At 54.2% G+C, this 70,337-nt stretch overlaps 2 long non-coding RNA genes across 2 annotated transcripts; both read left to right on the top strand.

The window, feature by feature from the left end:
• The first annotated feature begins 20,035 nt into the window (after nt 1–20,035).
• On the top strand, nt 20,036–24,681 carry LOC142820530 (uncharacterized). Its single transcript, XR_012897754.1, has 3 exons — nt 20,036–20,185; nt 20,793–20,919; nt 24,614–24,681. It is a non-coding gene; the product is annotated as an uncharacterized LOC142820530 (long non-coding RNA).
• A 29,701-nt stretch (nt 24,682–54,382) lies between these two features.
• LOC142820518 (uncharacterized) lies at nt 54,383–57,789 on the top strand. The gene is made up of 3 exons (XR_012897741.1): nt 54,383–54,475; nt 56,071–56,225; nt 57,678–57,789. It is a non-coding gene; the product is annotated as an uncharacterized LOC142820518 (long non-coding RNA).
• The last annotated feature ends 12,548 nt before the right edge of the window (nt 57,790–70,337 follow it).

Here is a 70,337-nt window from a genome sequence, read left to right as displayed (position 1 = left end):
CCCTAGAGGGTCAGGGGAGAAAGAGCCCAGCCAAGCCCTGGGACTTAAGCAGGGGCCTTTTGCTCTTCTAACATGGGCCCAACTGAGCTACCTCAGCAGGAGCTTCCCAGGTGCTTTGGTCACCACCTCAGGTGACTGGGGGAGTCTCTCCACCGTAGCACACAAGGAAGAAGCTGTTGCAAGGGGCCCTGTGAGGCAAGATGAGTTTTGCCTGCTTCCCTCAGCTTGACTCGCTTCCTGCCTCATTCCTGCCTGGGGTCACCGGACCTGGAGATCATGGGTTTAATTCCACCTGGAGTAAAGACCTGCATTTCCCCCTGTCTACGGCAAAGTAAAGTGACGATTGAAGTGTGTGAAGCATGTTCCCCGAAAAGCAGAGAGCCCGGAGCCCACAGCAGCCAGCTTAGCAAAAATCACCCCCCCCCCCCACCTCTGTGAATTTCTGTTGTCACCCGCTGGTACCCAGCACGCATGGAGGAGAAGGGACAGAGCTAGGTCAAGGGAAGGTTCTGCCTCCTGCCTCCCTTCCCAGTAGCTTTCCAGTATGAACCAGCTGTGGGTGTTAGCGCTGCCCCCTGCCTGGCTGTGCGATGGGATGAGTTACCTGGGCGGGGGGTGTCTCTGTGTGGAGGCCTGAGTGTATTGTGATGTCATGTGTGACAACAACAAAGAATGTGGCTGCAGCATTCTTGTCCTGCCTCCAGTCCAACTGGTTGGCAACGGCTGGTGCCCAAGGATCTGAGAGACGTGAACTGAGCCTCTGTCAAGAACCTCAGGAAGCCGCTGTCCCCGCGGGCGTGAGAGAGGATGAGTCTGTACAGAAGGTAATTCCCGGAGTCTTTCCCTGCCCCCGAGAGCCCACCTTGGAGATTGGAGCCTCCTCGGCCTAGGACGGGTGGGGGCAGAGGCTGCAACAGTCAGTTCCCAACACTCCGTTTTGATTTGACTCGGGGCATCTTCCCCTCTCCTTCTGCTTCAGCCTTTCCCGTGCTCCTGAGGCAGATGGGGATGATTTTCCCTCCCTGCCGACCAGTGGGGGTGAATTTCCATGTTTCTTACTTAAAGGGAACGTAGCAAAACTTGAGTAGAATTTGTGTTTATTTCTCCATGGAGCTTATTCCTCTTGGAGGTGCCCCTAAGGCATCCCCTGCCTTCAGGATGGGTAGAGAAATGTTTGGTGTCAAGTAATGATTGTCCAATATCGATGTGTTCAGACAACATCCAGCTCAGAATGTACAGAATTAGAATAACAAAGTGCTATTTGAATTATATTGAAAGTGCTACAGCTCCATAGCCAGTCCCAAGCTCTCATGTGGGTGCTTCTCTCAGAAACTCAAAGCCCCATAGGAATTCTCCTGTACCCCCTCCAGCCTATAAAATATCTGTGTAAATTCCCTCTGACATTCCATTCCAGGTAACGGGTTGAAATAAACTGCTACCTCATTTTGTCACGAGTCTCGGTGTGTTTTCTTTGTAATTTTTTGGTGACCTCAGTTCTGATTCGATCTTCTAAATAGTGTGTAAAACTCTTCATTGAATGCTCACTGGTTCTTTTCCCCCTGCTAGCAAAATCCAGATTTTGAAATACTTGACAGGAATTAAACACATTTGCAGCTGATACTCTGTCCTTCCAGTGCTTCAACCCCGCTACTTAACAATCTTTTATTCCTTTTACTGGGTTTGATGGGAACAGAGGGTTCCTCATTTTCAGCTTGGCCCCTATCTGTAGCCAGAGTCCCAACATTCTGAGCACAAAGCTGTGGGGTTTGAGAGAAGGCCCAGCTGAGAATCATAGAAAATAGATGGGACCAGTGATCCCTCTTAAGATTCTCCATCCACGAGTTTTGTCTTGTGCACCAAGAATGAGGTCGTGTGCGCTTATAGACTCATAGACTTTAAGGTCAGAAGGGACCATTATGATCATCTAGTCTGACCCCCTGCACAGTGCAGACCACAGAATCTCACCCACCCCTCTTAGAATAATCCTCTCACCTATGTCTCAGATATTGAAGCTTGTTTGGATTTGTGCCACTGTGGCACCAGCAGTTACTAACAAATACCTTAGAGCAGGCATGTCCAAAGTCCGGCCCGCGGGCCAATTGCGGCCCGTGTTCCGGTTTAATACGGCCCCACAGGTAATTTGGCAATATCTATCTTTTATGGCCCCCAACGAATCCATATGTATTGAGATGAACACATTGTAAAATCTCAGTTAATGTCAGTTGGTCTAAATCAGTTATAAATATATTTGGACACAACATGTATACTTGGTGTTATGTTCCTGTTCATATTTTTTGAACTTAAAAGTTGACAGACAACCTTTATTACCAATAATATGTAATGTACTTTACAATGTTCCTGACATATATTTCAGCTTCTTGGATTTTTTTTTCATCTGGCCTTCAGATATGAAAGGCAGAGTGATTTAACACCTGTTTAGATTTGTCATCCATGTGACGAAATGAAAAGTATGCTCTTTGCATAAAATATTTAATTTGCATTTAATTTTAATGGTTCAAAGAATGTCAGGCAAAATGGTCGGCCCTCACGCATGTTCACTTCATCAAATCTGGCCCTCTTTGAAAAAAGTTTGGACACCCCTGCCTTAGATATATTTAAAATGTTATGGAAGAAAGAATACTACAACAAGGGATCGTTGGCAAGGTGCCTGACTTTAAATGTTTGTTTACTATGAAATCAAATACGTTGTTTTCAGCAGCCATTTGGTATCTTACAGGTGTCCTGTTCCTCTGAGGCATAACGCAAAACTGCTATTTCTTGGCATAGCAAACAAAATCTGTTATCATTTGTACTGACATATTAAATGAAAAATGTGTTACAGTTTATGCTTGAAATTAAAGATTATGTCTCTTGGCTTGATGCACATGAAAAAAACTTTCTACAGGCAAAAGTGTTAGAGAGTCTCTGTTGTTGTGACTTGTGAAACAAAAACTAAATCATTTGGTTTTAACACAAAAAATCACTTCATTTATTTGCTGTATGTAGAAGAGCACTAATCACAGTTCTTGTCTGTCTGTCACATGATTTTCAATTGGACCCTCATGAGCACGTGCCGACCGCCCCCACCAGCTCCTGCAGCAGCTCCTGCAGGCATGTGCATGTGTGTGTGTGTATATGTGTGTGTGAGAGAGAGAGAGAGAGAGAGAGAGAGAGAGAGAGCTCACCGTGAGTTCTGGGTGTGTGAGTGACACCACTGTGGCCTGCAGAGTGTGTGTGGGGGGGGCTGCCCTAGACTAACTGCCACCAACTGGCGCCCTAGGCGATCAATGCAGTAGGCGCCCCCCCCCCCCACCCCAAAGGCAGATATTGACTGAGGGTTTTGGTTCTGTGCTGGGGAGAGGGGGGTTGGGGATGGAGTTCTGTGGCTGGGGGCCTGGAGGTTGGGGTTGGGGGGTTGGGGATGGAGTTGGAGTGCTGGGGCTGGTGGCTGCAGGCCTGGGGATGGAGTTTGGGACCTGGGGGCCGGGGAGAAGGAACAGGGTGCCAGCCGGGGGACAGAGTCCCCTGCACTCGCCTCCTCCCAAGATCCCACCCCCCCCAGAGAGAAACCCCCCATGTTCCTCCTCCCCCGGGACCGACCCCCCCGCATCCCTTCTCCCCTGGGGATGACCCTTTCTGCGGCACAGGGGAACCCCCCGCCCCCACGCGTTCCTCCTCCTCCTCCACCCTTCCACGGCACAGGGGAAACACCCCCACCCCACCCGTGCACTCCCACTCCCAGGACTTTCCCCTCCTGGCCGCAGGGCAGCCATGCTCCAGGTAAGGCACAGCAAAGGGAATGGGAAATGGAAGGGGCAGAGTTTAGAATTTGGCGCTCCATGCAACTTGGCACCCTAGGCAGCTGCCTAGTATGCCTATAGGCACGGGCTGTGTGTGTGTATGTGTGAGTGAGTGAGTGAGAGAGAGAGATCATGGTGTCCTGCAATGTGTGTGTATGTCAGTATGCTTGTGAGATCACTGTGGCTTGTAGAGAATGTGTGTATGTGATCACTGTGTGTGTGTGACAGATATCGATCCCTGTGCGGGGTGTGGGTGTGTGTGTAAGTGATCACCGAGGCACACTTAAGACCCAAATGACAAAAGTTTATGCAGAGATAGTTTGGATATTCTAGAGAAGACTAAAGCCAGGCTCACAGACAACACTGGAAGTTTGAAATGTTGCCCGTGTATCCACTAGTTGTGACACTGCATTGCATTGTGTGACGTAGTGGGGGTACCTGGCTGGTTTCTATGCTGCTGGCTCTGGGGTAACCCCCATTGGCTGCCGTGGGTACCACGACCCAGCAAAACAGGATGAGTCACTATGCAAACCAGTGGCCAGACACCCCCCATGGAGAGGAACAAAGGAAGGTGGAATGCTGCCCTGGCTGGGGGGCAGGGCTGGAAGGGAGTTAGTTGCTGGCTGGCTGGGAGCATGGAGGAGACAGCCTAGGGAAAGGGGCTGGAGTTTAGGGGCCCAGTCTCCCCCATCTCAAGGGGGCCTGAGGCATCCTAGCCCAGCTCTGTGACCAGATTACATCTGTGCTGTGCTGTATCCTGGAGAGGCAATAAACTTCCTCTATTCCACCGGCTGGTGCAGTCTGTTTGTGCCATTTCGGGGTGCAGGAGACGGGGGACCCCCAACGCACCGTCACACATTGTCCTACATTCTGTCACCATAAAGTCCCCATTTCCTGCAAATTTGTCATGAGCTTTGCATCATTATGTCTCTGCAATGATTTATTTGTAACCCTTGTTCTGGTTTGCAATGATCTTCTCCTCCTCTGTGGTCTTTCGGCTGATGATTTCACTTGACTACTAATTGTTCTGTATTTGTTAGCTCGCTTGCTAATGATTTCAGTGCCAAATTCATCCCTGAATTGATGTGTGGAAAGTGAGGCAAAGCTGCCCGTTCATTTAGTCCATTCTCTGGAAACCTCTTATGCAGAGGCTTACACAGCAGGGAGATGAAACATAGAACAGGTTCACTGCTGAATGTTCATGGGTTGTGCTTGATTTGGTTCGATTTTTCACACTGTTGCTCCAAGAGACTGTTTTACCGAGATCCTGCCCTCTCATCCTGTGGATCTGAGCCCTTGCTAATTTTACAGCTTCACTTGTTGTTAAAGCTTCACTTCTGCCAGCGTCTGGTCAGTTCTGCTAATTTGCATGAGACATCATTTAATACAGCTGCAGTGACGTGGCAATTAGTGTCAGAGATCTTATTCAGGCAGCACTTTGTTAATGGGTCATTATTTTCTCAGATTTCTTGTTCCAAATATTTAAGAAGGGGCTCATAATTACACAGCAAAATGTCTAGATAGCCACCGAACTTCAGTTAGAGGTTTCAACGATGCAGTCTCATTTTCTGTGACATTTGCTCTTTCCTCAAATTGTCCTCTGGACTGAGGAGCTGCAAAAGACCCTATAAACGGTCTTAAAAAGGGTCTCTCCTTTCTTCAGCATTGGCACTTGGTTCCACGCATCCGCTAAAGCCAGGTCTTCTCGATGTGCCACGCAGGGTTGTGCTGTTAAATATGGGATGCCCTGCTTGAGTTGTGTGGCAACACCATTGTTTTTCCCTAGTATGACTGAAGTGAACATCACCGATTTCATCAGATCCCGCTTATTCAGGCTGTCAGAGGCTTAGACAGCAGCTGTAACAGCTTGTGCATTACAAGCAGATCATTGACTAATTCCACCAAACACAGTCTTCTGCCCTGCCCATGCTACACCTCTGAACTTGAAGCAAATGATAAGCAAGTTGGTGACAGGAATCGCTGCGCTTTCATCAGTAATAAGCGTATGGTAGGAAGACAGGTGAATAGCTGTCACGATTCTGAATGGACAATGATGTCAATTGACTCCAAAACCTCAAAAGCAGAGTTTTTTCTGTGCCAGCTTGTACATGCTGGTGCGTTCCCATGTGGAGCTGTTCATTTGTATTGGAAGCAGAAAATTATCCATGAGAATTTTTATTTCTTCTGGCTTTAAATGTTTTCTTTCCTTCAGTTCCAGTCTCTTCTGTTTCTCATTCGAGGTTTCTAAGAGCATACTTCACAGGTCAAATCCCAGGGGATGAGAATTTCTGCTCCTAATAATATGTACAGCAGATTCACGACTTTGGCTTGCAAAATCCTCCTCTTGTAGTTCAACGGCCTCTCCATTCCCATTTGTGGCCTGGGGAGAAGAAGCTGGATATTGTAGCCTTAGCACAAGTTTAGAAGGTCAAGTCCACATCAGCACTGTACAGGAACATGTCTCTCCTCTGTACACAGATCTTGCCTTTAGATCATTGAGATTCTGCTTCATCTCTTTCATTCAGCCATTCTCCTTTGAGCGTGGGGCAGCATTTCTTAGGGTTTCCCGCTGTGTTGGTTGATGCTCTTTGCCTTCATTTACAAATGACTGTTATATGCTCCATTATATTTCCTGGCATAGAAGTTAAGCCGAGTGGTCTCCACTTTCTTGGGTTGTTCCTATTTCCCCTTTTATAGATAGACACTGTATTTGCCCATTTCCAGTCTTCTGGTATCTCTCCCAACCTTAATGACCTTTCAAAGACGACAGGTAAAGGCTCAGATACCTCCTCTATCAACTCCTTGAGCATTCTAGGATGCGTTTCATCCATCCTTGGTGACCTGAAGACATTTCATTTTTCTTACTAATTTTTCATTTCTTCTGTTTTTTAGTTTAACTTCTAAACCTCCCCCATTCCCACTAGCATCCACTACCTTAGGCATCTCGTGGTCAAACTTGTTGGTGAAAACTGAAACAAAGTGTCAGTAAGCACCTCTGCCATTTCCAGGTTTCCTGTTATTGCTCCCTCCGCACTGAGCAATGGGCCTACCCTGACCTTTGTCTTCCTCTTGCTTCTCACATATTTGTAAAATCTCTTTTTGTTACCCTTTATGTCTCTAGCTAGACTGAGTTAGTTTTGTGCATTCGCCTTTCTCATGTGGCCCCTGCCTAGCTGTGTTGTTTTCTTGTATTCGTCCTTTGTTATTTGACCTAGTTTCTACTTTTTATACAACTCCTTTTTAATTTTTGGATCGTGTAGGAGCTCCTAGTGAAGCCAAGGTGGACTCTTCCTGTACTTTCCATCTTTCCTGCTCAGTGGAATAGTTTGCTTTTGGGCCCTAATAATGTCCCTTGGACAAACTGCCAGTTGTCTTCCGCTCTTTTTCCTCTTCATCTTGCTTCCCATGCGAAACTTACGTACCACCTCTCCGAGATTACTAAAATCTGCCTTCCTGAAATCCACTGTCTCTATTTTGCTTTTCTCTCCTCTACCTTAGAATCGGGACCTCTCTGATTTCATGATCTCTATCACCCAAGCTGCCTTCCACTTTCAAATTTCAACCAGTTCCTCTCTATTTGTTGAAATCAAATCTAGAGCAGCTTTCTCAGCCTTCTGAAATAAAAAATTGTCTCCAATGCAGTCCCTGCACTGCTGCCTCTGGGATGAAGTGCTGAGCTGAGTACCAAGATGGAGTGGACCACATGGTATATTTATATGCCTCTTTCCTGGTTTCTTCTTGGCTGCAGCAGCTCTCCTGGCACAGTGTCCCTGTGTTCCCTGCTGGCAGCCCTTAGGTGTCAGGCCTCATTCTTGAGGTGTATCCTTGGCCTATTGAGTGCCATTGTTCCACACAGCCTCACTAATTAGCATGTCCATAGGCCAGGCTCTGCCCAATCCTCAAGCACATTCAGAGAAATATTCAGTATCCATACAAAGTACAGTAAAACTCCGATGGTCCAGCATCTGATGGTCCGGCACTCCTGATGGTCCAGCACCATCAGGAACCCGGAAGTGCTCTGGGCAGCTGGACCATTGGAACTGGTCTGCCCCCGGCTTCCCTGATTCAGACGCTGCTGAAACTGACCAGCGGCTGAATCGGGGAAGCTGGGGGCAGAGCAGTTGGAGTGCTGCCCGGTAGGTCCCATAGCGCTGCCCCTTGGGGCTGCGGGACCAACTGGCTGCACCCCAGCTGCTCTGCCCCAGGCATCCCCCAGAACAGCTGGGGTGCTGCCGGGTTGGTCTCACAGCGCCAAGGGGCGGCGCTACCCGACCAACCCGGCAGCACCCTGGCTGCTCTGCAGCTGGCATCCCAATTCAGCAGCTGCTGAAACTGACCAGCAGTGGCTGAATCGGGGATGCCTGGAGCAGAGCTGGACCATGGGAAGGGGGGGCTAAGACAGGTCTGGGGTGGCATCTCCCCCCATCCCACCCCAGACCCCTCATAGCCCCCCCTTCCGATAGTCCGGTATAGCTGATAATCCGGCATCCCCTGGGTCCTAAAGGTACCAGATTATCAGAAGTTTACTGTACATGCTTATAATTTCACACACAGACATTGTACAATCACATGAATAGCGTACATAGGATTAGCAGACAGTAAGCTTCTATTCAACACCTCACATGGCCCCCTTTATACCACTTTTGGGGCAAACACACCCCCATGGGTGCAGCAGTGATCTGGCTGCTCCCCTCAAAATCCAGGAACGTGACACATGCCTGTAGAAACCTTTCTAGTTACCCGTCACATCCCTTGCTAGCTACAAATCCAATTGTGCTTTTTCCTTCAGGACGACTCCCTTTTATTCTCAAGTATATTTAGACTCCTCCCAAGTCATCTCTCCAAGTTTCCACTTCTTATAAACTTCCTGTTTGTGTTTAAGATCACGAAGGATTTCCCTGCTAAGCCCATCTGGTTGTCCACCATATTTGCTTTTGTTACTGTGCATCGGGATGCTTTGGTCTTGTGCCTTCATTAAGGCTTCTTTAAAATCCTGCCAGCTCTCCTGGACTCCTTTCCCCTTCATGTTAGCACCTCAGGGAATCCTGCCCATCACTTCCCTGAGGGAACCAAGTCTGCTTTTCTGAAGGCCAGTCCCCTCTTCTGCCTGGGTTGGTGGGCTGGAGTGGACCCCTAGCATGACATCACCCTTCTTTTTACCTAACCCAGACACTCTTAACAAGTCTGTCTTCTACGCCTATCTCCACCTCAGCCCCGTGTACATTCTTAATAGATACGGCAACACCTCCTCCCTTTTATCCCTGCCTGTCAGTCCTGGGCAAGCTGTACCCTTCGGTATCAATATTCCAATTGTGTGTATTATCCCACCAAGTCTCTGGGATACCAACTGGGTCATCCTTGTGTTTCTTTATTAGCACGTCAAGTTCTTCCTGCCTATTCCCCGTCCTCCTTGCCTTTGTACACCGGCATCTAAGATACCGATTGGATTTTGCCCCCCACTTCTGCCTTGTCCCTCCTTTCTCTCTGCTGTTATAGCCCATGATCCCTCCCATTTCCAACCCATCTCCCAGGTCTCCATGTTTTTCATTTGCCTGTGGGCTTTGGCCACCTGTCCCCATCAAAACTAGTTTAAAGCCCTTCTCATTAGGGGTATGTGTACACTACAATGTTAGTTCGAACTAACGGACGTTAGTTTGAACTAACATTCATAGCCGCTACACTAGCGCTCCGCTAGTTCGAATTTAAATCGATCTAGCGGAGCGCTTAGTTCGAACTAGGAAAACCTCATTTTACGAGGATTAAGCCTAGTTCGAACTTACTAGTTGGAATTAAGGGGTGTCTAGCCCCTTAATTCAAACTAGTGGGAGGCTAGCCCTCCCCAGGTTTCCCTGGTGGCCACTCTGGCCAACACCAGGGGGAAACTATTGTCCCCCTCCCGTCCCCAGACTCCTTAAAGGGGCATGGGCTGGCTACGGTGCCCGTGCCAGGTGCAAGCCTGCCAGCACCCAGCCAGCAGACCCTGCACCTGGCACGGCACAGAGCCACCCACCCGATGTCCCCCAGCCCACCCCCTCTTCCCGGGACCAGGCTGGCGGCTCCCGGGAGCTTGCCCTGGACCGCAAGAGGCGGGCACCTTCCTGGGCTAGTGTGGACATCGTGGACCTCGTCTACGATCTCCGCACTAGGCACAGGAAAGTGGCCGTCTAGGTCAGGAGAGCTGCCAGCCTGGCCACCCAGGAGCAGGTGTGCATGAAAATCAAGGGGGTCCACTGAGACCCCCGACCCTGAGCCCTGAGCTTACAATGGCCATCCTGGGTCAGACCAAAGGTCCATCTAGCCCAGTAGCCTGTCTGCCGACAGCGGCCAACCCTGGGGACCCTGGAGGGGATGGACCGAAGACAGTGACCAAGCCATTTGTCTCGTGCCATCCCTCTCCAGCCTTCTATCCTGTCCCCGCTCCATCTCCTCTTTTGTAAGCTGAACAGTCCCAGTCTCTGTAGCCTCTCTTCATCTGGGACCTGTCCCCAACCCCTGATCATGTTAGTTGCCCTCCCCTCTCCCAGCCTTTCTCTTCCCCTCTCCCACCTCCTTTTCCCAGTCTCCCCCAGTTTTTTTTCAATAAAGACAGAGTCAATGTTGGAAGAAACGTTATCTTTATTTTGTACATCAATAAGAAGGGGGGCTAGGGAAGGGTAAGTGGAAGGAGGTGAGGGAGGAATGGGGTACGAGCCCCCGATGGGGAGGACTGGGCTGGCTCTGCGGGCTTCTGGGGGTGGAAGCTCTCCTGCAGCCCCCCAATTGCCCCCTCTCCCCAGATGGCAGCCTGCAGCAAGTGCAGCCGGGCTGATGGCCGAGTGGTGTGATGTGCCCAGTGTGGGCACTCCGGGCACTCCAAGCCAGGACTGCTTTGCAAGCGGGGCACCCCTGAGAACTGTCTGTCCGGGGTGGGGATCGGGACCCTTTAAGCACAGCCCTCGGCTAGCCTGAGACAGCATCTCCACGCTCTAAGTCCTCCTCTGATGCCCTGCCGGCACTGCTTCCGGCCATCCTTAAGCCCTGTTCAGGGTCCACTCAATGTGGACTTGCTAGTTCGAATTAGCAAAACGCTAATTCGAACTAGTTTTTAGTTCTAGACGCGTTAGTTCGAATTAGCTTACTTCGAATTAACTAATTCGAACTAAGTTAGTTCGAATTAACGTTGTAGTGTAGACGTACCCTAGGTTAGCCACTCTGTGACCAAATACTCTCTTCCCCTTCCTCGAAAGGTGAACCCCATCTCTGCTTAGCAGTCCTTCTCAGAGCAGCGTCCCGTGGTCAAGGAGGCCAAAGCCCTCTTGGTGGCACCATCTTTACTGCCAGGCACTCTCCTCCAGGATGTACCTGTCTCTGCCTGGGCCCCGAAAATTGACAGGAAGGACTAAGGAGAACACCACCTGTGCACCAAACTCCTTCCCCTGTGCTCCCACAGCCCCGTAATCACCCTAGCTCCTCTCAAGGTCACACCTTGCAGTATCATTAGGGCCCACATGGATGAGAAGCAGGGGGTAGTAGTCAGGAGGTTGGATATTCCTCAGCAATGCCTCCGTAATATCTGGGATATGGGCCCCTGGCAGGCGGCATACCTCCCCAGATGACATGTCAGGGCAACAGATGGGTGCCTCAGGGGTGATTCCTTCTCTCCCTTATTCAAAACAACATAACAGTTCTCTGGAGCGATAGTGGAAGGGTTAGTAGCACAGGATGGAAAACACCAGACTGAAGAGAAGGAAATAGCTCATTGAGTTTTGCCACCAAAGGCAAATCAAGTATAAAACACTCCGGAGGATTTCACAAAAGCATGTTGCAAGTCTGTACAAAGCAAAACTGACTCCAAAGGGATCAGTTTCTGAGGCCCAGTGAGATTCAGAACTGCTTAAGAACAATCTATAATACATCTGATTTCACTGAACAATTACTATTTGCTGTGGTAGCTTCTAAAAGATAGTAACTATCTGGATTCCATCTGCTGAAGCCCAGAAAGGCACTACCCAGTGAATCACAGCTAGAATCCTAAATAATTCCAGTTAGATAGGCCAGTTTCTTCTGCCTCTTTGTCGACTTCCCAAAATAACAAATCCAAATCCTGTACAGTTTAGAGTAGGAATAATGTTAATTTAGTTAACCCACATGGCCCCTCCCTGGGAGCAGCTCAGAAGCCACCATGCCACCCGGGCCCCACAACCAGCACTGGGGACAGCAGAGAGATGCCAGGCTCAGCCTCCTACCCCCACTGAACCCACAACTAGCAACAGCTTCCCTTCCACCAGTAGGACGGCGACTGCAGGCCCAAAGCCGTTAAGAGCAAATGGAGGATGAACTTCAGCCACTTCTATAACTTGAGGGTCATCAGCCCCTAGAGTCCCAGGCTGTGAGGCCAGAAGGCACAGCCCTGCTCCCCGAGTCTGAGCTCCTGCACCACACAGGCCCTAGAAATTCCCCATAAGAATTCCTGTCACCCACAGCCCCATGTGTCTTCACCTTTGACTGGGTTCTATGGACCAGTTCTGGCTCTTAGAGAAGCGGATGGTTTCAATAGAGCGCTCTTGTATCTGAATCCTGGCAGATTAATGTCTTGCCTTTCCAGGGCAGAAAAACCCATCGGCTCCTTCTTTTTCTTCCAGGCTGTGTTCCTTCTTTGAAAGACTCACCTCAAGGGAGCACAGACACAGCCGAGTGCTCCGGGTGGTGGTCCAACCTGCAGCAGCCGAGGCATGCGCCGGCCTCAGCCAGCAGGAGCAGGCCTTGCCAGAGGAGCCCAAGAGAACCAGAGGCTCCTGGAAGATCCTGTCAGGCATAAGAAGACTCTGTGCCTGCAGCCAGTGTGGCAGCTCCCTGGCAGAGTTTGAGGAGGAGAGAAGAGCTTCCTCTCCCAGGCGGTGGACACACTTCTCCCTGAAGAAGAGGAAGAAGAACTCAGCGGAGAAGCAGGAGGAGCAAGAGGAGGAGAAGCCACCGGAGAGCCCAGACAAAGACCAGCTGGATCTCACAGGTGAGGATACAACCCACCCGGTGAGAGGGGAGCATGTGAGGGACACTGACCCCAGTCACTGTACAAGCCTTGAGCATTAGGGCCGTCTCCTGGGACAGCGATGGGTTCCTCAGAGGCTGGAATCCATTGAGTGCCAGACGCTCTGGTACAGGGGGGCAGGTTCCTCCCTGAAGTGGGAAGAACAGACAATGGCAGGGCACAGCTCTCTGGGGGTCTGGCATCCCCAACCTAATCCGGCACCTCTCTCCCTTCCAGATACCCTACCCCAGCCGGCTCCTGCACCTTCCCTCCTGTTCAGACCTCACCGCCTCCAGCACCCAAAGTCCCAGGCCACTCCAGCACCCTACCCCCCACCCACACTCCCACCCTTACTCCCTCCTGCACCACTATCCTTATCCCATGCCCTGGCAGCCACCTCCCGCACACCGAACCCCTCATCTTGGACTCACCCCAAAAGCTAGGGCAGGTCATACAAATCTACTGTCACTGGTATGGAAAAGAGGTAATCTGGCCCATAGGAATCCTTGAACTCTGGTCCTCTCTTGTCTCCCTCCGCTCTCCATGGGGCTGGAGCAGCGGAGGGGTGAATCCTAACACCAAATCCCCCCCCCCCGCCCCTTTGCTTAATTATTTTGATTTTGATTAATAATGTTTCCTTTCTTACCAGTTATACACCTCCCAGCCCCGTGTTATAGATCCAGTCATCTTTCTCTGCCTGGATCCTCTATTTTGGGAGCTGGGCCCAGAAGGCTCAAGCAAATCCCCACCCCCCCTTCGATCTCCCCAGCAGGCCACCCAGCCTCTCCTGGAAATGGCTTGGGGAGCCACAATACAAATTTTGACTCAAGCAGGGGAGGGGGCTGCTCAGCTCCAAAAGTTTGAAACAGGAGCTCGGGCAGGGAGGGGGTAGCTCAGGGTGTAGAAAGAGGAGCAGCGAGGGGCTGTGTGTGAACAGGGGGTAACTACGTGCTGTGCCAGGAGGGCTCCCCTGCAGCCCCTGTTCCCTGAGGGCTCTGGTGGCCATGGAGCCAGGTCCCCTCTCACCGGCTGTCAGACAAGGGGGTAGGAGCAGTGTTCCCGCTAAGATTTTCCAACCTTGGGCCGACTGAATTTTCTCATGTGCAACACCAATATCGCGGTGGTGTGTGGTGTGTGGACCCAAACCCGTGGGTATAAATATGTATTTTCAATAGGCCGTGGGTGTGGAAGAAAATATATTGGGTGTGAATTGGGGAGAGCAGGGGCAAAGGAGCAGGCAGAGAATAAACAGAACTGAATGAGCATCTGGGGAGTGTAACGGGAGAAAACAGGATCCCTGCTGGGCCAATTCCCCAGCGGGAGGCAGGGGAGGAGGAGGATGCGAGGGAGGCTGCTGCCCTGTTCGCAGTTCACCGCGCAGGGAAGACTTGGAGCAAAGTAGAGAAGTTGGCCTGATCTGAAGGCGCCTGTAACCTCCCCAGCTTTCCCATGTGGGCGGTGGCAGCCAATGCAGCACAATTGATCCCTCCTCCCCTTCAGCATGGTCTGGGTCACATGATCCCCCAAGTACGTCCTGGCTCCCTGATTTGCTCCCCCAGCCAGTACGGACCCTGCAGGGGGCTGGGAGGGGTGGGGGGACCGGGGTGGAGGCTGGAGGCAGGACACCCTCCTCCACCACAGGAGAGCTAATGCCCCATGTCCTTCCCCAGCCAATCAGGAAAGGGATTCTCACGCAGCTTCCAGGGATCCTTGGATGGGAGCCGAGGGGCAGCTCCAACCCCCTGCGCCAGCAGCAGCTGCTGGAGAGGAGGGAACAGAACCGTTAAAAAGGGACCAGGGGTCACCCCGTCCAAAGGTCGCAGCAGCTCTCAACTGAGAACTGGGCTGGGCTGGGCCATCACTTCCTGGGGTGTCACACGGGAAACGAGGCCTGTTCCCATCACTGCAGGAAGGGGGCGAGGGCCGGGGAGAGGAGAATGCACCGTGGGAGAGACTCTGCCCCGAGGTGAGAGAAGCCCAGTGGGGAGAGCCCCCAGCTGAGAGTCATGGGAGCGGCGCTCTCTGCTCGGCCCTGCAAGCACCTTGCTGTGTGACCCTGGGCAAGTCACGTCAGGGCTCTGGGCCCCGTGTCCTGCTGTCGCCCAGGGTAACACATTCAAACCAGCGCGTCTCCTCTGCTCCAGGGGTGGAGAACGAGCTCTCCCAGAAGACACCCAACGGGGCAGAAGGGAGCGAAGAGGAGGAGGAACCAGACCGCCGGCCCACCCCATTAGCACAGAGCAGCGCCCACATGACTATGGTAATGAGGCTTGTGACTGAGCCAATGGGAAGCATCCCCTGTGGGGCGCGTGACTATGTGCCGGAGCCGGTGTCTCAGAGGAGAACGCCCAGCCCCCCCTCCGGCTCAGGGACCAAAGGAAACACTCCTACGTGTGACCAGCTCCCTGGAGCAAAGCCGTGTAATATGGGGGCTTTCTGGGAGCACCACGCCGAGGGTGGAAGCAGGGCACCTTGCTTTGAGACAGGGCTGCTGAGAGCCCAGAACGGGGGGGTCCTCCACTGCTAGGATCGGAACCCGTCCCAAACAGCACTTCTGTTCCCCGCACTGGCTAGTAAGAAGCCCTGCGAGCAACCCCCTTAGACACTCCTGTCCTCTGGGCCACCACCAGCACCACCCTCATACAGGTGAGAGGCTCTGAGTCCCAGTCCCACCAATTCCAAACAGGTTCCTCCCACCCCAGCGAACCAGCCACATGCCCAGGTCAATTTAAGACAGGACCATGCAGAACTTTCAAGACTAATAAGACGGTGGCTCTGGGGCCACTTCAGGCTTCAGTCCATAGCCGAGATCCTTCATAGATGATTATCAGGGGGGAGGACAGGAGTGACGACAAAACTGGGGGAACCCTCAGGGCCCCTTTATCCCCTTGCCCATGGGGCAGGAATCCCATTGTTCTCCTGTGAAAGTCTGTCCCAAGATGGAGTAGGTCACATGAGCACGTCACTGGCGCAGGCCTGACTCAGTCCTTCTCAGGCAGCAGCCTCCGCTTTTGCGCTGATCTGAACGATCACAGCAAATCTCATCATGTGTGATTGGCACCCCCCGAGGTCAGTGAAGTGCTGCCATTCACTTGCCTAGCGACCCTGTCGAGGCTGTTCCCCACTCCGGCACAACGAATGCAGAAGTTGGGGGTCTGCAAGAGCACTCCAGACCCTTGCCTGCACAGGCTCTGGTCCCAAAACACCCCCCCCCAAATCCTAATACCCATATTTTGGGGATGCTGCTGCCACCATCAAGTGCTTTGAACCCACAAACAGGGCTGGATACTTGAAACCAGCCCCAGGGGTACCCCAAGCTCTTTTTCCCAAAAGATTTTGGAAAAGAAAAGAGAAAAACAAGCTGCAGTCTCTGGTGGCTGACCCCTCAGTCAGAGGCATACAGGTCCACACAGACAGACCATCCTGGAGAGAACAGTCAACCAACACCAGTTAATCAGAGAAAAAGAAACAACTTTTAGCATGAAAATAAAGCTAGTTGCAAGCATAGTTGTCAGGGGTTCACACCCCAGTGTGCCTCAGTGCCCCCTGACTGTCCTCATATAGCCCCTCGCCGGGCAAGTTACAGTCTGTATGGGATGCTCATCATAGGCACTGGGGTTGTCTCAACTGCCCTGCTTACCTAGGCTGCCTCAAGGTTCGCCTCCAATCCAGGGCTTTGCCTCCAGCCCCTAGCCAGGGGAGCCTTGCTGGCCCTTCTCCAGCTATCGCTGGCTATCCCCAGCTTGTCTCCCTTCAAGGAGCTCCTGCCTTTTCTGCAGTCAGCTCTCTACTGCCCCCCTTGAGCAACCTGGGCTTCTCTATATATACGTGCCAGCTGGGCTCTCCCACGCCCTAAGGGGTTCAGCTGGCTTCTACCAGCCAGTCCCAGTCGTGCTGTCCTAGTTGTTTGCCAGCCGGACTCGCTCTAGTCCCAACTAGCTCCAGCTGGTCTCCTTTCTTCTAGCCCCGGCTCCGGGCCTGAGTCCTGGTGTTAAAGGGCCAGTGCAGGGCAGGCGCCCTGTCGCAATAGTACATCCGAGGGTACTGAGGGAGTTGGCAAATGTCATTGAGGAGCATTTGGCCATTATCTTTGAAAAGTCGTGGAGATCGGGAGAAATCCCGGATGATTGGAAAAAGGCAAATGTAGAGCCTATCTTCAAAAAAGGGAAGAAGGACGATCCAGGGAACTATAGGCCGGTCAGTCTTACATCGGTTCCTGGAAAAATCATGGAAGGGATCCTTAAGGAATCCATTTTGAGGCACTTGGATGAGAGGAAAAAGATTAGGAATAGTCAGAATGGATTCACAAAGGGCAAGTCGTGCCTGACCAATCTGATTAGCTTTCTATGATGAGGTAACTGGCTCTGTGGACGTGGGAAAGTCAGTGGATGTGATATACCTTGACTTTAGAAAGCCTTTTGATACGGTCTCCCACAATATTCTTGCCAGCAAGTTAAGGGAATGTGGATTGGATAAATGGACGGTAAGATGGATAGAAAGATGGCTAGAAGGCTGGGCCCAGCGGGTAGTGATCAATTGCTCGATGTCAGGATGGCGGTCGGTTTCTAGCGGAGTGCCCCAAGGTTCGGTTCTAGGACCGGTTTTGTTCAATATCTTTATTAATGACCTGGATGAGGGGATGGATTGCACCCTCAGCAAGTTTGCGGATGACACTAAGCTAGGGGGAGAGGTAGATACGTTTGAGGGCAGAGATAGGGTCCAGAGTGACTTAGGAAATTGGCGGATTGGGCCACAAGAAATCTGATGAGGTTCAACAAGGACAAGTGCAGAGTCCTGCACTTGGGACGGAAGAATCCCAAGCATATTTACAGGCTGGGGACCAATCAGCTAAGTAGTAGTTCTGCAGAAAAGGACCTGGGGGTTACAGTGGATGAGAAGCTGGATATGAGTCAACAGTGTGCACTTGTAGCCAAGAAGACTAATGGCATATTAGGTTGCATGAAGAGGAGCATTGCCAGCAGATCCAGAGATGTCCTTATTCCCCTTTATTCAGCTCTGGTGAGGCCACATCTAGAGTATTGTGTCCAGTTCTGGGCCCCCCACTACAAAAAGGATGTAGACGCATTGGAGAGGGTCCAGCAGAGGGCGACCAAAATGATTAGGGAGCTGGAGCATATGACTTATGAGGAGAGGCTGAGGGACTTGGGTCTGTTTAGTCTGCAGGAGCGAAGAGTGAGGGGGGAATTGATAGCAACCTGCAACTTCCTGAAGGGAGGTTCCAAAGAGGCTGGAGAGAGGATGTTCTCAGTAGTGACAGATGACAGAACAAGGAGCAATGGTCTCAAGTTGTGGTGGGAGAGGTCCAGGTTGGATATTAGGAAAACTATTTCACTAGGAGGGCAGTAAAGCACTGGAACGGGTTACCTAAGGAAGTAGTGGAGTCTCCATCCCTAGAGGAGTTTAAGTCTCAGCTTGACAAAGCCATGGCCGGGTTGATTTAGTTGGGATTGGTCCTGCCTAGAGCAGGGGTCTGGACTTGATGACCTTCTATGGTTCTATGATTCTACATTGGATAGATGGAAAGAGCCACCTTTTGAGACTGGTACCAAGGCAAAGTCCCTGGTCTGAAGACTTAGTTGGAAAAGGAAGGAAGAAAGAAAAAAACCATCTCAAACCCTAAGAAGCTCAGACATTAGTTTGACATCCCTAAAGAAGGAAAACAATAAATCCTGAGAGACGAGCTAAACTTTTCCCTCCTTACACGTTATAAGAAGTCTGTTTTTTGAGGAAGAACGGCTCTTGCACAAGAGGGGGTTTTGCAAAACAAGGGCTGCTCGTTAATTATGCAAATGGAGCGCAGCGATATTCCATGCCAAGCTTCATTTGCATAAGCTTTTCCTCAAGAAGGCTACATTGTAGATGTAGCCTCAGTCTCAGCTACTTCCTGTCCTGCCCGTGATTCCTGCCGGTTGGGAGGCAGCGCCACACGCTGCCGGGTGGGGAAGGCAGAGGGCGTTTCCATGAGGGCCCTGCACTCCGTCCTTTCCGCGCGGACACTATGGGCTACTAGAGCCGCTGGGCCCATCTGCTCAGGCCCAGGATGGAGGATGGAACATGGGGCATGTTCTCCAGTCACCCCTCTGCTGCCCTCCACAAGGGATCTGCAGGGCTCTGCCGGTTTATCAGCCAAAGGCAGGTCTCCTGAGTGCAGGGGTCGTGAGTTACAGGGGCCTGTGGTGCCCAGGGGACGGGGGAACCCTTGGCACCGGGCGAGGCTGCTCAATCAAAGGTCTCAGCAGGCTCCTCCATGCTCACTAGGCCCTGCCAGCCCCCAGGGAGCGAGTGTCCCAGGGCAGCTGCCCAGTGGAAATGCTCAGTCCCTACAGGCTCTGCCCCTGTTCATTGCAGACCCTCGGGGAGCCCCCTGCCTCAGCCCAGCCCACAGCCCTGCTGCTGGCAGCCGTGAAGGCTCTGACGGCCCCCGCCCTGGAGAGCTTTCGGGCGGCGGAGGAGGCGCTGAGAGCCACCGTGTCCCAGCACAGCGCCCACATGGAGCGAGTAAGAGACGCCCGGCGAGGGGCAGGGGCGTGTGGGGAGAGGGGCTGGGAGAACTGGCTCTGAGGAAACCGGCCCTGGGGCACAGGGTCCCGGTCTGGCAGGTCGGCTCAGCCCCTTTCCATTCGGTGCTGGGGTGGGCAGGTGTTTCCAGAGTTCTGTGCGCTGGAGCTTGGACACGTCCCTGGGGCCAGCCCAGCCCCACAGCAGGTGGGTCACAGCCCCACCCTGGAGCGCGGCACTGACAGAGTCTGCCGAGGGGTCGCCACGCTGGGCTCCCGGAGCGGACGGGGTTTCCTCACGTGCCCTGCAGGGCCCTCGTGTGACCCACCGGTGCAGCAGGAACCATTTGGCTTTGCACTTTGCCCCGGTGCCTGTGACGTGCGATCCTGCTGCCCGGCCCCACCGGCTCCGGTGCCCCCCCCCCCCGGAAATTAGACTGGTGCAGGCAGGGCTCTGCCCGAGTCCATTTCTACAGCCCCTTCCTAGGAGGTGTGAGCATCAGTCACTGCCCTGATCAGTTGAGCTCCATCGCCCTCTGGGGAGGCAGGAATTCTACCCGCGTGACACGGGGACCTGGGACCAAGAGCGGCTCAGTGACTTGGTGACGTTCCTGCCCTTCTCCGAGCGCCGTCTGCCAGGAGGGGTGACCTGGCAGGAGGCCGCTCTTGGGCAATCCCCCCCCTCAGCTTTCTGGCTGCCTCCAGGTGGGAGACGTCGTGGGAGAGATTTTCACCTGGCTGGACGACGTCGAGGACCCCAGAGCCAGAAGAGCCGCGCTGGGAACCATCGCCCTGCTGGCTCGCGCCCACCCCCGGGACGTGGTTCCAGCCTGTGTGGCCCACGCGCCGCCATGGGAGAGGTAGGGAGAGGCTGTTATCACCTCAGCCTGATTGCCCCTCCCTCCTCCTCCAGGGCAGAGCGCGGGAAAGGCCTGGCAGGCCACAGCGATGGAGCAAGCTCCCTGCTGGGCACGGGGCTGTCCCTGCCTCCTGAGAGGAGATGCCCAGGCCCAGCCCCTTGGAAACCAGCCCCTCCCCCTTCCCTGCCCAGAGTGCAGACGTGACAGGTCCCTGGAGAGTTCCAGCAGGCTCCTGATTTCTGTGGTCACCCCCCTTCCCGCCAGCTCCACCAGAGGGGCAGGACCAGGCTCTGGGGAGCATCCCTGGGCCGTGACTCCAGCGTAAATGTCACCGAGCAGCCTTTGGTGCAGGCTGGGCTGGGTGGTGTCACGCTGTGCGCAGCCCCAGGGCAGTTACTGGAAGCAGCGGCACAGGCTGCAGGAGCAATGAGGCTTCTGGGGAAGGGAATAAATGAAGAGCTCATGGAAGGGACTCACCTGCCTCAGCCTCCCAGCCCCCGGGCGTCTCCTCTAAGGGCCCCCTTTCCCGCCGGCCTTCCCAGCCTCTCCCTGGGGACACAAGGGGGGGCAAGCAGGGACGCTCTGATTTCGGTTTCTGACCTTGCAGAGGTGCCAGGGAGCTGTGGAAGGCCTTGGGGGAAGAAGCACAGCTCTCCCGGCACGTGCTGCACCAGCTGCTGGACAAGCTCCGGAAGAGCCACCGGGAGGAGAGGAGCCGCAGCGTGTCTCTGGCCGTAAGTGAGACTGGCGCTGTCACGTAGCGAACTCGCCACCGAACACGGAGGCCCCTCACTTGGAGCTCAACCCCGTGTGCGTCCCAATGCTCCAAATCAACCCTGCAGCTCCCTGCACACAGGGCTTAACTCCCTGTGCTCCAAATCAACAGGGCAGCTCCCTGCACACAGGCCTAGCAGCCAGAGGTGTGTTAGAACTCCTGGTGGGATTGGTGTGGAGGGCCAGGGGGACCCAGGCCACCCTCTCCACCGGGTCCCAGTGCACCCTGTCAGCGTTGGAGTGGGGCACCACTAGCTGGGTGGGGAATCCAGCCGAAAGACGCCAAGCACCCGGGGTTCAACTACCCGCCCTGGGCTGCTTCCTGCCAGCTTCTCTCCCATCCTGAGCGCCGTCTCTTTCCTCCAAACCGGGGCTTCTGCTGCGGTTCCCTGCTGACTGGTGACGGCGTCCGGGTGCACAAGCGCTTCTCCTCGGGAGCCCCAGCGGCACCTCTGCCCCCGTAGGTGTCTGCCCTTTCTGAGCTGCTCCACCGGCCTTTCTAGCTACCTCCAGCTGGAGCCCGCCCAGCACGCTTGTGGGGGTGCGACCTTCTCTGCTAGGCAGCCAGGCTTCACCTCTGCAGCCCCAGTGCAGGGTCGGGACACCATGTGTCAGGGCTGATCTCCACCCTGAGCACAGAACGTAGGGACCTGCAAGAAAACTTAAAAAAATGAAGCCTGGTCTTTGCAGTCGCTGCTTACAAAACTCCCCAGAGTCACAAATTTACTAACTTTGGGGGGAGCTTCCACCATCAAATGACTTATCCTTAAACACAGAGACCTTCCCTTGCTGGGAGTTTTAACCCAATAAGAACAGTTGGAGGGTGAGTTTGTCAGAGGCTCGATTGTGTGTTAAAACTACGGATGCGTTTCTTGTTATTTGACATTTGTAATTCACTTTGCTCTGCCCTTTCTCACTTGCAAACACATAAATCCCACAGCTTGTGCTTAATAAAATCACTTTTGTTCACTGTCAAGCGTTGTGTAAACAGTTGTGACCTCAGACCACAATAGACTCAATGTCTGTATAGCTCTGGGGGCGGGGGAGGGTCTCTGCTCTGTGCCTCGGCTGGGGGAGACCAGGAGACCTGGCCCAGCAGGACAGTGTAGCGAGAAGCTCTTGAGTGCCAAGAAGCGAGTGTCAGCGGCTTTGCCAGCGCTCTGGGAAACGCCCCCAAGGAGTCTTCTGTGATCGCGCCCGTGACACGGATCCTGCCGGGGGCAGGCAGGAATGGGCAGCGACACCGCCCAGTGCCCCTCACTGAAACTGTCTCCCTGCTTGAGGACTACGTGGCCTCAGAGGAGCCAGGGAAGCCAGACCCCAAGCCGGGGCATCTGAGAGAGTCAAAGAAGCAGCACGGTCGGGGTCCCTCTAACTGGGGCAGGAGGATTTGAACCCGACCCGGCAGAAGTTCCCATTGACCCTGGTGAAGTAGTTTGGGATCTTGGGGGGATGTTCTCCAAGAGCAAAGGAGTGACCCAACCCTCCAAGGCCTGGCAGCAAGGGGCAGACACAAGCCAGGGAGATGGTCAACCTCAGTGCTGGCTCCAGGGTCCCGGTTTGAGATCAGCAAGGACCTTCTTAATCGCCGGGTCCAGCACCCACTGACCAAGACCGACATCTGCCAACTACTGCTCCTGTGACTGCTCTGCCAGGAGTTGTTGTGCCTGGGACGTGCAGTGCCCTGGGCCAGACCCTTCGGGAGAGAGAAAACTCTACAGAGAGTAGCCCGGCAGGTTTTCTGGCTGGGGAGGAAGCACGTGCCCCGAGTGCCAGAAAAGCAGCCCAATAGTGATCAATGCAGGACCACTGATGCCCTTATCCCTGGCAGGGACACCTTGTGAGAAGATTGGCTTAGATCTGGTGGAACCCTTCTAGAAGAGCAGGATGGACCATTAGTCCACCTCCGTGCTAGTGGGCTACACCGAGATCTTTTATAGGGGGAAAGGCAGTACGCCGCATCGATTGAGAATACAACAGTTGCTTATGCTTTTCAAACAGACACAAAACATCATGCATACACAGTTCTGCCAGATGATATAGTTACCAGTCCAGAGTCTGTGTCAATCTAGTGGCCAGGTAGATTGAGCACAGGGGGGAGCAGGGCCTTGTCGGTCGATCGATCCGATACTCCTCTCCAGATAGTGTGGCAGACGAACGCAAAGTTCCATAGCAAAGCACCCTGCTTTATATATTCCTTCTTCTTGTTAAAATCCATGGATCTCGCTCTGTCCGCTTGTGACCGGAATGTTATCTTTTGATGTGAGTGTTCCCAGAACATCTCTCGAAGGTTCATCCTGTTGTCAATCGTCCTTTCGGGTGGCTTGCTCCGCTCTAAGGCTCATCAATCTGCCAATTATTCAATCTTCTCATGAGTAGGGGTACGCATTGGTGGTTATAGATGACTCCTCTGCAGTCAGGTTGTCTCATCCTCAGGACTTCGCTCACACTCGCTCAACCCCCTCCTTTGACCATCTGGTTCTAAAGCCATATAACTTTGCATCTTATCTCAACACATTCACACTTCTTACATGCACAAGTCTCCGGGGTTACAGAACTGCATGAAAAAGCAAAACCATTGTAAATTAAACAATTACAGCTTGGCCTTCAACATTCGCAGAATTCCTCTAATCTTACTAACACAGCCAAAATACCCAGAACTGGTTTTCTACTTCGGAACAAAGAAAATAGACCTTCAACTGAAAGGACTTGATTTGTAAACTATTAAATGTATATTAATATATATATATGCCTTATATTGCTATATTACTGCTACGTTACTATACCTAAAATAAGAAATAAAAAAGAAAAAAACTCAATCCTAACAACGCTACCCGGTGCCCCAGACAGTCCCCCCACGAGCTGTTATTGCCAACGAACTCCTGAAGGTGCTTGCGAGGGTCGGGCTGCTGTGAGAGACGTTTAATGGACCAAGGGCCTAATGTGACCTGAAAACTCATGGCAGAACTATGCTGCTTCTCGAACATTCACACCCCTAGAGCCTCGGTCTGCCCCCACAGACAGGTGGGTGAGAAGAGGGATTCAACGAGACACAAAACTGCCGTGGAAGTTCATGGAAGATGATCCTCGACACAAGGATAAGTTGCTACCTTGGGCCCAGAACACACAAGCAGCCCAGCACGATGGGGGAGTGAAAACGAGGACCTGCAAACCGGGACCTGCTGGAAAGCCAGTCGCTGGGAGCAACGTGGGGTCTGGACTGAAACTGCATCGACCTCCCAGCATCGCCCCGGCTCCCTGCTGCTTGTGGCACTGGAGTTACTCAGGCAGCAGAGGGATCGTGGGATGCCCTGTACATGCGCCTAGAAGTTTGGGTCTCCTCATGATGGTGTCGCCCCCTCCGGTCAGGCCTGGGAAGGCGAAGGGCGAGGGCTAGGCCATGGAGAGAGATAATGGAGAATAATGTCAGCTGGACTCTTCTGATCTTTCCAAGAGGTTCCCTTCTGTGCCCATTCTAGCAATGGAAGACAGGTCGGGGGCCATCACATCTCCCCTCCCCCCTGAGGAACTAACCCTCCTTCCTCAGAAGCCACAAGGATGTGAGAAACGGCACCAGCATGACAGCAAAATGCCATGGGAGCGGATGGGAGGTGGGGTCAGCTCAGTGACTTTTCTGTCTCGTTCTGACTCCAGGCTATGGACACGCTCTATGAGATCTTTTTCCTGTGGGGATACCGAGAAGCCATCTTGCAAATGTTTCCTCACTTGCTCTTCCTCTGCGTCAGGCAGGTGCAGCATGTGCTGGACCTGCGCCTGCCAGGGACCTGGATGGCCAGCCAGAAATCCAGCCCTGAGGGATCCAGCCGCCTCAGCCCCTTGAGGTAACGGCAGAAAGGAAGGGGAAGAACAGATTTGATCTGCTGCACCCGCAGGTCACACACGGCCCCTGCGGAGCCCAGGCGCAGTTCTGGGCAGGTCTGTCTGGGGGGAGCGGTGCTGGGCACCCGTGTGCTTGTGAGTCACGCTTGCTCCTCTGACCCCGCCCACAGGCCGGCTCCTTCCCAGCACAGGCAGGGACCACGTCGGTACCTCCCCATGCGCCACCTGCAGCACTGGGGCCCAGCCTGGCAGGGGGGCCGTGTCACAGGCAGGCAGGAGCAAGAGGGACCATGAAGCTGATTCCGTGTGGACTCCCCTGGGGGGAGCCGGGGAGCCCGAAGGCACCTCAGCTGCTGCAAACGGGCAGAGTTTTGCTCCCTCGCACCAACTAAGGATCTGGCCCATGTGCCCAGTGACCTGGTGCCGGCCCCAGCGAAGAGTCGGGTGTTGGACCATTGGGAGCGAGGGCACCGAGCATCTGCAGAAGCTGCAGTGTCGCCACCTGCCAAAACCTCAGTGAGCCCCGACAGGGTGCTGGGTCCATCCCGGGGGAAACCGGCTACTGCTGACCATGCCTTGTGCCCCAGGACTTGAGCGGGTTGGGCTGCAGTAGATTTCTGACACCAGGATTTTTTTTTCTTTTTGAGTTTAGCACGTCCCTGGAGGCCGTGAAGACCCTCTTTTCCATGCCCAGATACTGGAAGGAATTTGCCAGTATCCAGTTACAGCAGGGCTGGGAAATGATCGCCTCCCGCCATCACTTCTCCCGAGGGGTGGGCTTGATCGCAAGGTAGGAGTCTCAAGTTTCCTCTTCCTGCGGCCTGTCTGGGCAATGGGAGTTGGGCGGGAGATCCTCCTCTGCCCCAGCCGGCCCTCTCAGCCCCGCAATGGGGGAGGGACTGTCTCTCCCTTTGGTAATCCCGGGGACTCTCCCTTTGCTCTTCCAGAACCATGGTCGAGCACCGGAACCCACAGGTCCCTGTGGTTCTCAGAGAGGCCATCGCCATCGTGCAGAGTCGGGAGGAGGAGGAGGCGCTGAGAGAAATCGCCCTGACTTTCTGCACCGAGGTGAGAGTCCGGAGCGGCCTGGCACACGTGGGCTTGTGCAGAGCAGCTCAGACCCCTCCTGGGCCAATAGGGGCTGGGGCCCATGGCCAGCGGTTCAGCAATCTCACAGCCAGCCAGCTCCTCTGCCCACGCAGATACTAGCGGGACTGGGCAGAGTGGAGGGGGGCAGGGTGAGATTGCTCCTGGCTGCATGCACCTCCCTGGGACATGTGACAAGAGGAGATGTTTCTCCAGCACCCCAAGCCCGGGCCTCTCTCCTCGCCTTCCCCTGGGGTTTCTTTTTCCTCTGCCACAGCGCTCTGCCCAGGACGCTTAGCGGTCCCCAGAGAGTCCTCTGTCCCTGGAGTTCATTAGGCGCTTGTGGATTAGTTGCCCTTCTAGGAATGGACCATTTCAAACACCAGCCACTGGCTCCTTCACTCCAGAGATTTTGTGCAGCAGAAAGTGGCCAGTTGGCAAAGATGATGGAGCAGGCACAGACCAAAGGCAGATTTCTGCTCCTTAGCCTGACGCTGATTTTCTCTTTCCAGTTTCTCCAGAGTCCTTCCATCCTCAGCACTGTCACCAAATCAGACCTCCAGGAACACCTGATGGAATGGACCCGAGACAACAACCCTGCGATACGGAGGCTCTGTCTGCGAGGCCTGGCCAGTGTTCTCTTCTGGCCGGGGAAGGTGAGGGGCCTGGCTTGCCCGGCTGGGGGATAACCGACACATCACTGTTGCAAGCCCTGCTTTATGTTTGCACCAAATCTTGGAGCACGTGGGCCATGTAAGATGTCGGTGCAAAGTTTCAGAGGGAGAGTCTCAGGGCTTGCTGGGGTATCCAGTGTGGGGAACAGCAGTGCTCTGTGTGGCTGGTTTGGTGCCTCAGAGGGAGGGCCCCAGTCGTGGGCTGGAAGTCGCCCTGTCTCTGAGGAGTTTGCCTTTGACTTGCCTCTCAGCGGTGCCCCAGGGAGCCCCGATCTGACACCAGGGGACCGAGGAAGCCTGTGGTGCTCCCAGCGCCAAAGATCCTGGGGTGCGATACTGAGCAAACCAGGCGCGAGGGGGTGTCCCTGCTCCCAGGCAGAGCATGGTCAGTGTAGGTGGTGGGGAGGCAAGGGCGGGTGAGACTGCTGCGGGGCCCCGGGCAGCGAAATTTCACGGGGCCCCTCCTTTGACTCGGTGCATGCACGGGGCCTCGGGAAGCTCAGGGCCCGGGACAGCCGCCCCGCTCGCCCTGCCCTAAATCCGCTGCTGTGGGGCGGGGAAGGAGACTCAGGTCGTCGCTCAGGGCAGTGGGGGGAGGAGACTCGGGCAACAAAGCCCAAACTTGGCAAGGGCAGAGAAGTCGGGGGGCGGGGTCAGAGCTCGGTGGGCGGGGCCTGGAGCGGCTCTCGGCAGGCGACAGGGCAGGCTCTGCTCAAGGGCCAGGGGTGCAAAGCACCTGGCGGAGCGGCAGGAGAAGGACTTTCTCCCCTGCTGGGGGCTGGGCCATCCCTGGGGTCTGGCCGATGGGGAGGGAGGGTCCAGCCCCTGCCCCAGGCTGCGTCCCAGGACAGTGGGGAGCTGCCTTCTGCATTCCCACAGGGGCAGTTGTTACGGGCCCAGCTGCCCGGGACCATCGCCATGTTCTGCGCCACGGACGCAAGGACTGTCCTGGAGGCCATGACGGAGGCGGCAGACGCCACCAACCTGCTCGCCGGGGAGGGGCTTGGCTCCATCTCCCAGGACATGTCAGCCAGCCTGCGCCCGCTCATTGACCACGTAAGGCTGGGAACCCCGGAGAAGCACATTCCCCCTCCCTCCTCTCCCTGCCGCCCTGCTATGTCCCTGCCCAGCCCCTTCCCCCCTCAGGCCGGCCACGCAGCACCCAAGGGGGCCCCTGCCAAGTGTGGGGTGTCTCCGACGCAGCCCCCTCCCTGGCAGAGCCCTTCTGGGCCAACCTGAGCACCAAGCTCCCAGCCCTGCTGCAGCCTCCCCCCCGAACCTCCTGTGCCCAGATCCTCCCCCGCCTGCTGCTGCTCCCCAAGGGGGCAGGCGTGAGCGCCAGGCCCCAGGGCCCCGGGAGGGGAGCCCAGAGCAGCCTCTGTGGCCAGGGACACGGCCCGGCTCTCACCGGCTTCCCCGCCCCCGCGTGTCCTTGCCAGGAGAGGGGCAGTGTCCGCTCAGCCGCCATTTCCCTGCTGGGCACCATGCTGAGTGGGGTGAAGGACCCAGACAAACTGGCCATGCAGCAGGAACTCACCAGCTGCCTGCTCCCGCTGCTGCTCCACCTGGCAGACGAGGAGCAGAGCGTGATCCTGGTAAGTGCCGCGCTCGGTATTTCCAGAGAGCAAAGCGCCAGAGTCCCCTGGGCCCCACCCGTCTCCAGAGCCCCTGCCCAGCCAGGGCCACTGGGGACGTGCAGGGGCCACAGGGGAGGGCCTCTGGGCTCAGACCCTTTGGGGTCCCAGAGCGGCCTGGCGCTGCCGTTGCCGTCTCTGCGCAGAAGGGCTGAGCTGTGGAGATCCCGTCCGGCTCTCGCCAGCCAGTTCTCAGCCCCTCCCCTGAGCAGCCTCCCTTTGGGAACAAGGGGCAGGAACCTCCCCTGGCAGCGAGAGCAGGAGCCCAAGGAGCAGGGACGAGGGGACGTGCCCCAGACGCTCCCTCTCTCAGCGAGGCCCCTCGCTCTCCCCTTGTGCTGCAGAGCTGCAAAGTGACCCTCTTCCGCTGCGCCGTGTTCCTTGGCTGGGCCAATCCGAAGAGTCTCTTCTGCAGCCTGGCCTGGGACGGCTCCTCGCAGCTCTTGCCGTGCGTCGGGAAGTGCCTGGTAGGTGTGTTCCTTGGGCCCGCAGAGCAGTGAGTGGGGAGCTCAGGGAGACCTTTCTAGCCCCACCCCCCGAGCACCCAGGGGGTTCTCCACCCCGCTCGTCACGCAGGGACATCAGAGGCAGCCCCTCCTAGAAGGGCTCCCGTGGGGTCCTGCCCCTTTTGCTTGTGGGGTGGGCACAGCGGCTGTGCACCCTGCTCCTGCCCTCCACTCCCCTGCTGCCCTGCAGGCCCTGTGGGGTTAGGACACTGGGACTGCTGGGCACCCTCTGCATCCGGCCCTTCCGAGAGGGGCAGCTCCATCGTCTGGGCTCCTACTGGCTCTTGCCCTGCCCTCCCTCTGAGCTTCAGCAGCCCTGGCCTGCCCGCTGTGGGCAGATCACGTTGTCTGCACTGAGCATTTCTCCCTGCTCTGTTCCTAGATGGAGAATAACGAGAGGAACATCCCCAGGCTCCTGTTCCAGGCTTTAAAGTATCTGGAAAGCTCCCAGCCGTCCATCCGACATTCTGCAGCCCTGTTCATCGGTAAGCAGAGCAAACCCTCGTGAGCTTTTCCCGTGCTTCCTTCAAAGCTCTTTTTCCACTTCCCACTCCGTTCTCTGGGACCAGGGGGAATTTTCACTAGTTTCATTGAACAATCAGTTCAATAGGTTACGATGTTATCACAAACATGCGCTGCCCATCCCGACAGTCTCATCCAATCGCATTAATGGCTCTAGTCTCTCCAGCCTAACCAGCATCTCTTCCTCCTTGTCAGTTCTGGGCTTTCATTGTCTGTCATCCCGCTGAGACACATGGGCACAGACAGACATAGCCCGGATCCGATATGTTTTGTTCTCTGCTTGTGTGGTGGTGAGCCTGGGCCAGGCAGAACTCAGCTTTCCCAAAGGTCCCCCCTGCTATACGTCTTTCAGTGGGCTTACAGCCAAATTAAGTGTCTCCCAAGCACAACTTAGCTTTTTGGGTCACTTGGCTTAAGAGCTGCATCACAATGCCAGTGGGAGGGGGGAAGAGGAGAGCTCCCTGCAGAAGTCGTAAGGACACTGCACATTTAGCATTCTGGGGACACGTCTGTTTGAATTAATAAAAAATGAACATGAACCGAAAGGGGTTTCAGGACAAGCATCAGCCAGCAACTCAGGAGCCTCCTGCAACTGCAAATGTGTAACATGGATATAACATGGAAGAGTTAGTTGAATAAAATATCAGCCCTATTGTGTTTTTGTGTATGATTTAGTCCTTCCCATCCCTAACATGCTGCTTCAAGGTCTGCAGCTTAACACTGGTGATCATGTGCTATTTCCTAAATTAACAGAAGTCAGGTTATCTACCAGAATGACACACAGGGTGCTCTCTTAGCTGGTGTAAAATGCTACTCCCAGCTATAAATTACGATGTGTCACTGAGGAGATTTGCACTAGTGTTTGAAGAAATTTGAAAAGTAATACCAGTGGGAAACTTGATTTAAATCACCGCACCCTGCCTGACAAGCACCAGAATCCGACAGCGGGGATCTGCGTGTGCCAGTATTCACATTTACTGCAAGCTGGAGGGAGCCACTTTGCCATTTGGTCTCTTCCAACTTCTCCTGCCCACAACTTTTTGGCCACATCTCCAGGAAACCAGCAAGATGTAATTTCAGTCTCCTTTGCAATCGGCCTTTCAGTGACTTCTGGGGTCGGATGCTTTCTCCCATGTGCTTCGTGCCACATCGAAGGGCCGGGTATTGAATTTCCCAAGGGCTGTCTTGTGGGAATGGCTGAATCTTTAGCAATTTTCAGGGATGATGTTGAAAAGTCCTGAGCTCCGGGGTATTCCTGGTCTGTTTAGGAGAGACCATCCACCATTTCGTCTACCTGTTGGCGGAGACAGTGAGTGCAGATGGCATCTTCCGCCTGTGTGAAGGTAAGGAAACAGCTCTGGGCGTTCGGGCATCTGTGGGCAGTATGAGGCCTGAACACAGCTGCCCCAGTGTCTGTCTCTGTCTGGGGACAGTGCTTAAGGGGGAAGAATGGTCTTGCTGGTCAATGTAAGAATGGGAGTCAGGAGATTTGAGCCACCAGGAGCAACTCTGTGCCTCACCTTCCCCACCTGTAAAATGGGGATAAGAACACAAAAGCTCTCAAGGGAGGCCGCCCAGAACTGAAGATGACTAGTCAGTAGGAGGAGGAGAAGGACTCTTACCCTCTGTCACAAAAAGTTCCACCACCTGCTCCCCTCCACTAGAGAGGCTGTAGGCCAGGGACCTTCACCCAGAGTTGGGTTCTTGGCTCCTAGGCCATCCCGTGCGGGCCCCCAGGAAACACCTTTCCCTGCCACCTCTGGAGCACTGAAGGTGGCACAATTGCACAAAGGATTCGGTAGAAGTTAGGAGCCAAAGCCCCTTTGTTGCTCTGCACCTAAATGCCAGAGTTACGGTTGCTGTCGTGTTCCCGTGGCAAAGGCCATTCGGAAGCAAAGATTTCCCAGCCACCTGTGACAGCAGCTCTGTGAGTTTTCCAAGCCATTTCCTCTTTCTTTCAGCTTTCCAGGAAGTGCCTTTAAGATCAGACAGGACCACAGCGATCGTCCTGAATGAACATTTTAAATGGCTGCAGAAGCTTGCGAACCTCGTGTGGGGTGCGTTTTGATTAGGGAGCGGCACCGACACAGAAGGACTCTTCATCCTGCCACGGTACGTACAACACACGGGAGCAGCTCTTTGGAGCCGGGGCTGGGCCGTGGGGTGGGTATTCACAAGGGACATCAGCTTCCGTAGCAGAGTCCAGCCCAGAGACACCTGGGAAGACGTTCCGAGACTCTCGCAAAGCCAGGGCCCTGGGCAGCCAATGGGGGTATGTCTACACCACAGCGCTAATTCGAACTAACGCATCCAGACTAAAAAACTAGTTCGAATTCGCGTTTTGCTAATTCGAACTAGCATGTCCACATTAAGTGGACCCTGAACCGCTGTTAAGGCTGGCTGGAAGCAGTGCCGGCAGGGCATCAGATGAGGACTTAGAGCATGGAGCTGCTGTCACAGGCTAGCCAAGGGCTGTGCTTAAAGCGACCCGACCCCCACCCCAGACAGACAGTTCTCAGGGGTGCCCCGCTTGCGAAGCAGTCCTGGCTTGGAGTGCCCGGAGTACCCACACTGGGCACATCACAGCACTCGGCCATCAGCCCGGCTGCACTTGCCGCAGGCTGCCATCTGGGGAGAGGGGCAATTGGGGGGCTGCAGGAGAGCTTCCACACCCAGAAGCCCGCAGAGCCAGCCCAGTCCTCCCCATCGTGGGCTCGTACCCCATTCCTCCCTCACCTCCTTCCACTTACCCTTCCCTAGCCCCCCTTCCTGATGTACAAAATAAAGAAAATGTGTGGTCAAAAATAGAATCTGTCTTTATTGAACAAAACTGGGGGAGACTGGGAAAAGGAGGTGGGAGAGGGGAAGAGAGAGGGTGGGAGAGAGGAGGGCAACTAAAATGATGAGGGGTTTGGAACAGGTCCCATATGAAGAGAGGCTAAAGAGACTGGGACTTCTCAGCTTAGAAAAGAGGAGACTGAGGGGGGATATGATAGAGGTCTATAAAATCATGAGTGGTGTAGAGAGGGTGCATAAAGAAAAGTTCTGCATTAGTTCCCATAATAGAAGGACTAGAGGACACCAAAGGAAAGGAATGGGTAGCAGGCTTCAAACTAGTAACAGAAAGCTGTTCTTCACAAAGCAAAGAGTCAACCTGTGGAACTCCCTGCTGCAGGAGGCTGTGAAGGCTAGAACTAGAACAGAGTTTAAAGAGAAGTGAGATATAGTGATGGAGGTTGGGTCCATGGAGTGGTGGTATTAGCCAGGGGGTAGGAGTGGTGTCCCTGCCCAAAGTTTGTGGAAGGCTGGAGAGGGATGGCACGAGACAAATGGCTTGGTCATTGTCTTCGGTCCATCCCCTCTGGGGTACCTAGTGTTGGCCACTGTCGGCAGACAGGCTACTGGGCTAGATGGACCTTTGGTCTGACCCAGTACGGCCATTGTAAGCTCAGGGCTCAGGGTCGGGAGTCTCAGTGGACCACCTTGATTTTCATGCAAACCTGCTCCTGGGTGGCCAGGCTGGCAGCTCTCCTGCCCAAGCCGGCCACTTTCCTGTGCCTAGTGCGGAGATCGTGGACGAGGTCCACGATGTCTGCACTAGCCCAGGCGGTTGCCCGCCTCTTGCGGTCCAGGGCAAGCTCCCGGGAGCCACCAGCCTGGTCCCGGGAAGAGGGGGAAGGCTGGGGGGCATCGGGTGGGTGGCTCGATCCGTGCCAGGTGCAGGGTCTGCTAGCTGGGTGCTGGCAGGCTTGCACCTGGCACGGGCACCGTAGCCAGCCCGTGGCCCTTTAAGGGGTCCGGGGCCGGGATGGGGGCAATAGAGTTTCCCTGGTGTTGGCCAGAGTGGCCACCAAGGAAACCTGGGGAGGGCTAGCCTCCCACTAGTTTGAATTAAGGGTCTACACAGCCCTTAATTCGAACTAGTAAGTTCGAACTAGGCTTAATCCTCGTGGAATGAGGATTACCTAGTTCGAACTAAGTGCTCCGTTAGTTCAAATTAAATTCGAACTAACGGAGCGCTAGTGTAGCGCCTATGAAAGTTAATTCGAACTAACGTTAGTTCAAACTAACTTTGTAGTGTAGACATACCCATAGATAGTTGGGTTTGTGATGACCGGGAGACCCGTATGGTCACTTGCCTGCCTGGTGCGAAGGTTGCAGATCTCTCGAGGCATCTACATAGACTTATGTGTAGTGCTGGGGAGGAGCCGGTGGTTGTGGTACATGTAGGTACCAATGACATAGGAAAGGGTAGGAGAGATGTCCTGGATGCCAAATTTAGGCTGCTAGAAAAGAGACTGAAATCCAGGACCTCTATGGTGGGATTCTCGGAAATGCTTCCAGTTCCACGCGCAGGGCCAGGTAGGCAGGCAGAGCTTCAGAGTCTCAATGCGTGGATGAGACGATGGTGTAGGGATGAGGGGTTTGGATTTATTAGGAACTGGGGACACTTTTGGGAGAGGGGGAGCCTATACAGGAAGGATGGGCTCCACCTAAACCAGGGTGGAACCAGACTGCTGGCACTAAACCTTAAAAAGGCCGTAGAGCACTTTTTAAACTAAGAGATGGGGGAAAGCCGATTGGTGCGGAGATGCACGTAAATCGGATGGAGACTTCTCTTAGAGGAAAATCCATCGATAGAGATTCTTTAAGCTATAGTCAGAAAGGAGAGGAGGGGAGACGACAAACCATGGGCCAGAGCAGACAAACAACCGCATACAAAGGAATCCAATGCATCAGGGAAGGGCAGACAAATAAGCAGTGGCAAATTTTTAAAGTGCTTCTACACAAATGCTAGGAGTCTGACTAATAAGATGGGTGAACTAGAGTACCTCGTATTAAAGGAGGAGATTGACATAATAGGCATCACTGAAACCTGGTGGAATGAGGAAAATCTGTGGGACACAATCATACCGAGATATAAAATATATAGAAAGGATAAAGCAGGCCGGGTGGGTGGCGGAGGGCACTGTATGTGAAAGATAATGTAGAATCAAATGAAATAAAATATTAAATGAATCAACATGTTCCATAGAATCGCTATGGATAGTAATTCCATGCTCCAATAATAAGAAATTAGCAGTTGGGATATATTACCGACCACCTGACCAGGACAGCGATATTGACATTGAAATGCTGAGGGAGATTAGAGAGGCTACCAAAATAGAGAACTCTACAATAATGGGGGATTTTAATTATCCCCATGTTGACTGGATACATGTTACCTTAGGAAGAGAAGCAGAGAGAAAATTTCTCAATGGCTTAAATGACTGCTTCTTGGAGCAGCTGGTGCAGGAACCCACCAGGGGAGAGGCAATACTTGATTTAGATCTGAGTAGAGTGCAGGATCAGGTCCAGGAGATAACTGTTACAGGACCGACTGGGAATAATGACCATAATTTAATAACATTTAACATGCCTGTGGTGGGAAGAACACCCCAGCAGTCCAACACCCTGGCACTTAATTTCAAAAAGGGGAATTACACAAAAATGAGGAGGTTAGTTAAACAGAAATTAAAAGGCACAGTGACTAGAGCCAAATCCCTGCAAGCTGCATGGAAACTTTTTAAAGACACTATAATAGAGGCCCAACTTAAATGTATACCCCAAATTAAAAAACATAGCAAGAGACTGGTAAGTCTAACTTCAGTACCGGGCAAATTAGTCAAAACAATAGTAAAGAATAAATTTGTGAGGCATGTAGAAGAACATAATTTGTTGGACAAAAGTCAACATGGGTTCTGTAAAGGGAAATCATGTATTACTAATCTATTAGGGTAGATCGACGGAGGCATGTAGATTAGTTTATTCGAAAAAGGGAAATGAAGCCTCGATTAAAATAATCGCGGCTTCATTTAAATTTAAATGGCTGCCGCGCTGAGCCGACAAACAGCTTATCAGCAGTTTGTCGGCAGATCGGGGCAGTCTGGAGGCGCCGTGGTCTACAAGGAAGCCTTTGTCGATCAGCGCAGGTCAACCTGGTTTCACGAGGCATACCTGCGCCGATCGACAAAGGCTTCCTTGTCGACCGCGGCACATCCAGACTGCCCCGATCTGCCGACAAACAGCTGATCAGCAGAGCGGGGCAGCCATTTAAATTTAAATGAAGCCGCGATTATTTTAATCGCGGCTTCATTTCCCTATGCCGATCTGTCTAATCTACATGCCTCCGTCGACGGCCATCCCTAGAGAGGGATGGCAAGAGACAAATTGCTTGATCATTGCCTTCGGTCCAGCCTCTTTGGGGCACCTGGTGCTGGTCACTATCGGCAGACAGGCCACTGGGCTAGATGGCCCTTTGGTCTGACCTAGTACAGCCATTCTTATGTTCTTACGGCAAACAACCTTTTCACACTCTTTCCCCCAGGTTATCTGGGTAGACACCATCACAAGGCAAACATGGATCCCGTTCAGCAGTAAAGAGCGATGGTCATCACTGCAAACAATTCACAACTTATGTCCAGGGCCTAGCCAGGAGCCGCTAGAGCAAGAAGAACGTGCGGAGGCCATGAACACAGAGGTGAGTGAAACACCTGAGTGGAGATGCTAGCGGCAATCGATTCTTCTGACAGAGAGAAATGCCAGTTCTGGACCCAGGCGACAAGCAGAGACTGGCAGGACTGCAGCTATGGGGCAACGACCAGTGGCTGCAAAACTTGTGCATGCATAAGGCGACTTTCATGGAGGTTTCCTTCCCTGAGGTGCAGCAGTGCCAGAATGAGACTGGCTTTGATAGTTGAGAAGCGAGTGGTAATAGCCATGTGGAAGTTAGCAAGGCCAGGCAGCTACCGGTCAGCTGGAAATTAATTCAGAGCGGGGGAATAAGATGGTGGGAGGCTGCTGTGATCCAAGTAGCCAGTGATCCAAGTAGCATCGGAGGCATTGAAATGCCAATTGTGATTCTTAGAAGCCCAGCCTCCTCTTCTTGCTGTGGCCCCTGAAGCAGTACGCAGGCAGCCTGGACATCAGTAGGAAGCAGCTCAGCTATAGGCCGAGCAAATGCAGAATGGTGGTAGAAAGAGCTTTTGGACGTTTAAAGGGAAGGTTTTGCCGTCTATTGACTGGGTTAGACCTCAGTATAAGCAGCATTCTCATTGTTGTAGCAGCCTCCCGTGAGCTCCCTAAAATTTTATGTCAGGGTAGGAGCATATTAAATGTGCTGACCTGTATATTTTACACAGCCCTGTCCCCGATCTGCCATGCACCACAAGCAATAACCATACTGTTGCTGAGAAATCCGGCCCCTCCCATGCCTATACAGGCATGTCAGCCGCTCTGTTTGCTGCCTCAAGATCTGCTCCTGGGTCTTGGTTTCACATTCCATGCACGTTATCCTCTCCTCATGCTCCGCGCATCTTCTGCAGCATCGTTCTCCTCTGCCCATTTAACCGCACCCTGCCCATGCGGGTGGGTTGCATTTGCTCATGGAATGTCATTCTGTTATGTTTTCGCCTTCAGATCTGTTCTAGCTGAACAGTTGGATGAGCCTGGGGAGTGGGCCTCAAGCTCACTGTTGCATCCTCTCCAAGAAAACAAGGGAAGGGCAGACGCTAGAGAAGACACATTGCAGAATGCAGAAGCTAATCTCTGAGCATAAAAGAACATTTGTCCGACACAACAGGCGTGTGTTAGTTACAAGGCAAAAGGCATCCTTTAAGCAGGCTCCATGCAGCAGATACAGCACAGAGGTCTTAAGGGAGCTGCTGGACTTGATATGGTGGTAGGCATGGTAGGGAACAGTTTGGGGCTCGCTCTACTAACTCTGCTTTGAAAACACGGTGGTTGAAGCTCCCATAGCTAGGCAAGGGCCTATGTGTGCAAAGGGGCCCAGAGTGGCATGGAGACAGGGAGGGAGTCTCGTGGCCACCACATGTTCAGGCGCAGGAAAGAGTCTGTTCCCCAGAGCTGAGCCCTGTGAAAGCCCCAAAGCTCGGCTCTCTCACCAACAGGTGGAAGATATCACCTCCCCCACCGAGTCTGTCTAGGGAGACCGAGAATTGTCTTGCAGCTTGGGTGGGAAAACGCCCCCTACAAACACAGTCACCGCTCCAAAATAAACCCACTAACTCATTTCTGTTGTACAGGAAAAAACTCCAGGCCCATGTGGCGACTCTGAGGGAAAGGAGAGCGAAGCTGCTGGGGTTAAAGGAGACCAGTGAGCAGAGAAGCCAGCAGTACCTGGTAGGTGTCTGTTGTTTTTCCCTGGCTGGGAGACGTAGTTGAGACTTAGGATTGTTTATTGTTAGATTTCTCTGTGGCCTTGGTGAAGGTGGGTTTATGTGAGTTTCTCCGTTCTCACGGGATAGTGTGTGCGTGTTGCAAATATTCTCTCCCTTAAAAAAATGGAAGCTGCATTTTAATGAATGAATGAATTTCTATTCACTGTGACGTTCATAAACAACTTCTCCCAAAACACAAGGGTTGTTTCCCAGGAGACTAGGACACAGGCCCTTATGGGATATTGGGAGCAAAGTGTAAAAAAGTCCCCCCCTTGTGATGAAAACATACAGTCAAGTATCCGGCTGTGAAGGATTCAAGGTTTTGAACCCCAGTCAGGGGAGCTGACACTCTTGACAACCCCCTAAGCAAGGTGTTCATGTGTGTGTGTGGGGGAGGAGGGAGGCAGCCCATGTTCCTGGAAGGGGACAGTCCCATATTTAAAAGCTGTTCCCAGTGTTCTGACTTTGTCCCATATTCCCCCGGAGCGGCCAGCACTCAGCAGGGTTTTGGGGGTTGGAAACCTGCAGCTTGCGGGACACCAGCAGCACACGAGCCAATTTTCTGTGGCCCCTTCCCACCGCAGAGCAGGGAGCTTGTGCTGCAGCTTCCGGCTGGGAAGGGGAAGGGGTGGGAAAGGTGCATGCGAGTCCCTGGGGCTGCCCCTGCCCAGCCTGGGGATGCAATTCCTGGGAGCCAAGGGAAGGCCCCAGCGTGTGCCTCCTCTGTGCATGACTCCCCCCTCTCCCCAGAGGAGGGAAAGGCCTGGTACACGCCTCCTCTGGAGACCCCCCCCCCCCCCCGTCCCACCACACCATGCCACTCCAGTTCTCAGCACACCACAGACCTGGGGGAGAGGAGCAGCCACTGCACTTCCAGAACCCCCAGAAGTGGCGCGTGGCTGGACTCCCATCCACCTCACGGGATGCCGCCACTATCTCCATTGTCACTGGAGGTGGGCAGTGGGACTCCTTGGGGTGGGGGAAATCAGAGGGGGGCCTCCCAAACAGCTCATGAACGACTGTTCGCACCCTCGCAATTTGACCAGTTGGTCACGATTGACGGGTTGGTGACCATCGCCATAGCGACTGGGGGTCAGGCTGGGCTGGGAGTTTGCACAGGAAGCTGGAGGCTGCAGCCCTCTGGGTGTTCACGTTGGGGTTGGGGTGTCAGAGCATCCAGCATCAGGGGCTCTCTCCTGCTAAAGGGCTCTGCTCAGCCAGGACAGGGCTCCCAGCCAGCCACAGGCAACTCCCCTTCCACTGCCCTGATGCCAGGGTGAGGGGCACAGCCTGTCTGAAAGGGGAGTGTCGGGCCCTGTCACTTGTGGTCTGGGTCCCTCACCCACAATCCCCATGAGGCAGGGGAGGAGCCCAGGGTGCACAGTCCTGAAATGCAGAGTTTATGTCCTCGTCTCCCTGTGGCACCCACGGGTGTTTGTTAGCTGGGCCTTAGCCCCGCCCCTTCACCATGAGGCCACGCCCCCTGCTCCTTCTCATCCCCCCTGGGGCCCAGTCCCTCCAACTGCCCTGACTGTCCTGCCCTGGGCTGGGGACACAGGCTAGGGACTGCTCTTGGGTGCTCCAGCCTCTGCCCAGAGCGGGTGGATGGTCCTGGACAGCCCTTGTCCAGCCTGGCTCTGACGTCCATCCCGGGGGGCGTGCGGGGTTTTTTGTGCTTTTCATTTTCACTTTTTCTTCCTGGTTTTAAATGCCTTTTGGGGCGGGGCAGGATCCCTCTTTGTTTTACTTTGGGGGAGACAGTCCAGTTTCCCGGAGTACGATTTCCCCCGTGGGTTTGTTTTTTTCTTCCCTTCCCATCCCACTTCTTTTTTTCCCCATTTCTGCTTCCTGGCCAATCAGTTTCAAAAAGAAAAGAATTTGCAAGGAGAACAGGGGGAGAAATTGTGATTTAAAAGAAAACAAGCCAGATGCTGTGTCTCTGAGGCAGCACTCAAGGCAGCAGGCGTGGGACAGAGCATCTCTAGGCCCAGAGACCGGGGCATGGGTCTGTTCCCAGGCACTTACCCACACGGCTCTGCACGATCACAGCCAAGGCCAGAGAGATGCACCCGGTGCCCAGCGCCACTAGGCAGTGTCGGTACCTGAGGGGAGCAGGCGGGGGAGCTGGAACAGAGGGGTTCAGAGCACAGAGTCAGCAGCTGCCGCAGCGGGATCAGAGCTATGTCACCACTAGTACTGGAGGCAGATCCACAGCTGGTGCCAACCCACCCCACAGAGCTCACAAGCAGCAGGTCAGTGGCACAGAGACTGGTTTTCTGCACTTAAAGGCTCCTCGCCCAATCGCAGGCCGTGTCAATCAGCTGCAGCCCGACTGCCAACCCTGGGACCAGATCCAGCTGCTGGGAGTTACCTGAAGTGTTGCACTGATGTGAGAGAATTTATCCTGATTCACACCCCTTGGAAATCCATCCCTGTCAGAGTGCAGGGCACGAGCAAAGTCCGTTCTCATAACAGTGGTGGCCGCACACACCAGCTGGGATCAGGGCCCTGTGGTGCCGGGCGCTGCACAGACGCAGCGAGAGACAGTCCCTGCCCCAGCTGGGACACAGAGCCCAAGGTTGGCAGGGGAGGGCCTTGCAGCCAGTACCTTGGTTCTCAGCTGCAGACAAGCTACCCCACTGGGGGCAGGGGTCCAACCCCATGCCCCTGTCCTTGTGCTGCATCGTCCCCAAGCAGAGCGACAGTCGAGCTGTCTAGGACAGAGGGGGTGGGACAGGGCGGTGATCCTGCTACAGCGGAAGCATCTGCCCTTATACTGCAAAGCACTTGGCTGTCTCACAGAGACAATCAGATACCCAGGTAGGTGGGTGCACATGGGGATGGAGGGATAATTAGATCCTGTCACACACTGGAGCTGGCTAAAAGGAAGTGGGATTCCAACCTCCCTTTCACTTGGCTGGGACGGGGGGGCGGGGGGAGGGATGGGATGCAGGAGGGGATGCAGGGTGCTGGCTCCTGGAGGCAGTTCAGGGCTAGGACAGGTGCTTGGGGTTCAGGAGGGGGTTCAGGATACAGGAGGGCAAACTGCTGGTTCAGAGAGGGGATTCAGGGCAGGGGTTCAGGGCGCTGACAAAGTTTTGATCAGAGTAACGAACATTTCAATGTTTGCCCAATTTGGGGCAAAACCAAATGTTGAAATATTGGAATTACCAGTTGATTTGTTTTCTATCAAAGACACACAGCAGTGAGAGAGAGAGGGAGGTGCACCAAGGGAGACCTAGTGAGAGACTCTGTGAAAGAGAGTTTTGTCCTTGAGGCTACGTCTTCACTGCATTCTTATTTTGGAATAAGCAATTCCGGAGGAGATATTCCAAAATATCTTATTTCAAAATAGCGTGTCTACACTACAGGGAAGCCTCAAAATTAGTCCAAGGCAGGCTTCTCTAATGTGGATGCACTGTCTCGATTTAGACCCCCCAGGAGGCACTGGGGAATAATTACTTTGAATGGCCCTGGGGAGGAGTTATTTTGAATTAGCAGCAGTGGAGCATCCACACTACCGCTATTCCGAAATAGCTATTTTGGAATCAATGTTATTCTTTATGGAATGAAGTTTACAGACATCAGAATAAGCTGTCTGTTATGTCAAATGTATTTTGATAACGGAATTGCTATGTAGATGCTATATAGGAAGCCTAATCCGAACTACCTAGTCCGTGCTGCATGTAGCCGCGGGCACGGAGTCCGAACTAGCCGGCATTTAAAAACAGCGGCGCCTGGCAAGATGCAAATGAAGCCCGGGAAATTCAAATCCCGGGCTTCATTTGCAACTTCGTTTGCCTACATTAACCACCCTAGTTCGAACTAGGGTGGTAGTGTAGACATACCCTCTGTACCTGGGAGCAAGTCACAGAATTACACTGAGCCTTAGTTTCGCAAATGTAAAATGGAGTTCATGCCTCCTTTCTCTGTACTGTTTGTAACTTTTTTGGGGCAGGGCTTGTCTCTCTATGTCTGTGTCTACATTGGCACCCTTTTCCAGAAAAGGGATGCTAATGAGACCAGTCGGAATTGCAAATGCCCCGGGGATTTAAATTTTCTCCCCGGCATTTACATGAACGTGGCTGCCGCTTTTTTCCGGCTCGGGGCTTTGCCGGAGAAAAGCGCCAGTCTAGACAGGTATTTTCGGAAAATAAACCCTTTTCCGGAAGATCCCTTATTCCTACTTAAAATCAGGAATAAGGGATCTTCCGGAAAAGGATTTATTTTCCGAAAGATACCTGTCTAGACTGCATTATGCAAATTCCATATCTGATTTTGAAGTTCAAAATAGGCTGTTTCGAAATTTGGTGCATCGACACAGCACCAGATTTCAAAATAACACGCTATTTTGAGACATCTCTTAACCCTCATGGAATGAGTGTGACTGGGATGCCGAAATAGCACGCCTGTTGTCTGAAAAATATTTTGAAATAATGGGCAGCTTGTTATGATGTGTGGTAGCTATTTCAGGATACCTCCAGTGTCCCAAAATAGCTGTACAGTGTAGACCTACTCTTATTCCTCGTGAAATGACGGTCACAGGAGTCGGAGTTGTAAGCAGTCCTCTGGCTGCATGTTATTTCAGCATTATCATATATATAGTAGCCAAGTGTCTGAGAGTCTATAACACTGTAGCGTTACAAACTCGCCTCTGGGGGGTGTTCCAGACTGGTTATAGTAGCTGTAGCGTTACAGACTCACCTCTGGGGGGTGTTCCAGACTGGTTATAGTAGCTGTAGCGTTACAGACTCACTTCTGGGGGATGTTCCAGACTGGTTATAGTAGCTGTAGCGTTACAGACTCGCCTCTGGGGGGTGTTCCAGACTCGTTATAGTAGCTGTAGCATTACAGACTCACCTCTGGGGGGTGTTCCAGACTGGTTATAGTAGCTGTAGCATTACAGACTTGCCTCTGGGGGGTGTTCCAGACTGGTTATAGTAGCTGTAGCGTTACAGACTCGCCTCTGGGGGGTGTTCCAGACTGGTTATAGTAGCTGTAGCGTTACAGACTCGCCTCTGGGGGGTGTTCCAGACTGGTTATAGTAGCTGTAGCGTTACAGACTCACCTCTGGGGGGTGTTCCAGACTGGTTATAGTAGCTGTAGCGTTACAGACTCACCTCTGGGGGGTGTTCCAGACTGGTTATAGTAGCTGTAGCGTTACAGACTCGCCTCTGGGGGGTGTTCCAGACTGGTTATAGTAGCTGTAGCGTTACAGACTCACCTCTGGGGGGTGTTCCAGACTGGTTATAGTAGCTGTAGCGTTACAGACTCGCTTCTGGGGGGTGTTCCAGACTGGTTATAGTAGCTGTAGCGTTACAGACTCACCTCTGGGGGGTGTTCCAGACTGGTTATAGTAGCTGTAGCGTTACAGACTCACCTCTGGGGGGTGTTCCAGACTGGTTATAGTAGCTGTAGCGTTACAGACTCACCTCTGGGGGGTGTTCCAGACTGGTTATAGTAGCTGTAGCGTTACAGACTCGCCTCTGGGGGGTGTTCCAGACTGGTTATAGTAGCTGTAGCGTTACAAACTCGCCTCTGGGGGGTGTTCCAGACTGGTTATAGTAGCTGTAGCGTTACAGACTCACCTCTGGGGGGTGTTCCAGACTGGTTATAGTAGCTGTAGCGTTACAGACTCGCCTCTGGGGGGTGTTCCAGACTGGTTATAGTAGCTGTAGCGTTACAGACTTGCCTCTGGGGGGTGTTCCAGACTGGTTATAGTAGCTGTACCGTTACAGACTCACCTCTGGGGGGTGTTCCAGACTGGTTATAGTAGCTGTAGCATTACAGACTCGCCTCTGGGGGGTGTTCCAGACTGGTTATAGTAGCTGTAGCGTTACAGACTCGCCTCTGGGGGGTGTTCCAGACTGGTTATAGTAGCTGTAGCGTTACAGACTCGCCTCTGGGGGGTGTTCCAGACTGGTTATAGTAGCTGTAGCATTACAGACTCACCTCTGGGGGGTGTTCCAGACTGGTTATAGTAGCTGTAGCGTTACAGACTCGCCTCTGGGGGGTGTTCCAGACTGGTTATAGTAGCTGTAGCGTTACAGACTTGCCTCTGGGGGGGTGTTCCTGACTGCTTATAGTAGCTGTAGCATTACAGACTAACCTCTGGGGGGTGTTCCAGACTGGTTATAGTAGCTGTAGCGTTACAGACTTGCCTCTGGGGGGTGTTCCAGACTGGTTATAGTAGCTGTAGCATTACAGAATAACCTCTGGGGGGTGTTCCAGACTGGTTATAGTAGCTGTAGCATTACAGACTTGCCTCTGGGGGGTGTTCCAGACTGGTTATAGTAGCTGTAGCATTACAGACTCGCCTCTGGGGGGTGTTCCAGACTGGTTATAGTAGCTGTAGCATTACAGACTCACCTCTGGGGGGTGTTCCAGACTGGTTATAGTAGCTGTAGAGTTACAGACTAACCTCTGGGGGGTGTTCTAGACTGGTAAGAGTAGCTGTAGCATTACAGGCTCACCTCTGGGGGGTGTTCCAGACTGGTTATAGTAGCTGTAGCGTTACAGACTCGCCTCTGGGGGGTGTTCCAGACTGGTTATAGTAGCTGTAGCGTTACAGACTCGCCTCTGGGGGGTGTTCCAGACTGGTTATAGTAGCTGTAGCGTTACAGACTCGCCTCTGGGGGGTGTTCCAGACTGGTTATAGTAGCTGTAGCATTACAGACTTGCCTCTGGGGGGTGTTCCAGACTGGTTATAGTAGCTGTAGCGTTACAGACTCACCTCTGGGGGGTGTTCCAGACTGGTTATAGTAGCTGTAGCGTTACAGACTTGCCTCTGGGGGGGTGTTCCTGACTGCTTATAGTAGCTGTAGCATTACAGACTCACCTCTGGGGGGTGTTCCAGACTGGTTATAGTAGCTGTAGCGTTACAGACTCACCTCTGGGGGGTGTTCCAGACTGGTTATAGTAGCTGTAGCATTACAGAATAACCTCTGGGGGGTGTTCCAGACTGGTTATAGTAGCTGTAGCATTACAGACTTGCCTCTGGGGGGTGTTCCAGACTGGTTATAGTAGCTGTAGCATTACAGACTCGCCTCTGGGGGGTGTTCCAGACTGGTTATAGTAGCTGTAGCATTACAGACTCACCTCTGGGGGGTGTTCCAGACTGGTTATAGTAGCTGTAGAGTTACAGACTAACCTCTGGGGGGTGTTCTAGACTGGTAAGAGTAGCTGTAGCATTACAGGCTCACCTCTGGGGGGTGTTCCAGACTGGTTATAGTAGCTGTAGCGTTACAGACTCGCCTCTGGGGGGTGTTCCAGACTGGTTATAGTAGCTGTAGCGTTACAGACTTGCCTCTGGGGGGTGTTCCAGACTGGTTATAGTAGCTGTAGCGTTACAGACTCGCCTCTGGGGGGTGTTCCAGACTGGTTATAGTAGCTGTAGCATTACAGACTTGCCTCTGGGGGGTGTTCCAGACTGGTTATAGTAGCTGTAGCATTACAGACTCGCCTCTGGGGGGTGTTCCAGACTGGTTATAGTAGCTGTAGCGTTACAGACTTGCCTCTGGGGGGTGTTCCAAACTGGTTATAGTAGCTGTAGCGTTACAGACTTGCCTCTGGGGGGGTGTTCCTGACTGGTTATAGTAGCTGTAGCATTACAGACTAACCTCTGGGGGGTGTTCCAGACTGGTTATAGTAGCTGTAGCGTTACAGACTCACTTCTGGGGGATGTTCCAGACTGGTTATAGTAGCTGTAGCGTTACAGACTCGCCTCTGGGGGGTGTTCCAGACTGGTTATAGTAGCTGTAGCATTACAGACTCACCTCTGGGGGGTGTTCCAGACTGGTTATAGTAGCTGTAGCATTACAGACTTGCCTCTGGGGGGTGTTCCAGACTGGTTATAGTAGCTGCAGCGTTACAGACTTGTCTCTGGGGGGTGTTCCAGACTGGTTATAGTAGCTGTAGCATTACAGACTCGCCTCTGGGGGGTGTTCCAGACTGGTTATAGTAGCTGTAGCGTTACAGACTCGCCTCTGGGGGGTGTTACAGACTGGTTATAGTAGCTGTAGCATTACAGACTCGCCTCTGGGGGGTGTTCCAGACTGGTTATAGTAGCTGTAGCGTTACAGACTCGCCTCTGGGGGGTGTTACAGACTGGTTATAGTAGCTGTAGCATTACAGACTCGCCTCTGGGGGGTGTTCCAGACTGGTTATAGTAGCTGTAGCGTTACAAACTCGCCTCTGGGGGTTGTTCCAGACTGGTTATAGTAGCTGTAGCGTTACAGACTCACCTCTGGGGGGTGTTCCAGACTGGTTATAGTAGCTGTAGCGTTACAGACTCACCTCTGGGGGGTGTTCCAGACTGGTTATAGTAGCTGTAGCGTTACAGACTCGCCTCTGGGGGGTGTTCCAGACTGGTTATAGTAGCTGTAGCGTTACAGACTCACCTCTGGGGGGTGTTCCAGACTGGTTATAGTAGCTGTAGCGTTACAGACTCGCCTCTGGGGGGTGTTCCAGACTGGTTATAGTAGCTGTGGCGTTACAGACTCACCTCTGGGGGGTGTTCCAGACTGGTTATAGTAGCTGTAGCGTTACAGACTCGCCTCTGGGGGGTGTTCCAGACTGGTTATAGTAGCTGTAGCGTTACAGACTCGCCTCTGGGGGGTGTTCCAGACTGGTTATAGTAGCTGTAGCGTTACAGACTTGCCTCTGGGGGGGTGTTCCTGACTGGTTATAGTAGCTGTAGCATTACAGACTAACCTCTGGGGGGTGTTCCAGACTGGTTATAGTAGCTGTAGCGTTACAGACTCACCTCTGGGGGGTGTTCCAGACTGGTTATAGTAGCTGTAGCATTACAGAATAACCTCTGGGGGGTGTTCCAGACTGGTTATAGTAGCTGTAGCATTACAGACTCACTTCTGGGGGGGTGTTCCTGACTGGTTATAGTAGCTGTAGCATTACAGACTTGCCTCTGGGGGGTGTTCCAGACTGGTTATAGTAGCTGTAGCGTTACAAACTCGCCTCTGGGGGGTGTTCCAGACTGGTTATAGTAGCTGTAGCGTTACAGACTCACCTCTGGGGGGTGTTCCAGACTGGTTATAGTAGCTGTAGCGTTACAGACTCACCTCTGGGGGGTGTTCCAGACTGGTTATAGTAGCTGTAGCGTTACAGACTCGCCTCTGGGGGGTGTTCCAGACTGGTTATAGTAGCTGTAGCGTTACAGACTCACCTCTGGGGGGTGTTCCAGACTGGTTATAGTAGCTGTAGCGTTACAGACTCGCCTCTGGGGGGTGTTCCAGACTGGTTATAGTAGCTGTAGCGTTACAGACTCGCCTCTGGGGGGTGTTCCAGACTGGTTATAGTAGCTGTAGCGTTACAGACTCACCTCTGGGGGGTGTTCCAGACTGGTTATAGTAGCTGTAGCGTTACAGACTCGCCTCTGGGGGGTGTTCCAGACTGGTTATAGTAGCTGTAGCGTTACAGACTCGCCTCTGGGGGGTGTTCCAGACTGGTTATAGTAGCTGTAGCGTTACAGACTTGCCTCTGGGGGGGTGTTCCTGACTGGTTATAGTAGCTGTAGCATTACAGACTAACCTCTGGGGGGTGTTCCAGACTGGTTATAGTAGCTGTAGCGTTACAGACTCACCTCTGGGGGGTGTTCCAGACTGGTTATAGTAGCTGTAGCATTACAGAATAACCTCTGGGGGGTGTTCCAGACTGGTTATAGTAGCTGTAGCATTACAGACTCACTTCTGGGGGATGTTCCAGACTGGTTATAGTAGCTGTAGCATTACAGACTCACCTCTGGGGGGTGTTCCAGACTGGTTATAGTAGCTGTAGCATTACAGACTTGCCTCTGGGGGGTGTTCCAGACTGGTTATAGTAGCTGCAGCGTTACAGACTTGTCTCTGGGGGGTGTTCCAGACTGTTTATAGTAGCTGTAGCATTACAGACTCGCCTCTGGGGGGTGTTCCAGACTGGTTATAGTAGCTGTAGAGTTACAGACTCGCCTCTGGGGGGTGTTACAGACTGGTTATAGTAGCTGTAGCATTACAGACTCGCCTCTGGGGGGTGTTCCAGACTGGTTATAGTAGCTGTAGCGTTACAGACTCGCCTCTGGGGGGTGTTACAGACTGGTTATAGTAGCTGTAGCATTACAGACTCGCCTCTGGGGGGTGTTCCAGACTGGTTATAGTAGCTGTAGCGTTACAAACTCGCCTCTGGGGGGTGTTCCAGACTGGTTATAGTAGCTGTAGCGTTACAGACTCACCTCTGGGGGGTGTTCCAGACTGGTTATAGTAGCTGTAGCGTTACAGACTCACCTCTGGGGGGTGTTCCAGACTGGTTATAGTAGCTGTAGCGTTACAGACTCGCCTCTGGGGGGTGTTCCAGACTGGTTATAGTAGCTGTAGCGTTACAGACTCACCTCTGGGGGGTGTTCCAGACTGGTTATAGTAGCTGTAGCGTTACAGACTCGCCTCTGGGGGGTGTTCCAGACTGGTTATAGTAGCTGTAGCGTTACAGACTCACCTCTGGGGGGTGTTCCAGACTGGTTATAGTAGCTGTAGCGTTACAGACTCACCTCTGGGGGGTGTTCCAGACTGGTTATAGTAGCTGTAGCGTTACAGACTCGCCTCTGGGGGGTGTTCCAGACTGGTTATAGTAGCTGTAGCGTTACAGACTCGCCTCTGGGGGGTGTTCCAGACTGGTTATAGTAGCTGTAGTGTTACAAATTCGCCTCTGGGGGGTGTTCCAGACTGGTTATAGTAGCTGTAGCGTTACAGACTCACCTCTGGGGGGTGTTCCAGACTGGTTATAGTAGCTGTAGCGTTACAGACTCGCCTCTGGGGGGTGTTCCAGACTGGTTATAGTAGCTGTAGCGTTACAGACTCACCTCTGGGGGGTGTTCCAGACTGGTTATAGTAGCTGTAGCGTTACAGACTCACCTCTGGGGGGTGTTCCAGACTGGTTATAGTAGCTGTAGCATTACAGACTCGCCTCTGGGGGGTGTTCCAGACTGGTTATAGTAGCTGTAGCGTTACAGACTTGCCTCTGGGGTTGTTCCAGACTGGTTATAGTAGCTGTAGCGTTACAGACTCGCCTCTGGGGGGTGTTCCAGACTGGTTATAGTAGCTGTAGCATTACAGACTCACCTCTGGGGGGTGTTCCAGACTGGTTATAGTAGCTGTAGCGTTACAGACTCGCCTCTAGGGGGTGTTCCAGACTGGTTATAGTAGCTGTAGCGTTACAGACTTGCCTCTGGGGGGGTGTTCCTGACTGGTTATAGTAGCTGTAGCATTACAGACTAACCTCTGGGGGGTGTTCCAGACTGGTTATAGTAGCTGTAGCGTTACAGACTCACCTCTGGGGGGTGTTCCAGACTGGTTATAGTAGCTGTAGCATTACAGAATAACTTCTGGGGGGTGTTCCAGACTGGTTATAGTAGCTGTAGCATTACTGACTCGCCTCTGGGGGGTGTTCCAGACTGGTAATAGTAGCTGTAGCATTACAGACTAGCCTCTGGGGGGTGTTCCAGACTGGTTATAGTAGCTGTAGCATTACAGACTCACCTCTGGGGGGTGTTCCAGACTGGTAAGAGTAGCTGTAGCATTACAGGCTCACCTCTGGGGGGTGTTCCAGACTGGTTATAGTAGCTGTAGCGTTACAGACTCGCCTCTGGGGGGTGTTCCAGACTGGTTATAGTAGCTGTAGCGTTACAGACTCGCCTCTGGGGGGTGTTCCAGACTGGTTATAGTAGCTGTAGCATTACAGACTTGCTTCTGGGGGGTGTTCCAGACTGGTTATAGTAGCTGTAGCGTTACAGACTCGCCTCTGGGGGGTGTTCCAGACTGGTTATAGTAGCTGTAGCGTTACAGACTCACCTCTGGGGGGTGTTCCAGACTGGTTATAGTAGCTGTAGCATTACAGACTCGCCTCTGGGGGGTGTTCCAGACTGGTTATAGTAGCTGTAGCGTTACAAACTCGCCTCTGGGGGGTGTTCCAGACTGGTTATAGTAGCTGTAGCGTTACAGACTCACCTCTGGGGGGTGTTCCAGACTGGTTATAGTAGCTGTAGCGTTACAGACTCACCTCTGGGGGGTGTTCCAGACTGGTTATAGTAGCTGTAGCGTTACAGACTCGCCTCTGTGGGGTGTTCCAGACTGGTTATAGTAGCTGTAGCGTTACAGACTCACCTCTGGGGGGTGTTCCAGACTGGTTATAGTAGCTGTAGCGTTACAGACTCGCCTCTGGGGGGTGTTCCAGACTGGTTATAGTAGCTGTAGCGTTACAGACTCACCTCTGGGGGGTGTTCCATCTGGTTATAGTAGCTGTAGCGTTACAGACTCACCTCTGGGGGGTGTTCCAGACTGGTTATAGTAGCTGTAGCGTTACAGACTCGCCTCTGGGGGGTGTTCCAGACTGGTTATAGTAGCTGTAGCATTACAGACTTGCCTCTGGGGGGTGTTCCAGACTGGTTATAGTAGCTGTAGCGTTACAGACTCGCCTCTGGGGGGTGTTCCAGACTGGTTATAGTAGCTGTAGCGTTACAGACTCACCTCTGGGGGGTGTTCCAGACTGGTTATAGTAGCTGTAGCATTACAGACTCGCCTCTGGGGGGTGTTCCAGACTGGTTATAGTAGCTGTAGCGTTACAAACTCGCCTCTGGGGGGTGTTCCAGACTGGTTATAGTAGCTGTAGCGTTACAGACTCACCTCTGGGGGGTGTTCCAGACTGGTTATAGTAGCTGTAGCGTTACAGACTCACCTCTGGGGGGTGTTCCAGACTGGTTATAGTAGCTGTAGCGTTACAGACTCGCCTCTGTGGGGTGTTCCAGACTGGTTATAGTAGCTGTAGCGTTACAGACTCACCTCTGGGGGGTGTTCCAGACTGGTTATAGTAGCTGTAGCGTTACAGACTCGCCTCTGGGGGGTGTTCCAGACTGGTTATAGTAGCTGTAGCGTTACAGACTCACCTCTGGGGGGTGTTCCATCTGGTTATAGTAGCTGTAGCGTTACAGACTCACCTCTGGGGGGTGTTCCAGACTGGTTATAGTAGCTGTAGCGTTACAGACTCGCCTCTGGGGGGTGTTCCAGACTGGTTATAGTAGCTGTAGCGTTACAGACTCACCTCTGGGGGGTGTTCCAGACTGGTTATAGTAGCTGTAGCGTTACAAACTCGCCTCTGGGGGGTGTTCCAGACTGGTTATAGTAGCTGTAGCGTTACAGACTCACCTCTGGGGGGTGTTCCAGACTGGTTATAGTAGCTGTAGCGTTACAGACTTGCCTCTGGGGGGTGTTCCAGACTGGTTATAGTAGCTGTAGAATTACAGACTCACCTCTGGGGGGTGTTCCAGACTGGTTATAGTAGCTGTAGCATTACAGACTCGCCTCTGGGGGGTGTTCCAGACTGGTTATAGTAGCTGTAGCGTTACAGACTTGCCTCTGGGGTTGTTCCAGACTGGTTATAGTAGCTGTAGCGTTACAGACTCGCCTCTGGGGGGTGTTCCAGACTGGTTATAGTAGCTGTAGCATTACGGACTCACCTCTGGGGGGTGTTCCAGACTGGTTATAGTAGCTGTAGCATTACAGACTCGCCTCTGGGGGGTGTTCCAGACTGTTTATAGTAGCTGTAGCGTTACAGACTTGCCTCTGGGGGGTGTTCCAGACTGGTTATAGTAGCTGTAGCGTTACAGACTCGCCTCTGGGGGGTGTTCCAGACTGGTTATAGTAGCTGTAGCATTACAGGCTCACCTCTGGGGGGTGTTCCAGACTGGTTATAGTAGCTGTAGCGTTACAGACTCGCCTCTGGGGGGTGTTCCAGACTGGTTATAGTAGCTGTAGCGTTACAGACTCACCTCTGGGGGATGTTCCAGACTGGTTATAGTAGCTGTAGCGTTACAGACTCGCCTCTGGGGGGTGTTCCAGACTGGTTATAGTAGCTGTAGCGTTACAGACTCGCCTCTGGGGGGTGTTCCAGACTGGTTATAGTAGCTGTAGCGTTACAGACTCGCCTCTGGGGGGTGTTCCAGACTGGTTATAGTAGCTGTAGCGTTACAGACTCGCCTCTGGGGGGTGTTCCAGACTGGTTATAGTAGCTGTAGCGTTACAGACTCGCCTCTGGGGGGTGTTCCAGACTGGTTATAGTAGCTGTAGCATTACAGACTCGCCTCTGGGGGGTGTTCCAGACTGGTTATAGTAGCTGTAGCGTTACAGACTCGCCTCTGGGGGGTGTTCCAGACTGGTTATAGTAGCTGTAGCATTACAGACTCGCCTCTGGGGGGTGTTCCAGACTGGTTATAGTAGCTGTAGCGTTACAGACTCACCTCTGGGGGGTGTTCCAGACTGGTTATAGTAGCTGTAGCGTTACAGACTCACCTCTGGGGGGTGTTCCAGACTGGTTATAGTAGCTGTAGCGTTACAGACTCGCCTCTGGGGGGTGTTCTTGCCTCCCACCATGTTGCTCGGCTGAGTTCTGTGCCGCTCAGCTGTGCTGCGGTGGGGGAGCAAGCAGTGGAAGCGCGGCGGCCCAGATGAGCGGTACAGAAGGCAGCCGAGCGCCACAGCGGGAGGGGAAGGTGGGCGGGGCGGTGATGTACACGGCCCCACCCCCTGGCTTTGTACGTCACTGGGGTAGGGTGTAAAAAAACCCAGACACCCTTGATCGGGGGTGGAAGGGGGGAGGGACTGGCTGGGAGAGGAGCGGGCTGGCTGGGGGGGGAAGCAGATATTGGGGGGAGGGACAGAGGCAGCAGTAGCTGGCCAGGGGAGAATGGAGCTTGGGTGGCTGGTGGGAAGCAAAGCTGGTGGGGGCTGGGGGGTGGGAGTCAGGGGCAGTGAGGCTGGCCATGGGAAATCAGGAGGAGGAACTGGCTGGTGGGAGAGGGAATTGGTTTGCGGGGAGCCGGACTCACCCAGGCGCATGCAGATCCCAGGGTGCTGTCCGCCACACTCATGCATCCCCTACAGAGACAGAGGAGAGCGGAGAGAGATTGAGAGGCAGGAGGGGGAGAAGAGAAAGAGAGAGACAGAGAGAGGCAGAAGGCGGAGGAGAGCTGGGTGTGGGGGAGGCAGTAGGATGAGGAGAGAGAGAGAGAGAGAGACAGAGCGAGAGACCGGAGGCTCAGAAGAGAAGACCGACATGAAGGAGAGACCTGAAAATCCCGTCTTATGCCGGGCTAATTGGCTAGTCATATATATAGTAGCCCCATGTCTGTGACTGTGTAACGCTGAAATGCTGACTGTTGCCTCTGGGTGGCGAGTTGCCTCCCTGGCTGTTCCCCAGGAGTGCTGCATGGGGAGTGCTGCATGGGGAGCGCTGGGCCCAAACAGCCACTTGCACTTATTCCCCCACGGCGGCCCGGCTGAGCAGCACAGAAGTCAGCCAAGCGCCAAGACAGGAGAGGAAGGGGGGAGGTGGCGTACATGGCCAGGGGGCGGGGCCTGGCTGTGTGCATCACTGCCCCGCCCCCCTTCGTGCCCCCCTTCACCTCCTGCCATGGGGCTCAGCTGACTTCTGCACTGCTCAGCCGGGCCGCTGAGTGGGAGCAAGTGGCGCAAGCGACCGTTTGGGCTCCGCACACCCCATGCAGCTCAGGGAGCGCGGTGCCCAAACGGCCATTTGGGCTCCATGGTCCCCCACGTGAGAGGGAGGAGAAGAGAGAGACAGAGAGAGAGGCAGAAGGCGGAGGAGAGCTGAGAGTGGGAGGAGGCAGCAGGAGGAGGAGAGAGAGAGAGGGATGAAGAGGAGAGACCCGAAAATCCCATCTTATGACACGCTATTGGCTAGTATTGAAATAAGGGTCTGAAGTGTAGAAATGACGCTGCTGTGTAAACATGCCCATAGTGCAGAGTTTCTCAAACTGTGGGTCCCAACCCCCTCCCCCACCACGGGGGGCTTGCGACCAACTTAGAGGGTGGTTTCAGCAACTGAAAGGGGGGTTGAGAGCAACTTACAGGGAGGTCGTAGTATCACAAGTTTGAGAACCCCTGCCCTAGTGGGTTGTTTTAAGCCTATTGAAATAAATGGGAATTGGCCCTTAAGTCCTAGGTTCCCAAATATATTGCGCTGCCCAGCACCCAAGGGAGTTAGGCACCTGGATACTGTTGAGGAGCTGGGCCGAGGTGCTTTTGAAAACCTCCCTCAGGCATTGCTGCAGTTTTAGGTGCCTAAAATCCTTGAATTATCCCATGATCCTCCCCTCCCCTGCATCACAGGGAATGTGGGCAAGAGGCAGAGAGGGGAAGTGACAGATGCCAGATAAAGTCCTAAGCAGGCAGGCTGTGCCCCTCACAGGTGGGAGCACTCGAAGGGGAGGGGCACCCATCCCCGCCTGGGAGGAAGTCTGTGAGCAAAGCAATGACTGTAGCAGCAGAGAGACCCAGGCACTCTGACCACCAGCCTGACACCCTCAGGGCTGCAGCCCAGCCCCTCAGCTTCCTGTGCGATCTCACACCCCCACCCATGTCTCCTGGCCTTTCCTCTGAGACCCGACACAGGTGAGGAGAGCTGCACTGTATTGAACCTGCAGCCCCAGAGGGCCAGATCACATGGTCTGTCCCCAGCCTGGGATCCAGACTGGTCCTCCCTCTGTGCCTCAGTTTCTCCAGTGGTACAGTGGTGATAACAGCTCTGTGCTGTGTCTCACCTGGGGTGGGGAGGCTAAATCCGGTCAGACTCTGAGGTGCTCTGACACTGTGGAGGAGAGCGGTGAGTAACTGAGAGAGCTGCAAACACAGGCTGGGTTTGCAGAAAGGCCCAAGGGATTTAGGTATCTCTCAAGCTGATTTTTCAGTCCCAGCCACTTTTTCAGACCCAGTAGCCCAGGGGAGTCAGAAGTGATGAGGCTGAACAGACTTAGTTCAGTCTCCACAGGGCTCTGTCAGTTCTCCTGTCTAACACCCTCCTGTAACACTGACCAGTCACCATTCTCCCCAACGCTGCTTTGCAGTTTCCCACCTGGCGTCAGAGAAGGGACAGATCCCGGCAGCCCCTGGGAGTGGGGACCCCAGCACAGCAGCCTGCAGCGCCTGCCTGGAGCGTGTCCGATCCCAGCTGTGCCCCCCGGCCCAGCCCGGCCCAGCAGGTAACCCCAGCTCATGTGTGTCTGAGCCGCCCACCCCCAGGCACTGCCAGTGGGAACCCAGCTGCGGGGCCAGGCCATGGGGCTCCTGCAGGTCAGGGACACGCCGCCCCCTGCTGGCTGCTCTGATCTAGTCCCCATCCCCACTCAGAGCCAGGCTGGGAATGTACCTGCCTCAGCAGGGCCTGGCTGTGGGGCAGTGACACCTAGTGTCCGTTTTCTGGTATTACATGGGAAGATTTAAATAGCTGTAATACAAAGTGATCCAGGGTTTTTTTCGGTGGGAGGTGGGGTCAAAACTCATTATTAGAGACACTGTCTCATGGTTCCACACACACACACACACACACACACACACACACACACACACACACACACACACACACAGACACACACACACACCCCATTCCCTGGCATCTGGGCCCATGTCCCCCCCATTTCACATCTCCCCTTGGTTCCAGCCTTCCCTGCTAGTCTGAGTTTATCCCACAGTTACTCCAAGACCTTCTAGGCCACTCTGGCTGTGAAAAGGGGTCTTAATGTGGGTACTTACCTGGTCCCAGATAGACCAGTCCTGCTGGCGTGGAGCTGCTGGAAGGGTCCCTCGCCAATGTTCCCTCTAATGTTTTCCAGCCGTGTGCAGAATGCCCTGTGCACTGAGGCATGTGTGGATGTGCACCACCAATAGACACACATGCTGCTGTCTGTGCGCGCTCTGCTAATCGGCTGGGCAGCATTTGAATGTCTCCTGGGTGCTCACCCAAAGGCTCAGCTTACAGGAACCCTGCGCAACAGCCTCTTCCCAACTCCCACAGTAGGGGCAGAGCAGGGTGTGTGGCTAGAGCACAGTGCACCATGGGAATTCTCTGCTCTCCAGGGCCCAGATGGGAGCAATGGGTTAGGCAGAGCAGCCCCAAGGCTCCTTTGACCATCCCCCTGGAGCCAGGCAGGGCCCAGCCCCCGATTGCAGGGAGCACAAAGGGGATTCAAGGGGAAAGTACAAACTGGAGATGGAAGAGTGCAGTCGATCAACCGACAGGCAAAAGCTTATAGGTGAATGCTCTACACGACACGCATTTCCCCCTTCCCTCTGCCAGTGCATCGTTTAGCAGGATGCCCAGCAGCCCGGCTCAGTTCTGGCTCATGCAGGGTCCAGGACCTACCCCCGTTGTGGCTCTGCTTTTAAAGAGTATTAGGAGCTGGGTGTGCAGGCAGCTTGCACCAGGTCCAGGAGCTCAGATTCCTGCCATGCCCCCAACCCCTGGACAGGGACTGCTGCTGTCCCAAGAGGAGAGCTGGTTTTTAAACGGGTTCCCCTTGCAGACCTGCTCCCGCCTGGCACCTCTGCTGCTGCCTCTGATACAGAGGCAGCAGGGTGGGTGGGCAAGGGGCTCCTCGGGAGTGGAGCTGGAGCGCACTGGCGGCTGACTATAGAATAATCGAGTAAGGGATACGAATTCATGCAGTTACTCGACTGTTCAGTTAACCACTATGGAACATCTCTAATTCAAACCCATTTATCCCCATCCCTGCCCGTCACAGGAAGGGGGTAGCTGGGAATGAGCCTCAGAGCACTAATGGTGCCCGTGTCTTTGCAGGGGGCGCCGGGTGCAAACTCTGCCCCTCGGACTGGCGGCTGCGCGGGGACAAGTGCTACTGGGTCTCCACAGAAAATAAAACCTGGAACAAGAGCCGCAGCGACTGCGCCGCGAGGGGCTCCCAGCTGCTGGTGATCCGGGACCGGGAGGAGCTGGTAAAGGGGCCGGTAACCCCCTGCTGGGGCTGCCTCTGCCAGGCTGGGCCTGGGTACAGAGCCTGGTTAGACACACTTGAGGACTGGGAGTTTCACAGCTGCCAGCGGTTCGGTTTGGACGTCCCTGTTCCCATTACTGGTTACTAAGGGGGGTCCAAACTCCTGAGGCAGCTTTGACAGGCCCAGCAGAAATCACTAGTCTCAGCGACAGGGTAGGTGACAGAGGCAGCTCTAAGCCATTGTTAGCCTCCCCTGTGTGCGTGTGCTGAACCCCGCTCAGCTGGGAGTGCGAGTGGGGCTCTGTCTAGACTGCAGGCTTCTTTCAGAAGAAACTTTTCCGGAAGAGATCCTCCGGATAACGTCTTCCGAAAGAGAGCGTCTGCACAGCACAGAGAGCTGTGTGGTCAGTGTAAAGATACTGTCCGCACTGAACGGACGCTGTCTCCCGTGTAAGCTGGGATTGCTATGGATGGAGTGGTCACCAGGGCACCTGGGCTTCTTCCTCTTTCCTCTTGTGAAAGAACTCCCTCTTCCCCGCCCACACACGCCTTTATGCAACAGAGCTCTTTCGGAAAAGGGCTTCTTCCTCGTAGAAAGAGGATTTCCAATGTCAGAAAAACCTCTTTGTTTCGATGATTTAAAAAAAAAAACACAGCTGCAATGTAAATGTAAATGAAGATTTTTTCAGAAAAATGGCCATTAAAAAAAACACCCTCTGCAGTGTAGACACCCTGAGAGAGACAGAGCCATCCCTTCCAGTGCCTCCCGACCTGCGCCTCCCCTCATTTGGGGCAGGGGCTGTGCTCAACAGCTGTGGGGGCCAGAGTGTGGGGGGGGGCAGTCCCAGGGCTGAAGGGGAGGCAGATAGCAGGGGCCCCAGTCTGCTCTGCTCGCCAGGCTCCTAGAAGCGTGACTTGGGGAAAGGGCGGAGTCACCCCCTCACACACACACCCCCTGGTCGCTGGTACCAAGAAGCAGTTGGGAACTGGTGGAGCCATGTGGTCTGGGGAGGGGTCGCTTCGCTGCTGGTTACTAAGGGGGCAGGCTTGACTCCTGCTGCTGTTCTGGTGCTACTAAGCCCCCAGGCCATTTCAATTGGGGGAAAGTGGTGGAATGGGGGCAGGAAGGGTGGAGAAATGGGGCCAAGATGCTGGGGAGCTCAGCATCCCCCAGTAACGGCCCTGCTGGGTGCAGCTTGTAAGAGGTCAGCTGGAGCTGGGGCTACCATTTACGTGCCATGTGGCTGCCTAGAGCACCATGAAATCAGGGGCAATTTGGTGCCACAGGTTTCGTGGTGCCCCACATGGCTGTGTAGCTTGCGTATTGGTAGGGGTGGCCCAGGAGAGAGGGAGGGGGAAGGAGAGATGCAGGTCAGGGCTACACGTCCTGTAGGCCACATGTGGCCCGCAGCCTGTTTGTTTGTGGCCCGCAGTGTAGTTTGTGTTTACGCAGAGCTCAACGTGTGGCCCACAGGAGGAAGCCAGAACAAAGAAGTAATCGATGTCATGCTGTTCTGCAGCTGCGCATTTTCGGAGTTAAATTCCTGGACTGTCATTGCTCAGTGAAGGTGCTGCCATAGGGGTGGAAATCGGGGAATTGTTGCATTTTGTTCATATCAGCAGAACTGACTTAACTGGGGCCTGCGTGTTGTGTAGTCTTTGTGTTCATGCCTGTCGGTGTGAAAAAAGGGATTTGCATGTCTATGAACCACGCTTAAGTTGTGGCCCTCAGCATGTGCTCGGAGCATCACTGTGGCCCCCAGGGCTTCCAAAGTTGAGTAGCCCTGATGTAGGGGGACGGATGGAGGGAGGGTCTACATGGGGATTGCCAGGCTCACAGCCCCATAATTCTGGTGCTGGACTTGATGACGACTTGGACATGAGAGAACATTCTGGTCACCAGGTGCCTGTCACACTCCCTGCAGGAGGCCCTCCAGGACCTGACGCAAGGCCCCTCTCAGCTCTGGGTGGGACTGTCCCACCCCTCCCCGGAGAAGGCCTGGACCTGGCTGGGTGGATCCCGGCTGGATCAGACCCGGTGAGAGATTCCTTGAGTCACTTTCCCTGTGTGGGCAGAAGGGGACAGGGACGGGGAGGGCAGAGGAGGAGTAGGGATGTTCAGGGTGAGGTGACGCTGAGGTTGTCCATTGACAGTCTGTGGAGGGAGCAGAGCAAAGGGGTGAGGCCGGAGCCTTGGGGATCCCCAGAGAGGGGGGCAGGAGAGGGGCAGACATGGACCAGCCAGAGGCAGGAGGGGACCAGGAGGGGCAGCGTCGGCACAGCCCGGCAAGGAGGAGCCGTGGGGCAGGAGAGAGATGGGCAGGGCCTAGCGCAGCAGGGAGGAGGGAGCTGGAGCTGGGCTTGGGCCAGGGAGAGGCCGTTAGAGTCCCTGGGCTGGCCCTGGCAGTGGTGGGGAGGGGCAGCCCCAGGGCAGAGCTGGACGGGAGAACAGGGCAGCTGCGGATCCTGTTAGCACAGGGAAGAGCCGCTGCCGAGTGAGTGTGATGGGCCCACAGGTGCTGACAGGGGCCTTTCCTGTGTGTCGCAGGCTCCCGGTGTCAGGCCCAGCTGAGGGGAACAGCTGTGGGATGATGAAGGGGAATCAGATTCATTCACAAGGCTGCAGCTCTGCACATCAGTGGATTTGCCAGCGAGACGCCGTCCCCCTCTGAGCAGGGTACGGAGGAGACCTCAGAGCACGGCTCCATTATCCCCGTGTCACACCTGGGGAAACCGAGTCACAGACACTCACCTGCCCAAGATCACACCGAGAATTGGTGACAAAATGGAAAATGGAACCCAGGAGTCCTGGCTCCCAGCCCTCCCTCAGTCTGTAGAAGCGAGTCCAAGCTCCGGTTTTGTTGTTCCAACAGGGCTAGGCTGAGGGGTGTCACGCTGTGCTGAGCCTTGGGGACGGTTATCTCTAGTCCTCTCCCCTAGTACTGGGGAGAGAAGAGTCTGCCCCAGATCCCCAGCTCACGTAAATCAGCCCAGATCCAGAGTGTCCCAGCTGGGCATCTGGCCAGTGACTCCAGGGGAGCTTCGGCTCCATTGGCACCAGCTGGGGATCTGGGTTTTCCCCTCTATTTCACCCCTTTTCATTTCCTGGCACCTCTGTCAGGTCCCACTCTCAGCTCTGTTCCCCGGCCCCTCCATTGCTGCCATCAAGCCTGTGACCTGACACCCCTCTGCCCATCCTGCCCTAACCGATCGTTAACTCCTGTCACTAGGCTGCTGGATAGGATGCTAAACACCTGCTGGGTGACTAAGACACTTTCCCTCTCAGTGCCTCAATTTCCCCATCTGTGAAATGGGGATAATCAAACTGACCTGGCTGCAGCATTTCAAGATCTCCTGCAGCAGCCCCTCAGTCAGCAAGAAGCCATGAGGGGCAGGGTGTTTTCACGGGCAGGCCAGCTTTGGGACTCTGCAGTCCAAGGGCCCAGCCCCACCCTTTCAACACACCCAGCTCAGAGCTGGAGGGAACATTTTTAGGTTTAAACTTTGTGAAACTTCAGAGCCAGAAGGGAAAGTAACAACCCAACCTATCCCCCACCCCACTCCAGCAGCCACAGGGTGCATCTACATGGCAGGGTTTTTATGCAAAAACAACACTTACGTCCACACTGCAAGTGCGTTCTTGTGACAGGTAGAACAGAGGGTTTTTTCTGACAGTAGTAAACCTCATTCCAGAAGGAAGACGCCTTTTTCAGAAAACGACGTGTGTGGACAAGGAAGAGGGAGTTTTTTTGAAAGAAGAGGTCTCCAGGAAAAAGCATAGGTGCCCTGGTGGCCACCCCGTCCACAGTAATCACAATGCGAGAGTGTCCAATCAGTGTGGATGCTCTCTGTTGAAAAATCAGATGGTTGTTTTGATGCACTTTGGCCATGTGGACCCGCTCTTTTGAAGAACACATTTGCGCCATAGGTCTAAATCAGTGTTTCTGAAACTTTTTAAGACCGAGAAACTTCAATCATTTTTTTTTATGAGGAACACCAAGATCTGCAGGAAAATATGCAAATGAGATTGTGGCTCATGCAAATGAGTCCCTTAGTAGTATATTTTTTGCAGAGAAAACTCGTAGTGTAGACATGGCCACAGTGTATGTGTCTGGCTTTATAAAGCAGATGCTCACTGCTTCTCTAGTATATTCTCAATTAACACAGTGTGTTGCCTTCTCCCCTGAAAAAGATCCCGTGTGCTTCTTATAAGCATAACTAGCTTCATCCGCTGACACCCCTGCTCCCTCTGTGCTGTTGGATTGTATTGTGGGAACAGGTCAATCCCACTTCTCTAGCCACGTGTTTCTGCACCTTTCGTTCTTTGCTAGACGCCCCTCAGATCCCTTGGTAGCTGCCTCGTCCCTAAGCTGGGCAGCCTGATGCTCTTAGTTGCTCCTCCTATGGACCCATTGCCTGGGCTTTGTCATCCCTGGTCCCTGGCTCTGAATGTTTTCCTGTTCCTCCAGGGCCCTTTATTATAAGTCACCAGCCTCTAGATGCTGAAGAACCCATGCTGAGAGGGACACTAATATGGTACTTCCTGATCGAGGGGTACATGTCCAGCCCTGGATTGGGATTCAACAGACCTGGGTCTACCACTTTCCAGTGGGGTGACTTTGGGCAAGACACTGTCCCTTTCTGTGCCTCAGTTTCCCCATCTGCAGAATGGGGATAATGAACCTTCTTTCCTTTGGAAAGTAGGTTGAGTGCTGCTGATGAGACAAGCTAGAGGTGCTTTGCCAATGTATCAACTGTCGTTAATGCAGGGGAAGGAAAAAACTATCAGGGAGTCGGTCCCACCTGTGTGAAAGAGTTTCTAGCAGGAGCTGATTCCAGCTCAGGACCAACATTAAAGTCTAGGAAGAGAAGGGTCCTTTATAGTGTCCATGCTAGTGCTTACACCAGTCCTGTTAACAATTCCCCCCTCCCCCAGTTACAGTGGCCTAACGTCTGAGGTGCTGAGGGAGGGGCAACCTTTACTGACCCACAAATGGGCTTGTCTGGCCTTGCACTCTGCTAAGGACCGACAAGCTGGGTGGGGCCGAGGGAGCAGCCCCTGGGGCATTAGTGGCCAGCCCGCTCGGCCCCAGACCCAGCTGCCATTCAGTGGGGCTCCAGGGGAACCCCTCAAACACCCAGAGGGGCCGGCCAGGGCCAGGTCATCAGCCTTGCAGGGGAGGGGGAGGTGGAGCAAAGGCCTGTGGCAGGACCTCAGCCTATCGGGGACAGGGATGACCTCACAGAGAGACTCTGACAACAGCCACTCAGGACAGAGGCGCAAGGCCGGGGCAAGCTCAGAGATTCCCGCGGTTTGGCAGCAGCGTGGCCCCTTCCCAGGGTCTCTGCGGGGGCCAGATGGAGAATTGGGACCGAGGGGCGGGGGCAAGAGGAGCCTCATTGGCGTTTTCTACTTCCCTGCGGCCGGCAGTGCCGGACCCGGAGAGACAGTGGGAGCCTCAGAGAGGTTTGGAGCCTGCTCAGTTTGGTTCCCCTTTGCCCCCTCCCCTCCCTCTGTCTCGCCTTTTTCTGCGTCTTCCCCCCTTTCCCTGCCCCACCAAGCACGGTGGGTGGGTGTTGGGGCGGTCGGAGGCCTCACTCAGAGCTGAGCTGGCAGAGCGCTGGGAGCCGGAGGTGACCTGGCCCGTCCTTTCGGACATCTGTTGAGCCCTCTCCCCTCCCCCTGCTGCCTTGGAGCTCCAAGTCTTGGTGCGGATTGGTCGAGTGGGTGGTTACTGACAGGGGAGACTCGCGGCCTTTTGTTCTCTTTAAAACTGTTCTCGGTGAGTCGTTATTAATGGTTCCCAGCCATGCTGGAAGGGCCTAACACGTGGGGCTCTGCAGGGGTCTGTTCTGGGACGGCTCTGTTCAATCTCCATCAGTGATTTAGATATTGGCATGGAGAGGGCGCTTATTAAGTTTGCAGATGACACGAAGCTGGGAGGGGTGGCAAGTGCTTTGGAGGAAGGGTCAGAATTCAAAGTGATCTGGACAAACTGGAAAAATGGTCTGAGGTAAATAGGATGAAGCTTAATAAAGACAAATGCAAAGTGCTCCACTTCGGAAGGGACAATCCACGTCACACACACAGAACAGGAAGTGACTCTCTAGGAAGGAGTCCTGCAGAAAGGGATCTAGGGCTCAGAGTGGACCACAAGCTAAATAGGAGTCGAAAGTGTGACACTTGCAAAAAAAAGCAACCGTGATTCTGGGAGGCACTAACAGGAGTGTGGTGAGCAAGACAGGAGAAGTCAGAATTCCGCTCTGCTCTGCGCGGATTAGGCCTCACTTGGGGTCGTGTCTCCAGCTCTGGGCACCATGTTTCAGGAATGAATTGGAGAAATTGGGGAAGGCCTGGAGAAGAGCAACAAAAATGTGGAACAGTTTAGAAAACATGAGAGTGAAAGAACTGGGCTTGTTTAGTCTGGAAAGGAGAAGACTGAGAGGGGACATGAGAGCGGTTTTCACGTATCTAAAAGGGTGTCCCAAGGAGGAGGGAGACAAACTGTTCCCCTTGGCCTCTGAGGACAGGACAAGGAGCAATGGGCTGAAACTGCAGCAAGGGAGGTTTAGGTTGGACATTTGGAAAATGTTTCTGCCTGTTGGGAAAACTTCCTGTCAGTGTTGTGAAACACTGGAACAAATTGCCTGGGGAGGTTGCGGAATCTCCATCACTGGGGATATTTCAGAGCAGGTTGCACAGACACCTGTCAGGGATGATCTAGACGGAGCTGGGTCCTGCCGTGAGGGCAGGGAACTGGACTTGATGGCTTCTCAATGTCCCTTCCCATTCTACTGTTCTGTGATTCCAGACCAGACGGATCAGTCCCAGACCAGCAGGGCTTGCGGGGGAGGTGTGTGTGTGTCGGCAGGAGGTGGTGCTCAAGCTGTTTCTCTCCCTACCTGTCTCTGGGCAGTTCCCGAGTCTCTCTAAGGGGCAGGGCTGCTCACACACTTGCTGACGGTGCCCATGAGCAGTGGTTGGGCTGTGGCTGGTTGTACAGCTCTGGGCTCTGATTGTCCAAGTGTCCCAAGGTGCTGGCTGGGGGCAGGACACCAGCCGTGTGGGGGGAGGGGAGGTTTCCCAGCGGTGACCCCGTCTCCTCTTCCTTTGCAGGCTCCGCACGGCGGGGTCTGGCCTCGGGCCGGCCCTGCGGGGGGACCTGCGGGCAGAGCCCCACACGGGCGCTCAGACAGCGGGGAGGTGAGCATGGGCGAGCAGGGGGAGGCTGTTTTCCTTTAGCACTGGGGGTGGGGGCGGGGAAGGGGAGACTGGGGACCCTTGGGCAGGGCTGTGTTGGGCCCTTCCCCCTCCAGGGTCAGGGCTGGGAGTGGAAGTTGATCTCAGGGCCTGGCTGGTTCTGGGAACAAGAACCTCAAATCCCATCCCCTCCCCCTCACAACTTCCCCCTCCCCCTCTATGGGATCCATCCACATTGCCCTAGTCTGGAGAGACAAGGCCCTTCCCAAGAGCCAGGCCCCATGGATCCGACTCGCTCCCCTGAGCACCAGGGCCCAGCCCCGGGGATGGGGATGGGGGCTCATTGGCACAGCCTGGGCTCGGGTCTATTGACCTGCCCCCCCCCTCCTGCCAGCGTGTCAGCTCCTGCATCGCACCCAGAGTGTCCCAAGGGAGCCAAGGCCCCAGGGAGCATCAGAGCCCGGTTGTAATTGCCCCCCCGCACCCGGCATGGGAGGTGAGTGACCTCTGAGCCTCTCTGGCCCCGGGGTGAGCAGGCGGCTCCCACAGGCTGCAGGGCGGCAGCGGCAGGGCTGTGGGCTGGGAGTGACCCCTGGGGAGGACAGAGTCAGAGCCGGGCCTGAGCCAGACTTGGGCCCAGCTCATCTTCTCCTGGCTCAGGGGAGACCCGGGGACGATAAGGACCCATGATCCGGCCTGGGCTCCAGCCAGGTTCCTTTCTGGCCCTGGGCCCCTCCTTGTCCCCTGGTAGGGTTACCAGATGGGTTTGAAAAACCTCCCAGACACACGTGATCTCAGAACGGGAAGGGGGGGACTGGCTGGGAGGGGAGTGAGGCTGGGATGGGGATGGGGGAACGGGGCTGGCGCGGGGAGATCGGGGGCGGAGAAGACCAGCCAGTGGGAAGCAGGGCTGGCTGGGAGGAGGTCGGGAGGAGCAGGGCTGACGAGGGGAGAACTGGGAGCTGTGAGGGGAGGGAAGGGACCAGCCAGCCTGAAGGGGGGGGGGGCTAATTGGGATGGAGTTGGGGGGAGCGGGTCTGGCCAAGGGGGGAACGGCCAGTGAGGAGCGGGGCTGGCCCAGGTACACACAGATCCCGGGGCGCTGCCTGTCTCGTGCCCCTCTCCCAGGCACTCCCTCTACCCCGCCAGGCTTCCGTCGGGCGCCCAGCTGGAAAACCAGAAAGTCCTGACATTGCTCATGCCCGGTGAGTTCTGACAGTTCTCACTGGGCAGGGGGCCCAAAAACTGGACTGTCTGGTCAAACACTGGACACCTGGGACCCTGAATGGGAGCCCTGGGGCAGCCGGATGCTTTGGGGGAACAGCTGGCATGTGGGGGGGAGGCGGTAGCAGCTCCTGCAGTGATAGGCCAGAGGGGTCTGGCCCTGGGGGCCCTAGAGAGGCGCCGCCCAGGGCCAAGCCCCCACTGCCCCCTGGGTCCCGGGCCCCGCATATGACAGGCCCTTGCTGTCTTGGGACAGGAGGAGCCCGACCACGGGGATGCACCAGCTCCCCCACCCCCAGCTTGGCTCCAGGGCCGGTGTTGCCTGCAGGGAAGGAGCTGCCAGCGGGAGTAGGAGCATCAGTCGGAGCTTTTCCTGCTCACGCCTGGACTGGAGCCATGGACCCGACCCGGCCCTGGACCGGGCACCAGGGGAGAAGGAGGAACTGCCCCTCCCCCCCCCCCCCCCGGGGGGGATAGAACCTCCCCTCCCCCATCTCCTGTCCCTGGACAGAGGCCTGCATAGCCCAGTGAGTCAGGGCCAGATTATGCACTGTAGCCATTGGGCTGCACTGCCCTGACTAAAGGGGCAAGGTACCGACACTGGCCATTGGGCCACACTGCCCTTAGAAAAGGGGCAATGTACTGACACTGGCCATTGGGCCACACTGCCCTTAGGAAAGGGGCAAGGTACTGACACTGGCCATTGGGCCACACTGCCCTTAGGAAAGGGGCCAGTTACAGACTCCGGCCACTAGGCCGCCCTGCCCTAAGGGAAGCTCTTCCAGAGGGGAGTTTGGAGGCCACAGGCTTTGAGGCGGGAGAAGTTGCCGTCACCTCAGAATCAGGCGAAGTCTGGACCCAGCGACCCAACAGAGAAGATTCCAGCCCAGAGACGGGGAGTGTCATGGTGCAGACTGAAGACTGAACAACCCGCCCAGCAGCCAGGACCAGGCGAGGTCACACACGGGACCAGGGCAGCAAAGGAGGAAACCAGCCGGCCAGGGCAGAGAGGCCAGACGGGGGCTCACCTCGGGGACCTGCTGTAGCTGGATCAGACCAAGGGGTCTCCCCGTCGCGCCGCTTCCCCCAGAGCCTGAACTCGGGCTGCCGGTGCCCTTCAGCCAGGGAGCCGGGCAGAGAAGCCACAGAAACCACAGCGCCTCACAGCCCTGCCCTGGGCTCTCGTGGCCTGGCCAGGCCCTTCCCAGGGAGACTCCCATCCAGTGCAGATCCCAATGGCAGGGGTGGGGAACCTTAGGCGCAGGGGCCAGATGCAGCCCCGGCTGGCGGGGATCCGGCCCCTGAAGGTCAGGGCTCCCCCCTGCATTGGGGGCCCACGCTGGGCAGGGGAGGGGGGCTGTTTCTCACTTGTGTGCAGCCCCCCATAGATTTCTCTGTGGGTAATTAGCCCCGACCCAACAAAGGTTCCTCTTTATACCTCCTTCCTGGCCTCTTCTTGTATGCAGCGAGTCACCTGGTCAGAGGCCAATCTCTATGTTCTCTGCTGGCTGCTCTCAGGTGACAAACCCCATTCTTTGGGTGTGTCCATAGCCTATTGAGAGCCATTGTCCCACAGGGCTTCACTACTCAGCCTGTCCATAGCCATGCTTAACCACATTCACAGAAATATTCAGCTTCCACACAGATTACAGATTCCTACCTACACACACAGACATTATACACTCACATAAATAGCATACATAAGATCAACAAACAATAAGCTCCCATTCAATACCCCACATGGCTCCCTTTCATACCAATTTCTGGGGCCAACACCCCCACCTAGGGGTGCAGCAGCGATCTAGCTGCTTCCCTCCAATTCAGTAATGTGACAGCCCCAACGCAAAATTGATGCAGGAAGTGATGCCAGTAACATCACTGAGGGCATCACAGGCCTCCCCAACAAAATGGTGGTGTGCCTCAGTTTCCCTTCTTACACAGGACCTTCTGGCTGGAACCCCTTTTGTCCTGTAAAAAGTTCCAAGACCAGTTACAAGTGTTAACCGTGAAATATTAATATCACAATGTTCTTTTATGTACCGTCTGTCGTTTGGTACATCTCCAGACAGATTACATGGTATTTTCATAAGCTCATGCACACTGTATACCGTTACAATTCTCTGCAACAATAATACATTGGTTACAAGAATTAACATCAGTAACAAGAACAATCCTATATCAGGTGTATACTGAAATTCTCCATCAGGCCCCTTCTCTGGCCCCACACCATTGCAGTTTTGGCCCTTCAGGTTTAAACTGCAAATCTTCTTTGTCAAAGCAAGTTCTACCCCTCCTCCCTGTCCTGTGGGCTCCAGGCCTGAAACCTCTGGCCTGACCAAGACAATGGGCTGGCTGGGTGTGACTCCCTGGCTCACACTGGCCCTGGAATTTTCCCCCTTCCCCCACTCAGTGGGGTAACAGCAGTGAGCTGTAGACTCCCAAGTCTCTCCTCTGTCCACCTCCAACCTCTGTTTCCACATGGAACCAGATATCAACCTCCCTGATTGATTATGAGTGTCCAGAACCAGATATCAACCTCCCTGATTGATTATGAGTGTCCACAGTGTCCAGAGATGGGAGCATAACTGCCATCTCCTGCATCCTAGGGAGAGTGACCACACAGCTGTTCTGCTCTGCATACTTGGCTACACAGCCCTTCTCCTGAATCTGAGACACTAACTTCCCACTCTCCTCATTCACCTGGGAAGAATCCTGTTCCAATTCTCTGGCTGTTCCTGCCTCATCTGGAACAACCCTCAGTCCCTCAGGGTATGTCTACACTACCCTCCTAGTTCGAACTAGGAGGGTAATGTATGCATACCGCACTTGCTAATGAAGCCCGGGATTTGAATTTCCCGGGCTTCATTAGCATAAGCGGGGAGCCGCCATTTTTAAATCCCCGCTGCTTCGAACCCCGTGTAGCGCAGCTACACGGGGCTCGAACTAGGTAGTTCGGACTAGGGTGCCTATTCCGAACTACCGGTACACCTCGTTTCACGAGGAGTAACGGTAGTTCGGAATAGGACCCAAGTCCGAACTACCTAGTTCGAGCCCCATGTAGCCGTGCTACACGGGGTTCGAAGCAGCGGGGATTTAAAAATGGCGGCTCCCCGCTTATGCTAATGAAGCCCGGGAAATTCAAATCCCGGGCTTCATTAGCAAGTGCGGTATGCATACATTACCCCGCTAGTTCGAACTAGCGGGGTAGTGTAGACATACCCTCTGAGACTTCTCCAACACCATCCACCCTGGGTTTCCCTAAACCCAAGTCAGTGGAGTCACTGCTAACAGACAAATTCTGTCTGTCAGGCACCAAAACAAGTGCCTCACACAAGAAGCTGCTGCCGTTTACAGGCAGAGCTTTCTCCTGAATGCCTTCTCCCAGCAAGGCCCTGTCACCTCCCTCAGTCACAGCAAACTGCTTGCTACAAGCACTGCCAGGACTCTCCTCCCTATGAGCTTCCTTAAGCAGCAGTTCACCCGTCCCTGGATGTGCAGCAGCCTTGCCCTGCTGAGCCACAACCAACTCCTCCTGCAATTCCCTTACTCCCTGAGGGTATGTCTACACTAGAAAGTTAGTTCGAACTAACGGACGTTAGTTCGAACTAACTTTCCTATGTGCTACACTAGCGCTCCGCTAGTTCGAATTTGAATCGAACTAGCGGAGCGCTTAGTTCGAACTAGGTAAACCTCATTTTACGAGGACTAACGCCTAGTTCGAACTAGCTAGTTCGAACTAAGGGCTGTGTAGCCCTTTAGTTCGAACTAGTGGGAGGCTAGCCCTCCCCAGGTTTCCCTGGTGGCCACTCTGGCCAACACCAGGGAAACTCTATGCCCCCCTCCCGGCCCCGGACCCCTTAAAGGGGCACGGGCTGGCTACGGTGCCCGTGCCAGGTGCAAGCCTGCCAGCACCCAGCTAGCAGACCCTGCACCTGGCACGGCACAGAGCCACCCACCCGATGCCCCCCAGCCCACCCCCTCTTGCCGGGACCAGGCTGGCGGCTCCCGGGAGCTTGCCCTGGACCGCAAGAGGCGGGCACCTTCCTGGGCTAGTGCGGACATCGTGGACCTCGTCCACGATCTCCGCACTAGGCACAGGAAAGTGGCCGGCTAGGGCAGGAGAGCTGCCAGCCTGGCCACCCAGGACCAGGTGTGCATGAAAATCAAGGGGGTCCACTGAGACCCCCGACACTGAGCCCTGAGCTTACAATGGCCGTACTGGGTCAGACCAAAGGTCCATCTAGCCCAGTAGCCTGTCTGCCAACAGCGGCCAACCCTAGGGACCCTGGAGGGGATGGACCGAAGACAATGACCAAGCCATTTGTCTCGTGCCATCCCTCTCCAGCCTTCCACAAACTTTGGGCAGGGACACCACTCCTACCCTCTGGCTAATAGGACTCCATGGACCCAACCTCCATCACTTTATCTCACTTCCCTTTAAACTCTGTTCTAGTTCTAGCCTTCACAGCCTCCTGCAGCAAGGAGTTCCACAGGCTGACTATTTGCTTTGTCAAGAACAACTTTCTCTTACTAGTTTGAAGCCTGCTACCCATTCCTTTCCTTTGGTGTCCTCTAGTCCTTCTTTATGGGAACTCATGAAGAACTTTTCTGAATGCACCCTCTCCACCCAACCCCTGCTTTTAGAGACCTCTATCCTGTCCCCCCTCCGTCTCCTCTTTTCTAAGCTGAACAGTCCCAGTCTCTGTAGCCTCTCTTCATCTGGGACCTGTTCCCAACCCCTGATCATGTTAGTTGCCCTCCCCTCTCCCAGCCTTTCTCTTCCCCTCTCCCACCTCCTTTTCCCAGTCTCCCCCAGTTTTTTTCAATAAAGACAGAGTCAATGTTGGAAGAAACGTTATCTTTATTTTGTACATCAATAAGAAGGGGGGCTAGGGAAGGGCAAGTGGAAGGAGGTGAGGGAGGAATGGGGTACGAGCCCCCGATGGGGAGGACTGGGCTGGCTCTGCGGGCTTCTGGGGGTGGAAGCTCTCCTGCAGCCCCCCAATTACTCCCTCTCCCCAGATGGCAGCCTGCGGCAAGTGCAGCCGGGCTGATGGCCGAGTGGTGTGATGTGCCCAGTGTGGGCACTCAGGGCACTCCAAGCCAGAACTTCTTTGCAAGCGGGGCACCCCTTAGAACTGTGTGTCCGGGGTGGGGGTCGGGACCCTTTAAGCGCAGCCCTCAGCTAGCCTGAGACAGTATCTCCATGCTCTAAGTCCTCCTTTTATGCCCTGCCGGCACTGCTTCCGGCCATCATTAAGCCCTGTTCAGAGTCCACTCAATGTGGACTTACTAGTTCGAACTAGCAAAACGCTAGTTCGAACTAGTTTTTAGTTCTAGATGCGTTAGTTCGAACTAGCTTAGTTCGAATTAACTAATTCGAACTAAGTTAGTTCGAACTAGCGCTGTAGTGTAGACGTACCCTGAGTTATCTCCAGCCCCTCTGGTGGATTCATAAACAATCCCCTCTCAGGCACACAGACAGACTCACAACATAAAGGGTCAGAAACACCTTCTCCCCCTTTGCAGCTCTCTAGATGGCTGTAAACTTCCACACCATCATTAGGCTCCAGAGTTAACATGCCCTCAATCTCTCCTTGTGCCTGGGCTAAGGGGTCACCCTGGTCCCACAGAGTTGCTCCCCCCTCTTCCAGCAACAGAGCAGCATCAGGCACTATATCAGGGTCA

The sequence above is a fragment of the Pelodiscus sinensis genome, chromosome 26, assembly GCF_049634645.1.
Source record: "Pelodiscus sinensis isolate JC-2024 chromosome 26, ASM4963464v1, whole genome shotgun sequence".
Taxonomy (NCBI): domain Eukaryota; kingdom Metazoa; phylum Chordata; order Testudines; family Trionychidae; genus Pelodiscus; species Pelodiscus sinensis.
The sequence above is the reverse complement of the archived record's forward strand: the minus strand, read 5'-3'. Positions and strand labels throughout refer to the sequence as shown.